Below are 66776 nucleotides of genomic sequence, written 5' to 3'. Positions count from 1 at the left end.
TCAAGTTCAGGGTCCCGTCGGTTTCTTAATCTCGAATTCCGAATTTGATTTTGTTGATGGCCTTGATTTCTTAATTCCCCAGCTATTCTCGTCTGTCCTAAACGGTGCCAATATGCTATAGTATATAGTTCGATAAGAGTGCTTGTTGGTAGCGTTACACGAAGAGGACTTTGAAGAAGTCGGTAAAGTAATTCCGCGTTCTCTTCGAAATCTCTAAATCTAAGAGTATCCACAAACCATCAGACTTGTGGTTCAAAGGTTCCACACTCTGTTGCTGCTATGACTCTCGTCAAATCAGTGTTGAAAGCAAGCGTTAATGGTTGAAAAGTTTCATGTTTGTGTATGCCTAGGAATTCAACAATTGTTTGTTGAAAGAGGTGTCCGCGATACACCCAAGTCAGGATTCTTCGAGTTGCAAAGAAATCGAAGTAAACATATTTTTCTTTCAACATTTCCTCATTTTTGCATCCTTTCTATTTGCTAGACAATTTGTAGAAGAGTCGCAGAATCGTTTCTTGAAGTTTTTGTAAGCAACTAAAGCTTTGTTTCGCTGCTTGTTCTAAACTATCGTCTCTCTTTTTAGTGTCGTTTTCTTGGGCTATTTCTTCTCGTTTTCTTCTCTCCCCCGCTGTGGCATTTTCATCCTTGATTCGGAGTCTAGCTTTTGCTTGCTTGCAAGTGTCATATCGCCATTTTGGATAGCATTGCTTGTACGGTTTTGCACAATTTCTGAAACCACACAAAAGGTAGTCCTCATATCTTGTACAGCTTGTGTCTCCAAATGGGCAGTCGTGCTTTTTCATTTTTCCTCCATCTCCAGCCGCTAGAATTTTCCCTTGGTCGTTTCCTTCTCGCAGATTCTTGGAATATTCGCTTTCTTCAACCTCTCGCCAAAAACAGTTACGCGTACGCTCCAAGTTTTCCACAACTTGGGTGGCTTCAATCTTCAAGTGTTCTTCATCTTTTGGTCTTACGCTCCATTTGTTTCTTCATTCCTTCATGCTCTTCCACCGTTTTTGTTTTACGGTCTTGTTTTTCTTGATTTTTGGGGCTTTTTCTTCCTATGCCATTTTCTTGAGCGTCTTTGGTCCGTTTTCCTTGAAGTTTTGGGGGAAATGATCGTCTTGATCTGCTCTATCCCACTGTGGTCGCCAGTGAAAACTCCTGGACTCTCTGGACTGGGAGGAAAAAGTCCACACAAGATCTTCCTAGGAGATTCAAATCTAATCTAGTCCCTAACTCTAAAACTACACTACAAAATGAATGCACTTACCTGCTTGAGCCAAGCCAAGTAGAGACTGTGAACATGTGCTTGAAGGTGCTAGTCCCACGCCTTTGATCCCTTGAAGGCGGTGGGTAAGTAAGACATTGTTGTGAATAGCCAAAGAGATAGGCAGAATGACAATGTATTGCAATGTATTTTGTATTAGGGATCAGTCTAAAAACATTCTAAGTCCTACTTTTATAGTCGCTACTGCTCACGTCAAGGTTAGGAATACAGTCCTAACCTTGAACCTCTCAAGTTTACTTTCCTAAGCTTGAATCCTCGAGCTTGTCTTTTTCTCCCTTCTCCAATGCGCTAAGTCGAAAAGCGAGCTTAAAGTTGGTGATATCTAGTGCAACAACAACCTTTTGGGACGATGTGCGGACAACATATGAGAACGATGGTCTAACACAAAAAGTGTTGCTAAGGAATCTAGAGGTACGGGAAGCTCACCAGAGAGGTGAGCTGCCAACGGAAGAGAAAACGGGCGATACAGAATGCAAGAGACTCATCTGTTATAAGCAAACGAGGGTGTATGTCCCAGAAGGGGAACTAAGGAAGGTAGCCTTAGAAGAGTGTCATGATGGACCTCTTGCGGGACACAGCGGAGTGCCCAAAACGATGGGCTTACTCAAAAGGAAGTATCACTGGCCAGATATGGCTAAGGACGTCCAAGACTATGTAAAGACATGTCCAACATGTCAGCAGGTAAAAGCCGTGACTAAGGCTAGTGGGGGTTTGTTGCAAAGCATCCCAATTCCAGATCGTCCATGGAAATGTCTTACGATGGACTTCATCACGGGACTCCCCCCAAGCGAGGGGTTCGATGCGATATTCATGGTGGTGGACCGATTTTTGAAGATGGCATATTTCATACCCACCACAACGGAAGTGGATGCGGAAGGTGTGGCAAAGCTGTTCTTTGAACAAGTGGTTCGAGTGCAAGGAAGGCCAGAAGAGATTATCTCAGATCGAGATAAGATCTTCACTAGTAGGTTCTGGAGAACTCTCCTAAAACAGTATCGCACCAAGTTGAAATTCAACACAGCTTACCACCCACAGACAGGTATGGGGTATTAAGTCAAGTTGGATGGCACTAATACTTCTTGACAAATGGACAAACGGAAAGGGTGAATAGGCAGCTGGAGGATTATTTGCGATGCTATTGTAAGCCACAAATTTTTCCTTTCCAATTTGCCAGCTTACCTCGTCTATCCGACCAACATTGCCTTGGCTTGTGCTAAGTTCCCTCGCCAAGGTTCTCGCTTATTGTACCAGCTCCTACTTGGTCCTACTTGGTTTCAGCTACTCACTGCATGAGCAACGGAGAGTTAGCCTTCAATCCACGGATTCCCAAATCTCTCCCAATCCCCCTCCCCGGGTTAGACTGGACTTAAGGTTCGGCTACACTCCCCGCAGGCACAAGCAGCCAAGCACACCAAGCCTCCAGGTTCCTAACACCCTTTGGTACAACAAGACTTGATCATGGGACCCTCTAAATCCCAAGCCTTGGGTGCAACACTTGCTTCGGGACATCGGAGCGAAACACCGTGGCCTAACGGCCCGGTATGGGTACCTCTACCCCCCCTCTTCCATCCCGAAGGGAAGGCCCAAGACCCTAGGAAGGGCGAGGACCAATGAGCCACAAGGTACTCAAGTGGGGCACCACTCCACATGAGCCGGGAGCACTGCAGTCGGTTTCCCTTTCGGGAGTGGGAGCTGCTCTTGAGCACTTCCCTGGGTGGCCCCTCCGGCACCACCCAAGCCCATGCTCACTCCCACCCAAGGCCCCTCGGCCCCAGTCTCAACCTCAAGTCAGTTTGGAAGCACTACTAGAGAGTTCATTCAAGACTAGTTCCTGGACCTCACTATCCCTACTATACTTTTGGAACCCCCTGCAGCCCCCTCCCCCTTGGGAGACACACGCTTTGGGCTTTCACCCCTTGAGCTGTATTAGTATGTGGACTTAGTCTCAGAATCGATCTCGGATTCGATCTTGGACCCGACTTCGGACTCGGTCTCGAACTCGATCTCGGACTCGATCTCGAACCCGATCTCGGACTCGACTTCGGACTTGACCTCAGACTCGGTCTCGGATCCGATTTGGATCTCGGACTCTGCCTCGAACTCGGTCTCGAACTCGGTCTCGATCTCGGTCTCCGATTCGGCCTCGTCTCAATCCCGGACTCTATCTCGAACTCGGTCTTAGAGTCGGTCTTGGACTCGATCTTCGACTCGGTCCCATCTGATGAACTCTTTGTCATTTCGGTCAAGCTTTCGGGGATCCTTTAACCTACGACATCTCAGGGAGTCGGTTCCTTACAGCTATGTCTCGGGAGACTAGACCGATTGGGTAAGTCATTTGGGACTTGCGGAAATGTGTTATAACAACTCACCACATTCGAGTATCGGGGTGAGTCCATGGGAAGTCATCAATGGGTGAGCTATTGAAGGTCCTGTGGAACTCGGTGTGGCCGAGTATCATGGAGATTACCTGCAGTGGAGGCATTCACGGTGGAAAGACTCAACATCTGGAATCTAGTGAGGGATTCCTTGGAATGAGCTCAACAAAGGCAAACCAAGTACGTGAACCAAAAGTGTCAGGATGTAGAGTTCCAAGCTGAGGAGTAGGTGTGGCTGAACACCAAGAACCTCAGGCTACCAAGTGGGATCAGCCGAAAGTTGACCCAAAGGTAAAAATGCATGTATTCCTGTAAATGAATTGATCTTGAGTTTCTTAAGCAGGTTCGCGGAGCCTTACAAGATTGAGGCACGAATCGGTAAAGTGGCTTACCGTCTCTGACTTCCTCGAGAGATGGGGAAGATGCACCCAGTGTTCCACATGAACTTACTCAAGCCGTACTTTGAGGATCCGCTTCGCAAGGACCAAGTGAGACCTTTACCTGAGGTTATCCAAGGGGAAAAGGAATACGAAGTCGAGGCCATCCTCAATGCACGCAAGAGCAAGCAACAAGGACGCGAGGTGAGAGAGTTCCATGTGAAGTGGAAAGGATTTCCACACTGTGAGGCGACATGGGAACCGGAGGAAAACCTAGCAAACGCGCGACATCTAGTGGAGGAATTTCTGCAAGGCAGAACTCTATGTACTTATGCAAAGTTCAATTAAAATATCAATTTGCAAAGTTGAGCAAGTGGCATATGTTGGGACCTGAAGGCGCGCCAAAGGTAAGCTAATTAGCATGGGTTTGCTAGATCGACCAGGCGTAAAGAACTACGCTCGACTCCCCGTGGGGGTGTCGAATCCGTAGACGTATTCTACGGAGGTTGGGTTCGAGTCCCAACCCCCTAGTAAAGCAAGGCTGGGTTTAAGTCCCAACCCCATACTAGGGCATGGTGAGGTGAGAGGTATAGGTGTAAGCGACTAAATTTTCCATTCTACTTTAGTCACTTAACCACACCTCCGACCACTTGGAGGAGTCTCATTCACAACCTCCATCAATCCAATTCAGGACTTGGGACTTGCTAGCCCCAAGAATGGCATCCATGCCACTCCACACTTGCACTTGGTCCAAGTGCTCCACGTGTCCGGTCCTGAGACTGACACCCAAAGGTACCATTGACATCTCGGCCCGTTACGCTAAGGCCATGCCCATTCACCTTTGCTGCACTAGTGGTTCAACACCACTTGCATCACCACCTCGTCTCTCCAAGACTGGGCCATGTGTCCACGAGGGGTCATCCTAGATCCACTCCTTAGCATCCTTAGGATGCCCACAAACCTGGGGAATTGCCTTCCCCAAAGTCCCTTTGTCAGTTCCTACCAAGTCCCTTTCTGCCCCTGGCCGTGTTTGCCAACACTGCCACTGGATCGAGGCCCACAGGCCCGACCACTAAGTCCCACGGTCCTCTGGGACTTCCTCACCACATGACTGTGTCCTTGGTCACTACCCCAGAGGACTGCTCCTCTTCCTTTCCACAGTCTGGGCCTTTGGGACAACATTTCGGAACACCATGGCCTTACGTGAGCCACCTGGGTACTCTCCCCACCTATCGCCTTTAGGTGCTCTAGCCATGGGCTTAGAGCGAGGTTCCATTGAGCCACGCTTGGTATCCAAGTAGGTAGTGCCACCCACACTTGGACTGGGAGCATCGGCCAGTCGATCTCCCGGGGAAACTAGAGCCGGCTCTTGAACACTTCACCAAGCTACCCCGCTTGTCGGTCCGTATTCACTCTAGTCTTGGACTTCCCAGTGGTCAGTTCATCACCCAACACTGGGTCTGGCCTTCCTGGGCCAAACTGGCCTTTCCTGGCTAAACTGGCTCCACTGCAGTCCTCCCCCCTACTATACTTTTGGAGCTCACCAAACCCCCCAGGGTCTGGGAGACGAACGCTTTGGGCTTTCACCCTCTCAGGCTCCGGACTCGGACTCGGACTCGGACTCGGACTCGGACTTGGATTCGGACTCGGACTCGGGCTCGGGCTCGGTCTTGGCCTCGGCCTCGGTCTCGGTCTCGGTCCCGATCTCGGTCTCGGTCTCGGTCTCGGTCCCAGTCTCGGTTCCGGTCTCGGTCTCGACTTCGGACTCCATCTCGGACTCCATCTCGGACTCCATCTCGGACTCCATCTCGGGTCCATCTCGGGTCCATCTCAGACTCCATCTCGGACTCTATTTCGGGTCCATCTCGGGTCCACCTCGGACTCCATCTCGGACTCCATCTCGGACTCCATCTCGGGTCCATCTCAGACTCCATCTCGGACTCCATTTCGGGTCCATCTCGGGTCCACCTCGGACTCCATCTCGGACTCCATCTCGGGTCCATCTCGGACTCCACTTTGGACTCCAACTCGGGTCCATCTCGGGTCCACCTCGGACTTCATCTCGGACTCCATCTCGGACTCCATCTCGGGTCCATCTCGGACTCCATCTCGGACTCCATCTCGAGTCCATCTCGGACACTCCCACGTGTCATGTGTTGGTCCTTTTGGGTCCCTTTTTGGAGCCTTGCCTTTTGCTCGCTTCGTGCTCGTTCCTCGAGCACTTCGTTGGGAGTTCCACTCCCGCTCTTGACTTTTCAAGTCGGAGCTTTTGGTCCAAACGTGTTACGCTCGTTTGGCTCTCGCTTCGGCCACTACCATGTGGCGCCCTTCCGGCTCCACTTTGGGGCCTAGGGATTTTGTGTCTCACAATAGGGACACCTATATTCTGTTGTCATGGGCTCTTGGCCGGGGAGGCTAACTTAGGCACACCGCTAAGTGGGGGGATGCCCCCGAAGACATGGTCAACAAGTCGTAGGATAAAAAGAGACGTTCGATGTGGGTATTGAACTTCTTCTATGGGTGGTGGAGTTGTAAGGAACCGACTCTCGGAGATGTCATAGGCTAAAGGATCCCCGAAAGCTTGACCGAAATGACAAAGAGTTCATCGGATGGGACCAAGTCGAAGATCGAGTCAAAGACCGACTCTGAGACCGAGTTCGAGATAGAGTCCGGGATCGAGCTGAGACCGAATCGGAGACCGAGATCGAGACCGAGTTCGAGACCGAGTTCGAGATGGAGTCCGAGATCCAAATCGGGTCCGAGACCGAGTTCGAGGTCGAGTCCGAAGTTGAGTCCGAGATCGGGTCCGAGATCGGGTCCGAGATCGAGTCCGAGATCGAGTCCGAGACCGAATCCGAAGTCGGGTCCGAGATCGAGTCCGAGATCGAATCTGAGACTAAGTCCAAATACTAATACGGGTCAAGGGGTGAAAGCCCAAAGCGTGCGTCTCCCAGGAGGGGGGGGGGGGGGGGCGCTGCAGGGGGTTCCAAAAGTATAGTAGGGATAGTGAGGTCCAGGAACCAATCTTGAAGGATCTTGAAGGAACTCTCCAGTGGTGCTTCCAAACTGACTTAAGGTTGAAACTGGGGCCGAGGGGCCTTGGGTGGGAGTGAGCATGGGCTTGGGTGGTGCCGGAGGGGCCACCCAGGGAAGTGCTCAAGAGCAGCTCCCGCTCCCGAAAGGGAAACCGACTACGGTGCTCCCGGCTCATGTGGAGTGGTGCCCCACCTGAGTGCCTTGTGGCTCATTGGTCCTCGCCCTTCCTAGGGGCTTGAGCCTTCCCTTCGGGATGGAAGTGGGGGGGGGGGGTAAAGGTACCCATACCGGGCCATTAGGCCACGGTGTTTCGCCCTGATGTCCCGAAGCAAGTGGTTCACCCAAGGCTTGGGATTTAGAGGGTCCCATGATCAAGCCTTGTGGTACCAAGGGGTGTTATGGCTGCTTGTGCTTGCGGGGAGTGTAGCCGAACCTTAAGTCCATTCTAACCTGGGGAGGGGGATTGGGAGAGATTTGGGAATCCACAGATGGAAGGCTAACTCTCCATTGCTCGTGCAGTGAGTAGTTGAAACCAAGTAGGACCAAGTAGGAGCTGGTACAATAGGTGAGAACCTTGGCAAGGGAACTTAGCACAAGCCAAGGCAGTGTTGGTCGGATAGACGAGGTAAGCTGGCAAATTGGAAAGCAAAAATTTGTGGCTTACAAGCCCAAAGAGCGAAGGGATAGGAGCCCCGAGTGACTTGGAACAGTCCTAGAGCAACCAGCATCCCAATGCCAGGACCAGCATGCAAAATAGAGCCAAACGGAATCTGGCGCTATTTCGGCATACTGGTGGCCTAACGCGAGGACATGGATACTTCACCAACTAGCATGGAATGGAACTTGGGCTTAGACCCAAGCCGGATGTAGAACAAGGACAGGCACGCAAGCGGGAGCTAAACTATGCCTCAGGTTGGTCAACCATGCCCGACCTACCCACTATCCCTATTATACATTTGGAACCCCCCACAGCAGCCCCACCCTTCCCCCACCCCCCCTCTAAGGAACACACGCTTTGTTGTTTCACCCCAAGCCTCCTTTAGTATCAAGAGTTAGTCTCTAGGACAAGCTCGAAACTTACTAAATATGGAATGTCCCTAGATTGTGAATTTGGACACAAGACGAACACCATTGTGTTTAGGACGATCTCTACATTCCGTAGATATGCCAAATGAGCAAATCTAAACACTTTCCATAAATAGTATTTGGGACCGAAACAAGACTAACACAAAGGGCATGATAGCGAGGGTGTTTGGCAGACACGTTAAGCTGTCATCTAGCGATATTGAGGGATTAATCTCAAGCCAAACCAGTGCAAGACAGAGCAAAAGAGAACTAAGAGCCAGGCCGAGTATGCTCAGCTAGAAACACATAGGAGTTCCTACCTTATGTCCATCTGGCTAAGTACAGGTGCTAAGCCCAGTAAACTAACACTTGAACAAGAGGGGCTAATAAAGGGAACCAGCAATACCGACCTTCTGCCATCGTGGCAGTAAGGAAAGAGTGTCCAAAAGGACTAGTCAATAGGTAACTTTCGATAGCCGAAGTCACATGCGCGACACTCTCCCCCCCCTAGGGAAGATCGACATCCTCGTCGATGCATACTCGAGTCTAGAATACCGCCAAGGAAACAACTCCAGAAAAAGTTCACGGTACTCACACTATGTGAGAAATGCACCACCTTAAATGAGTTAAGGGGCAACCTCTTTGTCTAACGTGGATGCACTACCAGCTCAGACACCTTCCAGCCGTCACCGACAAGGAAATGACAAACAAAGTTAGCCACCCTTGCTGCTCTGGGAGTCACCCAACTTACAAAAGTGTGATATGCCCGCAAGAACATAGAGAGAGGCCCCAACCCTCCTAAGCAAAAAAACCAAACCCGTCGGTAAGGTTTGAATAGACTACTGTAAACAGGCAGTTAGAGTTGTTTACACGGTCAGGCCCTTTCAACGAAAAAGGAATATCGACAGAGAGGCGGGTTATGTGACCAGTCGATAGTAGCTACCCCATGACTAAAGATTTCAGCATGCACATGAAGTGCCGAAGCCAGTCTGCCTATACTGGCCCAAACTCAAAGATCAATATATAGACCATATCAAAGTCATAGACAATGCTATCTGAGAGACTTATTTATCAGTGAATATATCTTAGATTAGAACACAAAAGTATTCCAAGTAAGTTATCATCCGATAAACCACCAAGATCACAATCATTGGAAAACATAGGATTCACTATCCAACAAAATTCAATAGCAAGTATACCATCAAGTACACTCAATGAGAAAACTTAACTACCGAAGATTGTAGACAATATGCTAAACAACTTACCAAAGATAACTCAAATAACACAAAGTATCCTTAACCGACAAACACAATGCTCGCGAATGTATCACTCGAAGGAAATAACATCCTAATCTATCAGGACTAACTCGAGCAACAATCAAGAAAACAGAATGAATGTGGTAAGACCAACAAACACTTAGTCATGCCAACCATCGCATAAGTTAATCTAAATAGATCCCGGTCAATAATACCAAGGAACTAGAGTTGCTTAAGTAAGTGTCAGCAACGTCCTATCGATATTTCAAACCCAAGAGACCAATCTGTAGCGCACCTTATCTCTCTCCCCTTAAGCCAACTGGAAAAGGGGCAATTGCTTGATGAGAGAGCCCTTAATAACTATTTTATCCCCATTTATCTCCCAAGGTTCCAAGGATCCAGAGAGTATTATGAGTTCAAGAAAATAGTCTCCAGAGACAGGCCCATGGGTGGGTCACAAGGTTAGGCTAGGAAGAGAGCCTAGAACAGTTGGGGAGACTTACTAGGGGTGAACACCCTAGTCTGGACAAAGCAGATCCTTTGCTATGGAACCAAAAGAATACCTCAAGGAGGGAGGTAATGATCCTATGTTTCTTGGTGCAACAATCCAAGGATAGGAGCAAAAGACGAGTGCCCAAGATAGGGCCGTGGAATCCATTGGAAAGAATCCAAGTGGCAAAGTTAGCCAAGGAACACTAATGTGGTTGATGCTAACGGATTGCGGAAAAAGAAGTGGACTTCCAAGGATGGATTCCCAAGTGCTCCAATTTGGCAAAGGAAAGGCTCCAAGTGAGGGAGCAACTAAGTAGCCAAAAAATAGGGCTGTGGACAGCCCTAGCACAAATAATGATAAATGGAACGTAATGCCAATGGGGGCACAAAAATAGAAAAGAGGATGAGGGTGCCCTCGAGTAGAGAACTTCCTAGGAGGGGAAGTGGAGTTGCACAAAATGTGCAAGGCAAGGTGTCGGAGACACCTAGGAAATTGACTTCAAGAAGTCAAAAGTAAACGTTCCAAAGTGCAAAGGTAGATCAATGGAATCTGTGATTACTCAAGAATGAGTAGTGGAATTGAGTTAGAGAGGGTGTCTCTAACAGGTTTAGCGAGAACTAAACCAATAAACGGAAAGAACCACCACAAGTGGTCCAATCAGTCTCTAAGTTGGAGAGACTATCCTCAGTGGATGGACAAGGCATGGTGAGCCTTCGGGGTCAAACCATAGACAAATATTGGCCAGGTCCCAAGGATGGGAATGGTAATACCTACGAGTGTTACTTTATAAAAGGGTTTATCGTTCGATGAGGACATCGAACTTCGTCTATGGGTGGTGGAGTTGTGAGACACAAAACCCCTAGGCCCCAAAGTGGAGCTAGAAAGGGTGCCACGTGGTAGTGGCTGAAGCGAAAGCCAAACGAGCGTGACCCGTTTGGACTAAAAGCTCCGACTTGGAAGGTCGAGAGCGAGAGTGGAACTCCCAACAAAGTGCTTGAGGAACAAGCACAAAGCGAGCAATAAGCGAGGCTCCAGAAAGGGACCCAAAAGGACCAACACATGACACGTGGAAGTGTCTGAGATGGGGTCCAAGATGGACCAAGATGGAATCCGAGATGGAGTCCGAGGTGGAGTCCGAGATGGAGTCCGAGATGGAGTCCAAAGTGGAGTCCGAGACGGAGTCCGAGATGGAGTCCGAGATGGACCGAGATGGAGTCCGAGATGGAGTCCGAAGTGGAGTCCGAGATGGAGTCCGAGAGGGACCGAGACCAAGACCGAGACCGAGACCGAGACCGGGACCGAGACCGAGACCAAGACCAGGACCGAGACCGAGACCGAGGCGGAGGCCGAGACCGAGCCCGAGCCCGAGTCCGAGTCCGAGTCCGAGTCCGAGTCTGAGTCCGAGTCCGAGTTCGAGTCCGAGTTCGAGTCTGAGAGGGTGAAAGCCCAAAGCGTTCGTCTCCCAGACCCTGGGGGGTTTGGTGAGCTCCAAAAGTATAGTAAGGGGGAGGACTGCAGTGGAGCCAGTTTGGCCAGGAAAGGCCAGTTTGGCCCAGGAAGGCCAGACCCAGTGTTGGGTGATGAACTGACCACTGAGAAGTCCAAAACTAGAGTGAATACGGACCGACAAGCGGGGTAGCTTGGTGAAGTGTTCAAGAGCCGGCTCTAGTTCCCCCGGGAGATCGACTGGCCGATGCTCCCAGTCCAAGTGTGGGTGGCACTACCTACTTGGATACCAGGCGTGGCTCAACGGAACCTCGCTCTAAGCCCATGGCTAGAGCACCTAAAGGCGAAAGGTGGGGAGAGTACCCATGAGGCCCGCGTAGGGCCACGGTGTTCCGAAATGTTGTCCCAAAGTCCCAGACTGTGGAAAGGAAGAGGAGTAGTCCTCTGGAGTAGAGACCAAGGATACAGTCGTGTGGCAAGGAAGTCCCAGAGGACTGTGGGAATTAGTGGTCGGACCTGTGGGCCTCAGTCCAGTGGCAGTGTTGGCAAACACGGCCATGAGCAGAAAGGGACTTGGTGGGGACCGGAAAGGGGATATTGGTGAAGGCTATTCCCCATGTCTGGGGGCATCCTAAGGATGCTAAGGAGTGGATCTGGGATGATCACTCATGAACGGATGGCCCAGTCTTGGAGAGACGGGATTGCAATGTAGGTGGTGTTAGACCACCGATGTGACCAAGGTCAATGAGCATGGCCTAGTGTAATAGGCTCATATATCCCACAGTCCTCTGGGACTTCCTTGCCACACGACTGTATCCTTGGTCTCTACTCCAGAGGACTACTCCTCTTCCTTTCCACAGTCTGGGACTTTGGGACAACATTTCGGAACACCGTGGCCCTACGCAGGCCTCATGGGTACTCTCCCCACCTTCCGCCTTTAGGTGCTCTAGCCATGGGCTTAGAGCGAGGTTCCGTTGAGCCACGCCTGGTATCCAAGTAGGTAGTGCCACCTACACTTGGACTGGGAGCATCGGCCAGTCGATCTCCCGGGGGAACTAGAGCCGGCTCTTGAACACTTCACCAAGCTACCCCGCTTGTCGGTCCGTATTCACTCTAGTTTTGGACTTCTCAGTGGTCAGTTCATCACCCAACACTGGGTCTGGCCTTCCTGGGCCAAACTGGCCTTTCCTGGCCAAACTGGCTCCACTGCAGTCCTCCCCCTTACTATACTTTTGGAGCTCACCAAACCCCCCAGGGTCTGGGAGACGAACGCTTTGGGCTTTCACCCTCTCAGACTCGAACTCGGACTCGAACTCGGACTCGAACTCGGACTCGGACTCGGACTCGGACTCGGACTCGGACTCGGGCTCGGGCTCGGGCTCGGTCTTGGCCTCCGCCTCAGTCTCGGTCTCGGTCCCGGTCTTGGTCTCAGTCCCGGTCTCGGTCTCGGTCTCGGTCTTGGTCTCGGTCCCTCTCGGACTCCATCTCGGACTCCATCTCGGACTCCATTTCGATCCATCTCGGACTCCATCTCAGACTCCGTCTCGGAATCCACCTTGGACTCCATCTCGGACTCCATCTCGGACTCCACCTCGGACTCCATCTCGGACTCCATCTTGGTCCATCTTGGACCCCATCTCAGACACTTCCACGTGTCATGTGTTGGTCCTTTTGGGTCCCTTTCTGGAGCCTCGCTTATTGCTTGCTTTGTGCTTGTTCCTCAAGCACTTTGTTGGGAGTTCCACTTATTAGGGCGTGGCCACCGAGAGAGTGAGAGAGAGGGAGGGAATATTCTGGTCCTCAGAATATTCCCCATCTTCCTTGTATAAAACCCTTGCCTCACAAGGGCAAGGGGGGGTATTTGGTGGAGAGCAGTGAAGCATTTCTCGTGTTTGAGCGAGCGTTGGGGGAAGCGCCCCTCCTTCCCCCAACAAATGGTGAACCCGGCATGACGCGCAGGACTTTCTGAAGCGTCATTTCTCTCTTTTCTTTTGGCCGCAGAGTTTGGGAAGGGATTCCTTGTTCATTTTGCGGTGGTTTTCTTTGATCTTGAGTGTGTTGGATAGGTCTGGAGCTCCTCTTTCCAGCAAGGTATGGCGCTCATCAAGCCGTGCAGTATTTGAAGAGATACAACGTTTCTTGGCTCGGTCGGATGAGCATTTTGGGGTTTTCACTTTCTCGCCTGGATCCTCGGCCGAATTTCTCAAGGTAGTGCATTTGGGCTTGTAGATCTGGCCTAGATCTATGAGTAGTGGTAGTTCTTGGCACTAAATTTGGGAGAATTGACGGCATGCAAAAGGATTTTCTTCTTCGGCTAGATTGGGTTATCTTTGTGGTAGGAATTCATGCTCCTCCAGGCTTGGTTTTGGATGCCGTTTATTTCTAGAGGTGCTCCTGGTCCTAGGCTTTCGAGAAGTACCAACGGCGCCTTAGTGTCAATCTACATCATGGACATGCACATGTTTTTCCATAATGTTGGTGTTCTGGGCTACCTCTTCGTGGATTTCAGGGAATATTGAGGCAATTTCTTACCAAATTCTTGCGATATAAGGTAGACGGGGCTGAGCTCTTTCCAACGAGCCCACCAACAATCAAAATGGAGAAGGATCAAGACTAGAGGACTCATTTTTCTCTTTTGGGTTAAACTTCGTTGGGGGTTCCTTGGGAACGAAGCAATCTTCAAGGAACAGGTAACCGTAGGAACAGGAACAGGAGGAACAAGAGTTGGCGTAGAAACAGGGACAATAGGAATAGGCACAGGGATAGGAGTTGGTGTTGGAGCAAGCGCAGGAGTAGGAGCGAGAGTAGGGGTTACCGGTTACCAGTTACAGGTCCCCGGTTATCGGCTACCGGCTACTCCCGCGGCTACTCTAGTGGCTGCTCCAGTGACTACCCCGGTTACCGGTTACCGGCTACTCCAGTGGCTACTCCAGCGGCTACTCTAGTGGCTCCTCCAGCGGCTACTCCAATGGCTACTTTGGCGGTCGGGTCAAAGGCATTTTGAGCAACTTGAGCACTCGCCTACAGTCTTCTTGCTCCTGTCACCCCAGTTGCCTTGACCGGGCATTTGCAGTGTTCAGGGTATTTGATGCCGGTACAAACTAGACGTATGACGAATTGGCACCCTTTCACCATACCTCAAGGCCCTAAGGTACAGAGTAAACTTCCCAACATCCAAAGGCAGCTTAGGTACGACACTGCACCTTCTTGGGCCGAGTCCTCTTCCTCCTCGACAGATTCCAGTGACTTAGATCTACGAGCTATGGCGCAGCCACCCTTAGCTTGACCTCAGCTCCATGTTCTGCAGAAGGGGAGTGATCTACCGGTCTTTTCAGGTGTTGGAATAGTCTCTCCAACATTGCATATTAGTCGCTTTGATTACTACTGCACCACAAACATGATCGTCGACGATGATCGTATGTGCCGCGACTTCCTGCAGTCTCTCGAAGGCAAAGCAGCAACTTGGGCAGATTCTCTCCTCCCAAAGGACCGGACAGACTTCCAGACACTACTTGCTTCTTTCAGAGAACGCTTCGTTGAAGAAAAACCCACAAATTGGCTACTTGTCGACCTTTTTTCGTTCCGACAGGGTGCTCACAAGACTGTTCCTGACTACATCACGCGCTTTCGAGCTTACTGGAAGCAGTGTTGGGATCGCAGAGTAGTCCAAGATGAGCAACAGGGGATCACAGCATTCACAGCAGGTCTACGTGGGAACTTGCAGCGGAAACTTCTTAAGAAGACTTTCAAGTCTTGCCGTGAGGCATTTTCGTTTGCCACAAAGCTGGAAAGAGAGCTTCTGGTCGACTTGGGGATTGCTAGAGTTGATTTTGACCAAGCCATCATCCCGTCAGAGTCACCTTGTGCCACTATTCACCCGTCCACATCAAAGCCTGTTGCTGTTGAGCGTACACCTCTGGCTCTTGAGAACTTTGCCAATGAGATGCGGCAGCTGAAGGAGATCATTCTTCAACAGCAATCACACCATGACAAACTGCTCCAGGAGCTGGTGGAGTCCAGGAAAGAGGCCGCTACAGCTCAGGAACACAGATTTAAGTCCCGTTGGTGCACTCACTGCGAGACGAACACACACAACACACGGCGCTGCTTCAAGCTTCACCCAGAGCTTCAGCCTCCATCTTCTCAACGTGTCCAACAACATCCCTTTGCTGATAACTCCACACAGCCTCAGGTCCAGAGACATATCAGGAGCAGTTGGAGCGACAAGCAATTGAGGCAGCCCCTTCGTCAAGCAAAGGCAAGGCACCAGTCTCATTAGTCAACACGATTTTGGTAGCCGAGGAACTTTATAGGCAACAACAGCAAACCGTAGCCACTCGAGCCCAAGCGAAGAAGAAGGTAGCCACTCAGCCTACCATAGATCCCCCAGCGCCAGTTGAGAGTGACTCTCGGTTGGCCTCAGGCCCAGTGACACAGAGGGTGGCTTGTAAACTCCCCTTCAAGTCACTCCTCTCTTCTCCTCCTGAGATCTCACTAGCAGCTACTCCTGTTCCGGAGCCGGTTCTTCAACAGCTGGTTGACACTCCTGTCACCTTTTCGCTCCGAGATATGTTGTGCCTTGTCCCGGGATTCGGCCTGCATTTGGAGAAGTTTGCACGGTCAGGAACACCAGAGAGCACTCTCAAGAGGACTCCTCAAGAGGTGCACATTGTCGATATGACAAGATATGGAGGAGATCCTGGTCCGTTCTTCGTCCCGGTGCAGATTGGTACTTCCTCTTGTAGGATGGATGCTTTGGTTGACTCCGGTTCTGGAAGCAACATTATCTCTCTCGAAGCTGCCCTTTCAGCACAGCTACAGATCACTGAGAGCTCCTCCATCGTGCTCAAAACCTTCGCCAACCACACCGTTCCTCCGGTAGGAATTTGCTATGGTGTCAAGGTCTCAGTGCAGGGTGTTATTTCTGAGGTAGATTTCCTCGTGGTTGACTACCAACGTCTTGGAACATCCTTTTTGAAGGACTCTATCATCCTTGGCTGCTCATGGCAAGTCACAGCCCATTGCACCATTGATAGTGCACAAGGCAAGTTGGAAATTAGCGATGGAACCCATAGCGCCACCTTTCTCAACAACCACGGCAGAGCTCTTTCTCAACAAGCCCAGCAAGCTTGGACTAAGATGGCCTCCACACCATACTTTCCTCCAGACCTCACAGAGGTTTTTCCTGAGTTGGCAGTGGCGTCAACCATCTATATGGCAGATGCTTCCTCATGCAATGCGATTGACACGGTTGGAGGTGAGTCAGGTAGCCCGAGACATCTCTCAACTTCACTCTCTTTATTTGAGAGTAAGGCCGAGCCTCTAGAAAGGCCCTCTTTATTTGAGGGCAGGGCTTATAGGATACGGGCTCACATATCCAGCTTTTTAAAGTGTTTCTTGATAGAAGAAGGGCTCCTTGATTCGTTTCTTGCATGGGACCAACTCTCTCTTATGGATCTTGATGACACAGTCACCCCAGACCAAGCCCATCTTTCACAGGACATAGCTGAACTCGATTCTCCTCAGCAACTCTTTGAGGTGTTACACAGCCAGCATTTTCCTACTAAAATCACGGTAGCTGACGACTTCGAGCATATTTTGTCATGCTGTTTTTTTGGAGACAGAAGATGACGTCCAGTCACACAATTGGCAGGAAGAATCAAGCAAATCGGACGTGCTACATGCGAGTTATAGCTCTTTGAGTTCTGAATTTCCTACCGTGGAGCCCCCGGTAAAGATCCAAGGGTATTACACTGAAACTTTAGCTCCAGACTTGGACTGGACTTCGGTGGAGGATCTCCCTTCGCTTGCAGAGTACCTGGCTGCAGTCCTTGCATTGGACATCGAGCGCTCAGAGCATCAGAAGCAAAGAGAACCACAAGCAAAGACTCCAGATCCAACAGCAACGTTCTTACCAGACTTACCAGAGACGGTCTTGCCGGATGTAGTGTCCCCAGCATCTTTATTTGAGGAAGAGTCCACTCCTATGATTACAGCTTATTTTGACGGTGCTTTCTGCCCCAAAAACCAGGTTGCCGGCATTGGAGTTTGGATGATTGATTCTGCGGAGAACAAAGTAGCTGACCTCTCTATCACTTTGCCAGCAACATCAGCTAATGAAGCAGAGTACTTGGCGGCCATCAGTGCCATGAAGCTGGCCACAAACCTCAAGTTTAGGCGAGTCACTTTCATTGGAGATGCGCAACTCATCATACGCCAACTTACTGGAGAATACCAAGTCCGCAAAGAAAACCTGAAAGAGCTATAGCAGCGGGCGGTCAACCTGAAGGATGAGTTCTCTGAGATGTCTTTTCAAAGTGTCCCCCGTGAAGAAAACTTTTGGGCAGACAGGTTATCACACCAAGCAATCACCGCAATGCGAGAAGCTAAAGGCACTCCCTGCTCTTCGGTTTCCAGGGTCAGGGAAGAATCAAAGATAGAGCCTCCTGAAACCAAGGTTTCTCCAGACTCCAGGGTTCATGCTGTTTTTCTAGGTGGTGACAAGGACCTGGTCTTTATCGCCACATCGCTTGCTTCAACAAACGCAGCAAAGCTCTTGGATCTCCTTCACTGTTTCAAGGACGTGTTTGCTTGGGACTACAGCCAGCTCCCAGGAGTTCCCATGGACACAATCATGCACAGTATCGTGCTTTCAGAGTCAGCCAAACCAGTCCGTCAAAAAATGTGGCGTTTCAGCCCGGCAGCTCACTCAGAGATGAAGTTGGAGATCGAGCGACTTCTGGCAGCCGGCTTTATTTACCCTTTGGAGAGCTCAGAGTGGGTGGCCAATCTCGTCCCTGCACGCAAGGCAAATGGAAAACTCCGCCTCTGCATTGATTTTCGAGACTTGAACAAGGCAACTACTAAAGATCACTTTCCAACTCCGTTTATCGATGCGATTGTGGATGAGATGGCTGGCCACCGATACTACTCTTTCATGGATGGCTTTTCAGGGTACAACCAGATCTTCATTCATCCGGATCATCGAGATCTTACGGCCTTTCGGACACCTTGGGGCGTCTTTGCTTTCAATGTCCTCCCATTTGGCTTGTGCAACGCCGGAGCTACTTTTCAGCGCTTCATGACCCATGCCTTTCACGACTTGATTGGAGGCGCCTTGAGGGTGTATATGGATGATCTGTGCATGACCTCGGACTCCTTTGAGGATCACCTTATGCACTTGGAACAGATTTTCACTCGCTGCCGACACCACAGGTTTTCATTGAACCCGGCAAAGTGTAAATTCGGGGTAACCGAAGGCCGGTTACTGGGCTTTGACGTCTCTCAGGATGGGATCAAACCCCAAGTAGCCAAGGCTCAGGAGATTCTGGATCGGAACCCACCAAACAACTTGAAGCAGCTTCGCAATTTCCTTGGGCAAACGGGTTTCTTTCGCCGTTTCATCCACAACTATGCTGCACGTTCACGGCCTCTGGTAGCTTTGCTACAACACAGTGTTCCATTTATCTGGGGTGAGTCCCAACAACAAGCCTTTGAGTCACTACAGTAGTCACTCCGCACGGCCCCGGTACTCCAACCACCAGAACGACAACTTCCTTTTGACATTTACATCACAACGGGTACAAAGGCTTTTGGAGTATGCCTTTGCCAATGTTCACAGCCTGGCAAGCCACCACATGCAACATATTATGCCTCACATTCGTTCAAGGAGACTGAAAAGAAATATGTGGATGCGGAAAAAGAAGCAGTGGCTGTTGTTTACATCTTGGAGCGATTCCGTCACTTTCTCGCTGGAGCCCATATCCATTTCCATGTCTATTTTAATGTGCTGACCTTTCTTTTACAGCGACCGGTTCATAGTCCTCGTACTTTATCTTGGATTGTGACCATCCAAGAGTTCCAACCAACTTTTCACATGCAGCGGAAGCGTGTGATGGATCCAAGCGAGTTCCTGGTTGCTGAAGCTACCTCCTTTGTGGTCCCAGCAGCATTACAGGATGTTGCGGTGTACCTGGATTCAGGTCAGTTCCTAGTAGATTCCTCACCAGTACAACAAAAGGCATTGGAGATCCGAGCACGGGGGTTTTGCCTTCTTGATGGACACCTTTACAGGAGGACTTCTCAGGAAGTTTTGTTGCGGTGTGTGGGGGAACACGAGGTCCCTGAGCTCCTTCGCGCTTTCCACTCTTGTGCGGGGCATTTCTCGGGACGGGTTACAGCACAGCTCCTCTTGCGCCATGGCTACTTTTGGCCTCGGATTCACCAGGACAGCTTGGCCTATGCAAAGTCATGTGAGCAGTGCCAACGGTTCAACCCCCGGAGCCATGTTCCACGTCTTCCTTTCCAGATCATCACTTCTCTGAGTCCCTTTTTCCAGTGGGGACTTGACTTCGTTGGCCCGATCAACCCACCGAGCTCAAAAGGACAGCGATACATCATCGTGGCGACGGACTATTTCACAAAATGGGTCGAGGCCACCCCTTTGCGACAGGCAGATCAGCAGTCTACAGCAAAGTTTGTCTACGAGTACATCATTTGCCAATTTGGAGTTCCTGCTGTTTTGGTTTCCGATCGTGGCAGCGGCTTCCTCGGACAGGTGATGTAGCATCTTCTCCAGCAACTACAGGTCAAGCACGTGAAAAGCAGCAGCTATTATCCGGAGTGCAATGGCCAGGCGGAGTCTAGCAACAAGATATTGAAGACAGTCATCTCAAAGCTTGTGGAGGATCACCCAAGGCGTTGGCACGAGCACTTGGTTACGGCGTTGTGGGCCTTTCGGACATCCTTCAAGACATCCATCTCTGCGACCCCATTTTCCCTTGTCTATGGGACAGAGGCCGTACTTCCAGTAGAGATCCAGGTGCCATCACTCTCGCTTTCACTTCGATACGCAGCAGCGATGCAGCTTAGCGATGAAGACAAGCTTCATGCACGTGACTTGGAGGTTCTTGCCTTGGAAGAACAGCGACAATCCACATCTAAACATCTTCTTCGAGGCAAGCAGAAGATTAAGTCAGTCATCGATCACCAGCGGTCTGCCGAACCATTCGAGGATGGCGATCTCGTTCTACTCAAGGAGTTCACGCCACCTTTGAAATTCTCCCCTCGCTGGACCGGCCCCTACTTTGTCCAGCGACACATTGGAGGTGGAGCATATGTGCTAGTTGATGCTGAGGGACGTGAGCTCCCACACGCTCACAACCACTCTCATCTCAAACGCTTCATCCGGTGAGGCGTTCCTTTTCTCTTCTTTTTCTTTTTCTTTTTCTTCCTTTCTTTCATTTTACTTCTGTGGCTACTTTTCTTACTTTCAGAGGGTGTTTCTCCATTGGACCGTGGCCTATGCCTTGGATTTCGTGCTCAGGCTGCATTGCCGTTTGTATGGAGGTTCCTCGCTTGGCTCGGTCTATGTTCCAGGTTCTTTGGCCCTTCCTTTATCATTACTATACCCTGCACATTTCCCACACTCATTCCATATAATCTACACTCACAGTTCCATCACCAATCACTTCCAACAGTGTTGCCCGCACTTATCTCTAGATGCCCATCTTGCATCTTTCATTCTTTCACCATCATTCCCATCTCCATTTGAGGTCACATTTACACCATACCACGGACGCACATACATGCAGCAAAAGACACCACCTCATTTGGACGTGCCATGTCCAAGATGTCCTTACGACCATTTGCCGACAACGCACTAGCTTTTCTGGAGCGACTTTCTTCCAACCAGGTGAACCTGTTCACTCAAGGCACCTAGGTGGATCTTTAGGCGAGGCCACAGAAGCCGAAGCCACTTTCTTCTGCTCCAGCACTCAGTGGACACATGCCACCTCTCTTTACCGGCAACCCAGCGACTATGCCGTCCTTTTCAGCTGCTGACTTCTTCAGTCCGACACATCAGACTAGCCACCTTCTCAGAGAGCCACCACCATCTCAACGCTCCACCATGGAGCTGGTGCAGGAGTAGGAGCGAGAGCAGGTGGTTACCAGTTACTGGTTACAGGTACCCGGCTACCGGTTATCGGTTACCAGCTACTCCGAGTGGTCAGTGTTTACTCTACGGGCCAACGGTTATCAATGGCTACCACTTCCGAGTGCCACCACCATCTCGGCGCTCTACCATATCACTCCATCTTTCATCATTTCCACACTTACCACCCTTGGGCAACGCATCCCCTCTTCTACCTCTCTTTCTTTCTCGATTTCGGCCAATCCTTGGAGCATACCGGGAGTCATCAAGAGGTTGCATTTGCATATTACACTTTCCTGAGCCGAAACCCAGGTATGGGTTAAGTTCTTTGGGTACTCACGTTCTTTTTCCTCTATTTTCCTCCTCTTTTCACACTTTTTCTACACTTTTCTTCAACTTCAGGGTCCAGTTTGACTACAGGGTTTCCCACCGGGTTTTCTCCCTGTCTCCAAACTTCTCACCTACTTTTTTCTTTCTTTTCCACTCTGTTTTCTAGAGTTTCTACTATTTCACGCAGTTACCAGCACTTGGCATCAGTAGCAAATGTACACTCTACACTCTTCGGAGGGTTCTCGCGCGTCTGGAGCCAGCGCGATCCACCGTGGTCGCATGTTAGGGCGTGGCCACCGAGAGAGTGAGAGAGAGGGAGGGAATATTCTGGTCCTCAGAATATTCCCCATCTTCCTTGTATAAAACCCTTGCCTCACAAGGGCGAGGGGGGGTATTTGGTGGAGAGCAGTGAAGCATTTCTCGTGTTTGAGCGAGCGTTGGGGGAAGCGCCCCTCCTTCCCCCAACACACTCTCGCTCTCGACCTTCCAAGTCGGAGCTTTTAGTCCAAACGGGTCACGCTCGTTTGGCTTTCGCTTCAGCCACTACCACGTGGCACCCTTTCTAGCTCCACTTTGGGGCCTAGGGATTTTGTGTCTCACAACTCCACCACCCATAGACGAAGTTCGATGTCCTCATCGAACGATAAACCCTTTTATAAAGTAACACCCGTAGGTATTACCATTCCCATCCTTGGGACCTGGCCAATATTTGTCTATGGTTTGACCCCGAAGGCTCACCATGCTTTGTCCATCCTCTAAGGAGGATAGTCTCTCCAACTTAGAGACTGATTGGACCACTTGTGGTGGTTCTTTCCGTTTATTGGTTTAGTTCTCGCTAAACCTGTTAGAGACACCCTCTCTAACTCAATTCCACTACTCATTCTTGAGTAGTCACAGATTCCATTGATCTACCTTTGCACTTTGGAACGTTTACTTTTGACTTCTTGAAGTCAATTTCCTAGGTGTCTCCAACACCTTGCCTTGCACATTTTGTGCAACTCCACTTCCCCTCCTAGGAAGTTCTCTACTCGAGGGCACCCTCATCCTCTTTTCTATTTTTGTGCCCCCATTGGCATTACGTTCCATTTATCATTATTTGTGCTAGGGCTGTCCATAGCCCTATCTTTTGGCTACTTAGTTGCTCCCTCACTTGGAGCCTTTCCTTTGCCAAATTGGAGCACTTGGGAATCCATCCTTGGAAGTCCACTTCTTTTTCCGCAATCCGTTAGCATCAACCACATTAGTGTTCCTTGGCTAACTTTGCCACTTGGATTCTTTCCAATGGATTCCACGGCCCTATCTTGGGCACTCGTCTTTTGCTCGTATCCTTGGATTGTTGCACCAAGCAACATAGGATCATTACCTCCTTCCTTGAGGTATTCTTTTGGTTCCATAGCAAAGGATCTGCTTTGTCCAGACTAGGGTGTTCACCCCTAGTAAGTCTCCCCAACTGTTCTAGGCTCTCTTCCTAGCCTAACCTTGTGACCCACCCATGGGCCTGTCTCTGGAGACTATTTTCTTGAACTCATAATACCATTGTATTGTAGTAGTTCATTTCCCTTAGGTGTCCTTCCCACTTAATTACCTTGACCAAGCCACACCTTTATCAATAGTTCAAATCAACACTTTGAACTAGGAATTATATTCCTTAACCTAAACAAAGACCTTGTCCTTGTTTAGCCATAAGATCACCTAGTGATCTCATCTTGACCCCTTGATAGGTCTACTAATAGGAATTAGGTCTTCCAGACCTTACTAAGTTGTTGACTATGACCCCAGGGGCATCCCCCACACTTGGCGGTGCGCCCAAGCTAGCCCTTCCGGCCAAGGATCCATAGCAACTGAGCCTGGGTGTCCCCATCTCATTCACCACGTCCTTGGTGCCTTTTGCACCAAAGTATTCAAGTTAGATATGCCGAGCTTTCACTCTAAGCAATCTAATCGTGCATCACGACTCCGGGGCATCCCCCGCTTGGCGGTGTGCCCAAGCCAATCTCCTCATTGAGAGTCCATGACCACCGAAATATGAGTGTCCTCATATTTCAAACCATCACCACGCCCTAGCGATTTGGGACTCGAACCCAAGCACTAGAGGGTCGGGACTCGAACCCAACCTCCGTATATGCATCTACGGATGGCATCACCTAGGATATTTTTAGGACGCTTGATGAGAGAGCCCTTAGTGACTATTTTATCCCCATTTATCTCCCAAGGTTCCAAAGATCCATTTGGGACTCGAACCCAAGCACTAGAGGGTCGGGACTCGAACCCAACCTCCGTATATGCATCTACGGATGGCATCACCTAGGATATTTTTAGGACGCTTGATGAGAGAGCCCTTAGTGACTATTTTATCCCCATTTATCTCCCAAGGTTCCAAAGATCCACGGTAACAGTATATCCAAATCTCATCCCATAATCACATGCGCTACACTCACCCCCCCTTTAGAGATGTCAATGTCCTCATTGATTATTGACTAACAACCCCTACTGAGCCAAGGGGAACCAGTCCGCACTCAATCTACCAATCCTTCCATTGTGTAGACCAGCTATTCCATGTGAGGCAACTAGTCATCCACCCGTACCGCAGTCCCACGGTGGATACCTTCGTCCATGGATACTTCACACAAGAGGAAGGACGTACGCATGGATGCCCAATACGTACGATTTCAAATTTAGGGGTAGGAATATACCTTGCTCAAGGGTATATTACGGTGGATACCTTCGTCCATGGATACTTCACACAAGAGGAAGGACGTACGCATGGATGCCCAATACGTACGATTTCAAATTTAGGGGTAGGAATATACCTTGCTCAAGGGTATATTATACTTTTAAGTAGCCACTAATTAATGGGAATCGAACCCGTGCCATTTGCTCTGATACCAACTGTAGCGCACCTTATCTCTCTCCCCTTAAGCCAACTGGAAAATGGGCAATTGCTTGATGAGAGAACCCTTAGTGGCTATTTTATCCCCATTTATCTCCCAAGGTTCCAAGGATCCACAGTGACAGTTATCCAAATCTCATCCCATAATCACATGCGCTACACCAATCCAGAGCAAACCACAAAGAACATGTGGTATTGCAAAAAGCCATAAGCCATCAAAGAGAACAACTAACCATCATGAAAGATCATCAATCATCCCATCAATAGAAAAATGCATAATCGTCATCAAAAAAAGAATCCACCATCCCGAAAAATGGCAAATCATTCTAGATCAATGATAATCAAGAAAAACCTTTGACAAGGATAATCAACTATCCTAAATGATAGTCAATCATCACTAATGATTGCTAGATGCAAAAGCCAACTTCAACATCGAAGCTAACAAGCCAAAATGCCTTCCTCAACAACTTCTAACAAATGGAACAATGAGCACAAAACTCAAGGAACCAAAGCTCGAAAAAGCCTATAGCTAAGTCTCAATAATGATCACAAGTCTCATAAAAGCTAACTTCAATGCGAAAAAAGAAATCGTGATGCAACTCACAATATCTTCCTCAACACATCCATAAGCCAAACTTCATAATGCCAAAGCTAATGAAGAGCATATCTGCATCAATCCAAAACCTAAGCATAACGAAGCTATGCTCAACAAGTGATCATCAAATGAACCTCCATGAATCCATCTATAGCAAGACATAACTCACTGCATAACAAGCCCAAAAAGAATCATTAATGATCGTTATATCCCGAACTCAAATCCAGCAAGGACTCAACATTCTAATATTGATCACTAACTCTTCCTCTCATAGAGTTAGCATAGTCCACGACTAAATCACTTTTCAAGGAAAAGCTAAAGCTCAACCCTCTACTAAATAACCTCATCTAGAACACAACTAACTCAACTTACCACTCAGTTTGTTTGAACGTCAACACAGTTGCTAACTAGCAAATGCACGAATGCCAACAACACAAAGCTATAGCCAAATCATCAACAATATATTCATCAAGACTAATGAAACTCAATATCAATCCTTGGAAGGATATCTCATTTCACTCAGATCTCAATACCAACAATGTCAATGACAAAGCATCACTTCAATGCTATCAACACCAAAACAAAACTAGAAGAAAGCACGAGTGAATTACCACTCAAAACTCTCTAACAACCAAGCTAACCAAAGTCGAAGATACGTTAGTCAGTATCCGAGACCAATCCTCCAACAAAACTCAGTTACAGATAACACTTCATCAAGGAGTAATTCACCACGTCCAAGACCCAATGAAATCCAACACTACGGACTAGATGTAACTAAATGATATCGACAGAGGTAGAGTCGACATGTCAATATGAAAAGCTCATGTAAGTCCAACGACATGATCCTCCGCAACACCATCCGGTAAAGCAAGCCCATCACTACTAAATCATCATTAAGCAAAGCAAGTATCAACAGTCCTCGACTAAGTCTACAAGTAATTACTAGTCGCAAAGTAACTAACAATCATTCCTCAACTTGCCTTCACAAGACCCAAACACCAACTCTTGTCATCAAGTTATATACTTGTCCAACATGAACGTGATACCCCAGGTACGAGATAAAAGTTCATAGACAAGCACAAACTAAATGACCACTTGAATCCAACTCAACCGCGATAAGCTCACCAAAACATTTAGCCACTAACTCTGAGCATGTTTTGAAGAGGCTAGCTATGCATGATCAACACTCAGTCGAAACGAAAGTGAAGATCATGAGATGGACTCATGTCGGTACACAACCTCCTCATAAACAAAGCTATAATACGGGTACCAACATCTTAACCTTAAACAACCAAGTTAAACATCACCATCCTTAGCCAAGGCGTAGGGCCACCAAGACCAAGTCAAGATCAGTGAGAGCTCACTACTCTCATAGAGTCTAACGAAATGCAAGGTGCAACTTGCCACCAAGCAAAACGCTATAAAAAAAACACAAGGATCACCCTTCTTAGAAAAGTGCAATAGCCACTTTTTTATACCAACTCCAGACTCTATCCAACTCAATTGCCTTAGCCCCAAAAGTTAGCATCCCTTTCAGGCCGTATAATGCAAACTATCTACTAAGGTTTAAGCCGACCGAAGTCAACTTCAACCCTTTCACTAGTTTGTAATGGCTTTCAAAAACGAACTGGTTTCCAAACAAAGTGACTGACAGATCAACCATTGGAAAAGCTTAAGAAAATTTGTGGAAAATTTTCCATCCTAGAGAAAGAATGACCCTTAGTCCAAGAATGCAAACTTTCAAGACTCAACCAACTTCCTCTTACAAACAACTTCACATAAGTTCACCTCAACACAAATTCTCATGACCTATAATATGCTTAAACATTGAACATCTTTGCCCATTTTTCTAATATCCAACACCGACATCCGCAAAAATGCAAAATGAACATCCAAGGCTTAATCACGAAGACCACATCTTCGGATATCCACCTTTGCACTAACACTCTTTTTCAACCACCTTCAAGATCCAATGTGAAGCCAAAACACTAACAAGAAAAATAATATGGAAAATTAAGCTTTAAGGAAAGTTCCTCATCACTAGAAATAACAATGCCACTTCCACCAACACTAGTGCTAGTGATGTTAATGCCTCAACTACACACCTTCTCCATCCAACAATTTACTCCAAATGTTAAGGGATCAATAATGCTATAACCCTTTTCCAACACCTTAATGGGCAAACTCAAGGAAACAAAGTACCAACTTAAGCTTGGCATAATGGACCACCAACGAGAATCCAGTCAAAACTACTACAATGCTACTTTGTGCAAGTAGACCATCAACCACTTTAGGGTTGATCATCGTTTACCCAAGCAACTTCGTAAACACATTGCTCATTATCACATAGATATGATATAAAATCACAATGGCTTGATCATCAATCAAGCAACACTACGAGCAACACCCATGTCACTACTTCAAAGGTTTATGTGAATATCAAGTGCCAACTCAATTCGATAAAATGCAACATAAGTGCCACACTCTATCGATAGAGATTTACAACACCCAACACCACTAACTTTTGTTCATAACACAGACAAGCTCATGCCACTCTCTTTCTGACCAAACTCAAAACTAATCCAACACCAAGCTACTCAAGGAGCAATAGCAAGGTTCCCCGGAAAAGAATTGAACATTGCAACCCACGTCTTCCAATAGCAAGCTTAGACAAAATGGTATAGCACTTCACCGCTATCCATCCCACAACTCACCATTGTAAGACTATCATCTCCAACATGCATCAAGATAGGGACTCTTGTTTGCATGATGTGAACATGAGCAATGAGTTAACACCTCGTTGCAAATCATCTCTCCAAGAAGAGAAATTGATTTACGTGTTTGATCCTTTGTCCCTGACAACTCTCTTTCCGGCCTAGTGAGTTACTAAAACCAAGTAAGACCAAGTAGAAGTTGGTACAATAAGTGGGAACCTTGCTGAAGGAACTTAATTAATACCAAGGCCATGGTTGTTAGATAGATGAGATAAGATAGCAAATTAGAAAAAAAAGCATTATGGTTTACACTAGTAGCACTTACAAATTCTCCAATGCCTCTTCCTGATGTTCCCTCAGATCCCAGCCCATCAACTAGAGAACTTTAACTGCCTTTCATCCTTCCAAGAGGAGGGGATGATATGAGCTCCAAATATATAATTACGATGTTGTATATTAATATTAGCATAGTGGGATTTTAATAGCCATCAGATTGGTTTTAATTTAAACACTCACTCTTGTATATAAACTATGGTTTTTGAGCACCTGATATATATATATATATATATATATTTATTTATTTATTTATTTATTTATTTATTTATTTATATTTACATTTATATTTCTATATTCCATTTCTATGTTCCATGCACTCATAATTTTAATTTTGTATAACCATGTAATGCATAAAAAAGAAATCAAGTATAAAATTTTTATGTTTTTAATAGCAATCTAGTTTTGACATTAATTTCTAGTAAAAAAGTGGTAAAATAAATTATTATAAGCAAATTTATTTAAAATAGAATGTTAATATTCTTTTATCGCTTTTTGACTTAGCGCATCTGCCACAATATTGGTCTTCCTAGGCTTGTACAGAATCTCACAATCAAACTTGGCTAAAGCATTGGCCCACCGACCCTATTTCCCTCTCAGGTTGGGCTGTGACAAGAAGTGTTTCGTTGCCACATTGTCCATGTAAACTTTGAAGAGTCTGTAAACAACTAAAGAGAACAACTTAATGTAAGCAACCAAAAGGAACGACTTGAGAAACGATCCATGGGGTTTAAATATAGAGGGAAAGGGCCCATGAATAAGAGTGCACCCCCTTTTCCAATCGGTTAAGGGTCTTGGGATACTTGGGGTTAAGCGTCCTTGGGTTTGAATAGTACTGGGCTGGGTGACCTCCCGGGAAGTCCAAACTCAAGAGCTTACACTCGAGAGACGGTCTATGGGGTTCAAATATAAAGGGAAAGGGCCCATGAATAAGAGTGCACCCCCTTTTTCAATCAGTTAAGGGTCTTGGGATACTTGGGGTTAAGCGTCCTTGGGTTTGAATAGTACTAGGCTGGATGACCTCCTGGGAAGTTCAAATTCAAGAGCTTACAGTGTCTCCCAAGGTAGTGTCACCACTCTTTGAGCACCTTGACCACTGCAATTAATTTCTTTTCGTGGGCAGGCTACTTCCGTTGAGCCTTGTCCAACTTCTTCTAGAAGAACGCTACCGGTATGTTAAAATAGTGCCAAACTCCATTTAGCTCCATTTTGCATGTTGGTCCTAGCAATGGGATGTTAGATGCTCTAGAACTATTCCATGCCTTCATATTTGGCTTGCAAACTTGGGCTCGTAGTGAGGTGGTGCGTTAGAACCCAACCAACTACAAGGAAGCGTTGGATGCGGCCATCAATGTGCATTTCAATGATAACCTGCGAAAGGGGAACACGACGGGGTCGAGGTCCACGTTTAACAAAGGGGCCAAACTAAGGGGAACATATAGCAAAGGGAGATTCAAGAAGAGTTTCTCTAAGAATGAGTCATTGGGTTCCGGAAAGGCATATCTGGTGGCCAGCAAGCAAGTACGTGGGGGAGTCAAGCAAAAAGAGACAAACCCACGGATAAAAAGGTCAAGACGGTTAGCAGCATGGGAAATAACATATGCTACAACTGCGGTGAAGCGGGACACTTTTCAAGGGAATGTCCCTACCCGAAGAAGGCCAGAGCCAATATAGCCATTAAGTCAGGTGAAATCTAAATTGAGGTATGTGATCCAATCCCTAGCTCAAAGTTACTCATTACACGAGCAACTTTGGTAGAGAGTCGTTTGCGACACCTACTAGCCCTCCGAGGGAAGCTCGGGGGTAGCTTTGTTAAGATCTTTATTGACACGGGTGCTTCGAATAATTTTGTGGCTACAAACATAATCCGCCAAGCCGAACTAACGGTGCAACGGCTGGGCGAACCAAGGACTATAGAGTTTGTTCAAGGTAGCCAAAGCACCGATGAGGTACTTCGACAAGCGAGAGTCAAAGTAGGGACATAAAAAGTAGATATGGATTTCACCGTGTTGGACATGGTAAGATTTGATGTGATCTTTGGAATGGATTGGTTCAATCGGTTTGTGGTAGCCCTGCATGGACAAAGTAGGACCCTTGTGGTATTAGCGAATGCCCAAGGAAGAAGATCTAGGGTGGAGGCCCAGTATCTAAAGGTAGGCCAATGCAAGGCCAAAGATTCTTATTTAAACTTGGTGTTCACGAGAGGACAACTCGCTAAAGGGACCAAGGCAGCATTTTTGTGCTTACTCTCGGTGAAGAGTGACAAAAAGACGGGAACAGAAGAAGTACCTTTAGTGATCCAGCGGGTGTTGGACCAATTCCAGGATACCATGCCGGAGGAGCTATCGACGGGGTTGACCCCCGCACGACCAATAGAACATAAGATTGAGTTGGCAAATTGGAAAGGAAAAATTTGTGGCTTACAATTTGGTCCTGGACTCGATCTCAGACCCGATCTTGGACTCGACTTCGGACTCGACTTCGGACTCGGTCTCAAACCCGATTCAGATCTCGGACTCTGTCTCGAACTCGATCTTGAACTCGGTCTATGATTCAGCCTCGGACTCGATCCCGGACTCTATCTTGAACTCGGTCTCAGAGTCGATCTTGGACTCGATCTCCAACTTGGTCCCATCCAACTCTTTGTCATTTCAATCATGCTTTCGGGGATCCTTTAGCCTATGACACCTCAGGGAGTTGGTTCTTTACAACTCCACCACCCATAGAAGAAGTTCGATGCCCACATCGAACGTCTCTTTTTATCCAACGACTTGTTGACCATGTCTCCGGGGGCATCCCCCCACTTAGCGGTGTGCCTGAGTTAGCCTCCCTGGCCAAGAGCCCATGACAATGGAATATAGGTGTCCTTATACCCCTCACCCCACCACGCCCTAGTATGGGGTTGGGATTTGAACCCAGCCTTGCTTTACTAGGGGGTTGGGACTCGAACCAAACCTCCGTAGAATACATCTACGAATTCGACATCCCTGTGGGGAGTCGGGCGTAGTTCTTTACGCCTGATCGACTTAGCTAACCCATGCTAATTAGCTTACCTTCGGCACGCCTTCGGGTCCCAACGTATCCCATTGCTCAACTTCACAAATTGATACTTTACTTGAACTTTGCATAAGCCATAAATTTTTCTTTTCCAATTTGCCAGCTTACCTCGTGTATCTAACCAACACTGCCTTAGCTTTTGCTAAGTTCCCTCACTAAGGTTCCCACCTATTGCACTAGCTCTTACTTGGTTCTACTTGGTTTCAACTACTCACTGCATGAGCAACAAAGCGTTAGCCATGCATCCACTTATTCCCAAATCTCTCCCAATTCCCCTCCCCGGGTTAGACTGAACTTAAGGTTCGGCTACACTCTCCGCAGGCACAAGTAGCTAAGCACACTAAACCCTAACCCTTGGTACAACAAGGCTTGATCATGGGATCTTTTAAATCTAAGGCTTTGGGGGAAAAACTTACTTGGAGACATTAGGGCAAAACACCAGGGCCTAAGGACTTAGTAGGGGAACCTTAACCCCCCCCCCCCCCCCCCCCCCCCACTTTTATCCCGAAGGAAAGGCCCAAGCCCCTAAGAAATTTATTGCATTGATGCCACCATATCGAAAATTTAATATTCTATAGTGGCTTGAAATCACTAAAATCAATTATTTCGATTACTTTGTTAATATTTTTACTTCTATTTCAACTTAATAAAAAAACCTCTTGCTGAATTTATTGTATTTAACTAATGTTTTTAAAAAATTCAAAGATAACAAGTTAAATATGTTTTACCTTATTAAATGAAATTTGTTTTCTAGATTTTTTTTGGCAATTGACAGATTACATTTTAAAATACCTTCTTATTAGTGGGTCCAAAAATTAACATACGTTTAGATCCCCACATAAATGGGCTTATCAAATTAATTATTAATTAATCAACATTTGGTTTATCAACAGAGCATATTCTTAGATGCGGTGTTTAGTGAAGAACATCCACAGCAATTAGGTAAAACCCGTTTTATACCCTTAAGAAAGCGCACCCTAGTTGTTTGTGAATCAATCCAATGGAGAGTGAAAGGAATGGAGCTGCTCCTGCCGTAGCAACTGGCGGATCCGGCGCGATTGAATGATCTGTGAGACTGAGGGTTTCCCGATCGGGGCAAAATGCCGCAGCCAGACGCGCTCGACGCGCTGGACCTAGTCGAGCAGGGTTTAGGTGCCAGGAATTCGCCGCTGGAGCAGCAGTCGGCCCATCATCACCAGCAGCATTCGTCCAAGAGCGTCAAGATCGATAGGTTTCTGTGGTTGCGCCGGATCTTCCTCCTGGCTCTCATTTTCACCGCCTCCTTGTCAATGTTGGTGGCCCTCTTGTTCTCGCTAGCCCGAGTCAACAGCACCAGCCTTGGTCGTGGCGGCGGCGGCGGCTGGGAATTCATCGAGATCTCGCGAGAGCAGCAGCAGCAGCTCTTGAATCTCAGATTCCCCAGGAACATCGACGAGCTGCGATCGCTCCGGGAGGCCTTGGGGAATTACCAGCAGCAGCACCGCCAACTTATCAAGCTCGGGATCATTTGCCTCTACTTGTTCCTCCAGGCATTCATGCTCCCCGGCTCCATCTTCCTCAACATTCTCGCTGGATCGTTTTATAGTTTCTTCGAAGCTCTGTTCCTTGTCACGGTAAAGGATCGATCAAACCGTTTTTTCTATCTTGGACCTTGACGAGTGAGATGTTTCCAGGTTTTGGCGACTCTAGGATCTTCGCTGTGCTACATGCTGTCGCGCTTTATTCTCAGGGACATTGTTTACTACTACTTCCCGGAACGTTGCGATCGCCTCGCCAAGGAGGTCCACTCTCACCGCCACAACTTACTGAATTACGTGCTTTTCCTCCGGATCACCCCGCTGCTTCCAAACTGGTTCATCAATGTCGCGTCTCCGCTGGCCGCTGTGCCTTTCAGGTGATTTGATCTGGAGAACTTTGGAGGAGCTCTCTCTGATCGTATGATCATTGTGGTGGCAGGGAGTTTTTTCTTGGGACCTTTGTCGGTGTCATCCCGGCGGGCGTGGTGGCTGTCAAGGCGGGCAGAATTTTGTCGCAGCTCAATTCCCTCAACGATCTCTACGACTCGCGCACGCTGGCTGCGCTCTTCTTTCTCGCTTTTCTCGTCATCCTCCCCGTGGTTTTCAAGCGCAGGGAGCTCCGAAACGCCGCCAAGGCAACTTAATTCTTTCTCTACACTGACACTATACATCTATCGATCGCACTGTTCTTAGTAGGAAGAACGCGACGTGGATATGAGCGAGACACTAAACTACACTTCTCAAGCGAGTAACGTTTTTCCTTTTCTCTTTTTCTCGTACTAACGCAGCTCGTTCAATCTGTGTTGGTAAGTTTGATCTTACTAACGAGATTCGTGTTTACGCGACTTGACCTTGATACAGGACCACATACTTTCGCATCCAGAATTTTCGATATGCTGTGACGAGTAGAAGCTCCACAGGACAGGCCTGTGGAACTCAGTGTTCATGGCGATTTGAAGCCATCGCGTGCCATGGTTACAAGCGAAGAGCAGAGTTGCAATCCGGGTCCTGCTGCGATCATTCCGTCCCAGGAAATAAAGTCTGTTGCCACGGAACTTCGCGCGCATAGTTTTCTTGTCACATTGTACGTGACGCGAGCTATTAGAATGTCATAGGCAGCAGTGCAGGAAACGAGGTCCTCTTTCCTATAGCACGCACGAAATTTTCGTTTTCAATGATGGTTCCAGTATTATCGTCCTTGCCTCAAACAAATCCTTTTACTTGACGGGCATATGCTGACAAGAGCACAGACCAGGAAACAAGATCCGACAAGTCGAAGCTCTCCTTCGCTACTTCTGGAGGTCCTTTCTGTCTGTAAACTGCCAAGAATGTATTCCATGAAACAAGACTGTCCTGGGCATCGAATCAAACGGCCTCAACAAGATGCCTTGTACTCGAAGAAGAATGTTCAAAGGAACGACGCTCGACTGTGGCATCGAGCGAAAAGAATTCCCGTGCCTGGTCGAGCTGATGTTCCAGGAGAAGACGTGGCGTCGCATACATCTGTGGATGAGAACATTCTGGACGAATCTTCCCGATCGACAGATGCTCGGGACCTCTGGATCGGTGGAGTTGCCGATGAATGTCACCTGCTGCCGTGATGGAGCTGCGGTAGCTTGCCCAGCGCATCTTCCACATCCTCTATCGATTGGGCATCCAACCCCAGGAGCAGGAGAAGCCATCGTTTTGAAGGCCTGCGTACATTTCAATGCAAGGAACCAGAGCTAAAAAGAATGTCTTGCAGGCTTGCCCTCTTCTCTTCTTCGTGAGTATATTGTGCTGTGACTGGCGGGAGAATAAGAGGGAGAATAAGATCGACAGGAGGCAGGCAAACCCTCGCAAAAATGGAGAAGGGAAGAGGCAAGGCCGATGGAAGTACTAGGTGCTTGTACAAGGTATTGAAGGATTCATTGCTGCTTGCGACTGCTTGTGATCGTTTGTGGGTAGATCCTCGGAGTGGAGTACGTAGCATCGACCAAGGAGATCAGAAAGGCATACATTAAGCACACACTGGAGCTGCATCCTAACAAGAATCCGGAAGACAGGGTTTAGATTCTCATCTAGCATTTCTTTTTGAAACTGAGCTCTTGTTTCCCTCGCAGGACACAATGAAGAAGTTACATGACGCTTTTGTGATCTTGGGAGATCCTCAGAAGAGAGCACTCTATGATGCAATGGGTTGTGTTGTAAGTTCTTTTTTGTTCTTTTGTTTCTTTTTCTCTCTTTGGTTATTCATCCTTGTTTTTTTTTTTTTTCTAGGAATCAGGAGATTGTCGCGCATCACCGTATGACTGTTGTAGGAGAAGAAATGAGGTAAGTGATAGCTTTATAATCTTTATACTTACAATAATTTTTTATGATAGCGTGTTACTCTCGGCGACATCGAAAGTTTTTGTGAGCACTATAGAGGTTCAGAGGCCGAGGTTAAAGATCTCAAAGGTCTTTATATGAAATATGGAGGCAATATGGACAAGTAAGTGAGCAATTTATTCCATGCATACTTCAATGTTTTGATGCAGAGTGTTTGCTAACCTTATGTGCTCGGAGCCAAGGGAGGATTCTCGTCGTTTTATGGAAGTGCTAGGCACAGCAATTTCTTCTGGTAATCATACATTTAATCCTAAAGCTTACTTCCTTGGTTTAAATTAGGCGAGCTGGTCGAAACAGAGGAATATCGGACTTGGGCAAATCAATTCCAGTAAACTTAGATTGAAGCCCTTATAGCTTGAAGACACAAGTTTATTTAAGGATGTAATACATTTTTAGGTGTGATAGTTTTTCAATGTTGATTCTTAACTTTAAAGACATCACCCTTGTATCAACGAAGTGATTGTCAAACTTGACGGTGTCTTGTCTCTGTGCGTTGCCTTTGAGAGGGCAGTGTGCTCGAGGCTGGTCGAAATTGAGGAATATTGGACTTCAATTCCAGTAAGGATGTAATACATTTTTAGGTGTGATAATTTTTCAATGTTGACGAGCTTTCGTAACTTTAAAGACATCACTCTTGTATCAACGAAGTGATTGTCAAACTTGACGGTGTCTTGTCTCTGCACGTTGCCTTTGAGAGGGCAGTGTGCTCGAGGCTGCGAAGGAGAGCCTGGTCGAAATTGAGGAATATCGGACTTGGGCAAATCAATTCCAGTAAACTTAGATTGAAGCCCTTACACAAGTTTGTTTAAGGATGTAATACATTTTTAGGTGTGATAGTTTTTCAATGTTGACGAGCTTTCGTAACTTAAAAGACATCACCCTTGCATCAACGAAGTGATTGTCAAACTTGACGGTGTCTTGTCTCTGCGCGTTGCCTTTGAGAGGGCAGTGTGCTCGAGGCTGCGAAGGAGAGCCTGGTCGATGCTGTGATCTGGTTCTCTCCGTTGGCCAGGGTTCGCAGTCACACTGTCTCGACGACCAATACGAACTTCCATCCAGTTTAATAATACGAACTTCCATCCAGTCTAATTCCTGCCACACAGGCAACCTTCTACGAGGTTGGGATTGGGGTTCAAAGTAGATGGAAGCATCACATCCCTGCAAACATTCGTCTTGTCAAAACATGGAACAGAGGAACAAGACGCTGGGAACCAGTCAAAGACGCTAGAAAAGAATGGGAAAAACTTACCAGAACGAAACAATCGTAGAGAACGTTTGAAGCTGTACAGCCTGCTGCAAAACATTTTTCACTATGGACTCGGCAGCCACGTTGTAGAAACACAATATTTCCCTCAGAAGTCGCACCAGTGCGGGATGGGAATGGCAAACCCCGTCCCCCTGGGAATGGAGACTGGATCAAAACGGCTATAAAACTTAGGCAGTTCTGGGTTGATGCTCTAGAATTCTCAGGCCCAGTGGACGAGGACCAGTCATGCACGCTCTCCATGTACTCACCAGAAACTCGAAGATCGACCTCCACAATTCTTCGTTGCTTCGCCACAGCATGCAGCTGCTGTCCCGACATATCCCGGATTAAAACGGCTATAAGACTTAGGCAGTTCTAGGTCTTGTTGTCAAGTCATGCACGCTCTCCATGTACTCACCAGAAACTCGAAGATCGACCTCCACAATTCTTCGTTGCTTCGCCACAGCATGCAGTTGCTGTCCCGACATATCCCGGATCAAAACGGCTATAAGACTTAGACAGTTCTAGGTTGCAGAGGACCAGTCTTGTTGTCAAGTCATGCACGCTCTCCATGTACTCACCAGAAACTCGAAGATCGACCTCCGCAATTCTTCGTTGCTTTGCCACAGCATGCAGTTGCTGTCCCGACATATCCCGGATCAAAACGGCTATAAAACTTAGGCAGTTCTAGGTTGATGCTCTAGAATTCTCTGGCAGGGCTTGAGAGGTGGACGAGGACCAGTCTTGTTGTCAAGTCATGTACGCTCTCCATGTACTCACCAGAAACTCGAAGATCGACCTCCACAATTCTTCGTTGCTTCCCCACAGCATGCGGTTGCTGTCCCGACATATCCCGGATCAAAGCGGCTGCTGCTTCTCCGCCAGCGGAGCTCCTCCCCGCCGGCCTGTCCACCTTCGCAGGCGTCCAGCTCGGGACTTCCATACGTCATCGCCAGCTCCTCAAACCCGGAAAAAATGGAAGCACGCGCTAAGAATATTAAAATCTTTTATGGATATTCTCATCAACTAAATAAAGGACAAATAACACGGAATGCTATAATGTCTTCTCTCCTAAACTAAATAAAGGACAAATAACACGGAATGTCTTCTCTGGTGCACAGTAAGAAATCCAATAAAGAATAATTTTTTAAGGTTTTAGTATTTTAAACTAAAATAATCATTTTAAATATTTAGATCTGTATAAACTTCAACCAGCTGGGTTGATGGGTCTTAGCTAAAATCTCCATAGGGATTAGGCCACCTTCCAATATTAGAAGTCTGTAAGGCATTCTTGCAAATCATTGATTCAACGTTTGCATTCAGCTATTTCCTACACCCCTTTTGTGCAAACTCCAACCTTACTCAAGTATCGAGCAACGAAAATGCAGCACTGCTTGGTAATGATATTAAGGTCGATGGTTTCAAATAGACCGAACTTTTATTTAGGATCAGATGCTGAATTTCAGGAGTAAAATATCATCTCAATTTAATAGCAAACGAAAAGCTTCCACTCACGAATAACAAGTGTTTCGATGAAGGCTAAACACTTGTCAACGTTCACAAATGTCTACAATGTCACATGTTCATTTCCTAGGTTGGCTCCTTCAGTGTTGGTAACAACATAAGTCTGGACTCCTTGTGGTGTAAGATGGACGGGACCATTAAAAACGCTTGACGGGTGGATGTCAAGGGATTTCTCGTCGGCGGACATAATGATGATCACCATGTCAACACTCGTTGCAGTGACAAAGCACACTCCCTTTCTCAGACGAACAATTGACACGTAGTCCAATGTTATCCGCTCGAAGCCTAAGTCCAAAACTTTCTCTACAGCGTCGGCTTCTTCCATAGTCATACGCTCGACAAAATACTTGAACACCCGCCTCATGTCTGCAATGTACGAGTCCCTTCTCCTTCTGTAAAGCGCTGGCTCAGGTGTACCTTTGGCAACAAACTTGGCCAGTTGTCGTGGTATGAGACCAGTGTAAAATAGGAGATCGTTGATGTCTAGTTCCTTGAAGTTATAGCCGGCTAGCCAGGAAGTGAACTCTTCGTTGTCAAATGGCTCATTGAATGGAGGAAAAAAAATCAATATCCGTTGCTATGAACTCACCCTTATACGTCGTGCACCAGACAGCTCTAGATCTGTTGACAATCCAGCTCAGATATTCTCTCGCAACTCGACAATCCTCTTCATTGTATACTGATTGACATCGACGTCCAGAGCATTTCCGTCTTGCAAAACTCTTCGAACTTTCCCATGGTGTCACATGCCAGCATTTCCAATTGCTTCCAAAACATACGTCAGCTTCGCCGCCGACTGAACCAGCTCTGACAAAAGAATATAAACGATCACTGCATTCTTGCTCGTAAGTGTAGAGATAGCTCGCCAGGGCTGCCAAGACATACGACTTGCCTCTACCCGGATGTCCTTGGAAGTGGATATCACTTTGAACCTTCACTTCTTTGAGTAGAGACCGGAGCTTTGGACGGCCAACGTAAGTAAAGGACAGCGGTGGAGAGAACAATGTGTCTGAGAAGCACGGAATAGTCAAGCTCGACAGATTGCAAAGCTGCATCAAGCCCTCCTCTCGGTTTAAGTTGCTGAATTGCTGCACGATTTTCTTGTGCCGCTGCCACGCCTTCGAGACAAGGGAAACTTGTTTGCCAACGTGACGACGCGAGGAACAAAGTTTGATTGGCTAAAGATTTTTAAACACAGTTTAGTACCTGTTTGGGGGATTGGAAGCATGTCTGGCAAGAGCCATCGAAAAACTTCCAGCCTGTGGAGATAGTAAGAAGGTGACACGTCTTTAAATGCTCGCAAAACTTCCCGTGCTGCCGATGATGGCAATAGCTTGTGGAAGAACTCGTTCGGATCGTTGATTTCCTCATAGAGCCAGGATAAGATTTCTGGTTCCTCCACAGTAACACCTTGCTCCCTTCCTGACGAGTCAGGTCCGTCTCTTATATCGGCTACAGCTTTCTCCACTAGATCCTTAGCGTGCTCACCAATTTTCTGTAGTGAGGATTCTTTTTCTTCCATTTCTTCTTCAGTGCCTGACAATTCTCTTTCAATCCCTGCTCCTGAAGACTTTTTCTTTCTATGCCTCGCCTCATCCATTATAAACCCCAAACCCTTTCTATCCTTGATGCCATTAAAATGTGCACATGTTTTAACTTGACTGCTTCCTCAGGTGGTGCACCCTTTGAATTCGATTTGAATTTGAATTGACAAAAGATATATACATGGCCCACGATCACTTTTGTGATCATTAAGCCGCGAGCTTAGAAAAAGACTCCAAAGAGGGAATTTAGAGCCTGGGAAGGGGAATATGTGTTGCTCGTATGCTCCTGACAACGTTGGACTCGAGGATGTCGATCATGGTAGGATCTCTAGCGCACCGCGGCACCTTGAACTGGGCGACGCTCCCCTCCCTGTTGGAAACCACGTAGTCGACAATCCGATCGAAGGTCCCGTTCTGCAGGAGCTTGATCTCCATGGCTCCCACGCTGCCTTCTCTCCGATTCCTCAGGTAAACCACAGACAAGGACGACTCGAGCATCGAGCAGCACTCCTCCAGCTTGAGCAGCTCCACGCTCGAATCCGAAACCGGCAAGGAGAGCTCCCAGTAGACGACGTAGTGGCCCGGATGTGAGCACAGTTCGACCCTGCTCGTGTAGTCCACCACAAAAACATCCTGCGGCAGCAAAGAGCAGGCGTTGACGACCGCGGTGTGGAGCTCGAGCTCGTCAGTCTTGTCCGTGTCGACGCTGAGGAGCACTCCCGCGCGGCGAACGAAGGCAAACTGCGGCGCGCTGTTGTAGAAATCCACCACTCGCAGCACGTCCCCGACCCTGTATCTGTACAGCCCCGCGCGATTCGTGATGACGAGCTCGTACTCCCTCCCGAGCTCCACGTCTGCCAGCTCCACAAGATCACCACTGGTGCTGTTCTTACAGTTCACTGGGAGGAACTCGTAGTATGCGAAGGAAGGGAAGATGGTGTAGAGGATTGGCGATGGAGGGGAGAGAGGACTCAAGTTGACCCCGAGGCTGCTGCACTCGGAGGAAGCGTAGAGCGGCGAGGCGATGGGCAATTCGCCGCTGAGGAAGTCGATGACCGGGACATACTGCTGCATGGATCCGGTGATGATGGTCTGGATGACTCGGGCGTTCGGGAAGAGGCGAGTGATGATCCCGCGCCAGTTCTTCTTGCTGCACTCGCGTTCGATCGCGTCGGCCAGCTCTGGATTTGGCGTCCGCAGCAGCGCGTTCACGGCGTGCTTTACCGAGAGGTCCGAGATGATGTTGGAGTTAGCTTTGCCGGATCGGATGTCCTGGCACAAGTCTCTCCAGCAATCGCTGAGGCGTTTCATGCTTCGGACCAGGGTCGACGCGAATGGCGCGCCGAGTACGGCGACTTGAGTGGACTGGACGAGGCCGCACAGGAGGTGCGCGTAGCTGGATTGATCGAAGTCGACGCAGAGGAGAACTTGGTCTGGGCTGGTGAAGCCCGAGCTCGGATCGATCTTCCGGTTGAGAAACGCGGGGCTGGTGAAGTATCCGCTGAGACCCGAGCAAGTTACGACTCCTCCGGGGGTCACTCCGGGTTTTCGCACGTAGATGAACTGTAGGCTCTTGCCTTGGATCGGTATTTGTCTGAAGAAAAAGAGAAACAACGATTTGAGTGAGATGATCTGTCAGCTTGACAAATGATATAACTCTCACTTGTTCAAGCAGGCACGAGAGATTCTATTCATCAACACGGACTCGATGTCGTAAGTTTCCGACTTTGGGAAGAGCTTTTGCTTGCCACCCGAGGTGCCGGAGCTGCAAGTTAAACTTGTGTAAGTTTCCACCGGGAGATTTCTTTCAAGTTACGTTACCTTGTCAGCATTTGACGGACTGGAGCATCGGTGAGAATTCTCGAGTCGTCGCCGCTGGCCATCCGCGTGATGTCGGATTCGATGTCCGTGTAGGACGAGAGCGGCATGGCTCGCTTGAAATCGTCGCGGCTTGGGACTCCACACAGGCCGTGTCGCTTGAAGTATTCTACGTTGGCATTCTTTGCGAGTATTTGCTCCAGAATGCCGGCTTGAACAGCGCCAACGTCGCGAGTTATGTCGCCAACAAAGTCGAGGATTTGATCGTCCGAGTCTCTGGTGTTCATGACGAGCTGAGCGTCATACCAGTGATCCATAGCTCGAAAGCAGATCGATTTAAACTATGCAAGCGAAGAACAAGGAATGCGGTAGGCTGGGAGAGATTTGGCAGAGACAGAGAAAGAGAGCGCTATCGATGATGGAACAAAGATTTGCCAACTGCTGGCTTTTATAGAGAAAGAAGCCATTCACGAGTCACGACCAAAAAAAGAGTCTGGGAACCTGGAAGCATCCGAATAATCTTTCTTTGAAATCGTCGACTGCATGTTTTCACCGAGGGAAAAAGAGAGAGAGAGAGAGTCATAGTTGGAGCACACTTCGATCCGTGTAAACTTCAGCCAATCAATGTTGAAGTCAGCAATATACTAGAAACCTGAAACCTCGTAGCCTCCTAAAACCTGACCGTGACGTATTCACAAGAATCAATCCCTGTGGTTATCTCCGTTGGGGTCATTGTCGTCGTCACTGTTGACGGCCATGCTCATGTTCTTCCTGCCGCTCTCGTTCCTTTGCCTATCGTCTTCCAAACGAAAATCATGAGTCTCCGAGGGAGCGTCTCTCACAAAACTTTGAAAGACTTACCGCCGCTCTCCTCGTCCGAAGTTTCTCCAACTTCTTCCAGTGCCCTTCGCAATGACTCCTCGTGCTCCTGGAACACAGAATTCATATCTTTGTTGGTACGCAACGAATCGCAGCTGTGCGACTTACTTTCGCTAGTCGTTTGGCGTGTTCGATTTTAGTAGGGTCGGCGTCGTGTTCCAGCTCTTGAACCTGGACAAGGGAGAGTTTCTGTGTGATTTCACCGACCAAAAGTATAATGCACCACGCATGTCTTACTTGCTTTATCAACGAATCTACGGATGGAAGTTTGTATTTACGCTCTCCTTTCGATTTATGCTGGAAGCTCACACTGGCCTTCTCTATTCGTTTCTTGGATCCCTGATGCTTGTCTGCAGACGAGTTTTTCTTTCCGGGTTGATGTTTGCCATTGGACTGTATATCCTCTGGGGCCATCTACGAAAGGAAGACCCGAAGGCCATCAGTCCAATCGTCCGTACAACGAAGCCTACCTTGGAGAGGTCTACCCGCTCAGAACTTTCCTTCTCGGTACCCATATCGTACACCAAAGTATGGGTCCCCTGCAAGAAGCACAAGGAAAAACGCGTTGAATATCTGACGAGGTACTGTAACGTACATCTTCCTTGTGAAAATCTCGGACGAAGGCCTCGTAGAAATTGTTATCATCTGGCCAGCGCATTTTTATAAACTGGCCCACCCATCGATCCTCTAGCGCATCCCTCTTCTTACCTTGCGAAGGACCTCTTCCTTGACTAGAGATCTTGTCCGAGCTCTGTAGAAAGGGAACCATTAGACAAGGTTTTAAAAACCGAGGAACATCAAAGGTGGTCTAGGCAGCTGAAGTAGCTAACCCCTTTGCTCTTGCCTCTTGTCGGAGCTGCTCCACCTTTCTTGGACATAGATTTAGGAACTGGAGCTGGCGCCGGAGGAGGTGGCTGCGGCGGGGGTGGAGCAGGAGGCATCGCTACCTGGTGAGAAACAGCGCCAGTCTTTTGCTTCTTCCGAGATTGCGGGACAAGTTGAGAAGAATGTAACTGTTGCGGAGCACTGGCCGTCGCATTAGCGCCCGAGGGAATGGCTTGATCGTTTCCAGACTGCTTCAAATCCCTGGAGGTGTGCCAAAACGAAGGTGAGCAAGAGCAAGCTTTGAGGACACGCAAAGATCACCTTATTTGACGTAGAGAATCATCACCAGCCACTTTAGCAAGAAGGTCGCGATGTTGCGCGTCAGTAACTCTGAGTTCCTTCCGCAAGTCGGAGATAAGACGCTCTTTGGCCTGCCAGTAGCCTGACACGAGTGAGCGACGCTTTCAACGAAGGTCTAACCAAATCTAGTTTTTCTTGTTGTTTTACCCAGCTGATGTTCTCCGACTGTGCTCCAAAGGCACGAAGAACAGCGGTGTACGCATCTTGTTCTAGTGTTCGTATCAAGTGGTCGATGCCCTTCCCTCCATTCGCTGCTCCAGCTTTGCCATTTCCAGCCAGTGCTCTAGAGTTACTTGCTCTTGGCACAGCAAGCGATGGTGGCAAATCATCATCGGTTCCTAGGAAAATAAAAACAAATGACTCCAAGTGGAAGTAAAAGAGAGAAAAAAAAAGGCTCCTAATCGATCCCTGCAAGCACGCAATTCAGCCGCATTCCATTCCACTGCTGCTGCATTACCGCTCAATCATCGAACGCAAACGCTCCAGGCCAGGGGTTTGAGGGAATCCGGAACGGCAGGAGGACTTACCGCTGCTATCGGAGCGCCGCATCTCCATCTCCCTCGAAATCCCAGCTGCCGCCTTGGCCGCCGCTCGCCAGCTAGCTCGAACTAAGCCCTTGCCGCCATCGCCGTTCCAAGCCCTTCGAGCGTCATAGCGCTCGCGAATCGCGCGCCGTTCCGTACACTATGGCCAAGATAATTCAGCCCACCTATTTCTCAATCTCCGCCGTCCATCGAGCATAAGCTCTATCCACCGTCCGTTGTGGAGGAATTAGGGTTCTTGAGTGGAAGTATGCTGAAGATCAGGCTCAAGGCGCAGGAATCGCCGCCGGCGCAACGCAAGGAGGAGAGGAGTAAGCAGGAGGATGTGCCAGTACCTGGATCCATGGTGCCGCCGCATTTGTCCGGCGAGCAGCTTCCCGAAGCCCGAGGGGCGGGAATTGCCAGCAGCGTCGCCGAGATCAAAATCCTTGGCTACGCAGTGCAGCGCAGGAATGGGGATAAGGTCCACATCTGCACGCGTTGTAATTTTCCCATCGCGATCTACGGCCGGCTGGTAAGAGCGAAGGAGTGAATTCGATTGTAATATTGTTCTTGACAGCATCCATGCGAGCACATTTTCTGCCTAACGTGTGCGAGGAAGGATTCCATCTGCTTCTTGTAAGTTCTTCCAGAATTTTTTCTTTCTCGATGATCAAGTAGAAATTTCATTGTTTCTTTCCTAGATGTGATGAGAAGGTTTCACGAGTAAGGAAGATCGAAGCACTGGATGGCGTCTTCATCTGCGGTGCCCCTCGGTGCCTCAAATCGTTCCTGGAAAAACAGGCTTTCGAGCATCACGTCAAGGACCAACACAAGGATCTAGTGCCGGGTACCAACATGAAGCACGAAGAAAAGATGATCGCCGACGAGAAGAAACCACAATCTAGCGAGAGACAATCTCGACAGCAGCAGTTTCGCAACGCTCAACACCAGAAACAAATGGATCAGCTCAAGCAAAAAGCTCCAAAGTTTAGCTATTCTCCCAGCCTCCCAGATTACAGCACAATACAACAAGACGGACAAAACTTCTACGCCCCCTATCCTCAACTAGACGACCAGTTGCAAGCCAGATGGAACCAACCTCCTGGCTTTGGTTAGATTCGGGCTCCAGGCTTCTCTCCGCTCAGATATACTGCGACGGCGTGATCACATCATCGATCTTGAGGATCATCTTCACCACCTGAGTTGCGAGGAGAATCTGTTGCTTCTTCCCAATCAACGTCTCGAAAACGTTCTGCTCCTTCATGTCGTTCGTCTTAACATCGTTGCAGTCGATTCCGAGGTGGGGATTTTTCTCCTGTCAACAAAAAACAATCTTGTTGACTATAGCTCAAATGCGAAACAACAAGAGCTACCTTGATCTGCTGGGCTTTCACGGCTGTCAATGTATCGATTGGTTGCAAGCCACTGTTCTCAGCCAGCGCCATGGGAACTCCATCAAGAGCGTCGGCGAAAGCTCGAACGGCATACTGTTTAAGAGGAAAAGAAAATCAGCTCAATCTAACTTATCAGAGGGCCAAAAGATTACCTGTTCGACGCCTGGAATCCGATCTGCAGCAGCTTCCACCGCGATGGAGCATGCAATCTCGGCAGACCCTCCTCCGTAAACGATAGAATTATCACGGATGAGGTTCCGCGCAACGCATAATGCATCATGGATACTACGTTTTGTCTCCTCGACCATCATCTTGCTAGCTGTAAACAACCAGCGTCATTCTCGTGATCCGACAAGTACGAAAACACATACCTCCCCGAATAAATATTGTCACTGCCCGAGAGTTGGCACACTGCTCAATGTAAAGCATCCTATCTTTTGTCGTTCCAAAAGACTTCTCCCGCACTATCCCAGCCTGAAATGCCTATCAGTAAGAATACGAAAACGAAGTGCCTGCGACATACCCGTCCAAGCTTCTCGGGCGTCAGCTCCTGAAATCTGGGCACAATCCTGCCACCTGCAAGTATAATATGAGAAAACACGAGTAGAAGAGAGGATGTAGTTCACCTGTGGCAATAGCAATGAGCTCCAGTTCAACACCTCCGACCCATCGAACAGCCGGCAGACCACGATGCATCAACAGATGGTTTGCTTCATCGTCAAATCCCCACTGGCAGATAACAAGCGTAGCGCCAACATCCTACAGGCAAAGAAGCGAATTGAGACAAAAAGAGAATAAGCAAGGCGAAAACGCATACCTTGCACTTCTGCACCATCTCATCAAAGTACTTCTTCTCGGCTTCTCGAAGTGCCTCGAATTTCTCGGTGGAATCAATGTCGATCTTATGCTTGGTCTTTGGCTTCGGCGGCTCGAAGGGACACGTCAAGATTGCAATCTTCGCATCTTCTATCCTCTTGGGCATTTGTGGATGGCTCATGTCTTTGTCAACAACAATGCCGTAGACAAGCTCCGTGTCCTCCAATTTACCGCCAACCTTTCCCTCGACCTTGATCAGATCCAGGTTCACATCCTTCCTCTCCAGATCTGCAACTGCGAGAACAGCTTTGACGGCAATCTCCGCGAGCAATGCCTTGCAGCGATTGACACTAGAAAGAAAAGAATAGAAATGTTGGAATGGAATGCTAGAGAAAAAGAAAAACCAGCTTACATCTTTGAAGAAAGCGTTGTCATGCAAGTCTGAACTAGCGGCTGGATGTTGGTGGAACTGAACTCAAAGCTGTGAGAGATCTTCGACAGATGGTCCACAGCAATCCTAGCAGCCTGCTCGTAGCCCTCGGCAACACGAATAGGATGAATCCCTCGTTCAAGAAGGATCTCGGCCTGTTCGAGCAGCGCCCCGGCTGTGACTACCACACCAGTGGTTCCATCGCCAATCTCATAATCCTGGCTCCTGGAGAGCTCCACCATGAGCTTTCCGATCTGATTCTCCACTTCCATCTGCTCTAAGATGGTAGCGCCATCGTTCGCTAGAAACGAAAACCATCAGACAAAGCAATGCCGCAAAGAGAAGTATACTTACAGATTGTGACATCGCCATCGCCGCTCTGGAGCATTTTGTCCATGCCTTTCGGGCCCAGAGACGTCCGGAGGATGCGAGCGACGGATTTGGCGGCCATAATATTCGCCTTCTGAGCTTCCAAACCTTTCGCTCGAGTCTTCTGCTCCTGCTCGCGGAGAATGATGAACGGCCGCCCATACTCGTCGAATGCGAGCGCCATCGCCGCGCAAGCAAAAAGCCAAGAACCCTACCCAAGAACCCTAAAAAGCAAGTCCTATAGCGACAAATCCACACCGTTGGACTTCTTCCCACCGTTGGATCGGGAAATCATAACCGCAAGGGGTATAGAACTGTTAAGTTAGGTTAAATTCAAAGAGAATGCGGTAGAGCGAAAGGAAAAACAAGAGACGACGATCGATCGCGCTGTGGCTGGAATGAGAATCAAGACGCAATCCAAGGTATGGCGTCGTCGATTCAGGATCGATATTGATGAGAATGCCGCTGCGCGATGACAGATGCAAGCTCCTCAGTCCGCTGAGGATCATAATACCGTCGATAGCGGGAGCAAAGGCGGAGGAGCTAGCTTGTCATCGCCATTGATCAAGCAAGGAGACACCGAGAGCGTCGGGGGCACAAATCACAGCTCCGCGGCGCCGACGAGGCCCAAACTTGTGAAACCGCGGCTCAGAGCTGAGGGATTGATGGTTCCTCCTGCCTCCGATGCCGCTACTCTTCGTCGCCAAGTCGCTGCTCTCCAGGCTGATGTGGAAGCACACATCGAAGCCGAGCAAAGGCTCCAAAGTTTCAACCAGCAGCTAACCGAAAGGTATGAGCGAGCATGAAGAAAAACTATCGGCCTTTCCATTTTCGATTGCTTTTCTTTTGGCAAAGCTAGGCTCGAGATTTACATGAAACAGAACCATGAGAACCTGGGGAGGGCTGCGAGTGAGATGAACACACTCCATCAAGACATGGAGCAGACCCTCGAGTTGCAGAAAAAATTGTCCAAGAGGTGACGCTGCCTGGTTGCTACAGTGCTTTTATGTTTGATGTGTTTACTGTAGAGCAAGCGTCCTGGAAGGGGAGAAAAAAGAACTTGAGCAGACATTGCAAGATTATTTGCAGATGTTTGAAACGGAGCGAATGGCTTTGCAAAAGAAAGTGACTGCGTTGAGTTCAGATGTTAGCGAACGATCTGAGGCGGATACTGAAGCAAAAGCTCTCCAGGTCTTTTCTCTTTCCTTCTTTTCTTTTTTATGTTTCCTCTAATGCTTATGGCTGGCAGATGGAGTTGGAAAAAACGCAAGAAATGAATGAAAGCCTTCGCAACATTCTCAAGAAAAACGCTTCTGACGCAATTGAGCTCAAGAAAAAAATTGAGGAAAATAGCAGCAGGCTTCAGAGCCTTCTTGCCGAGGTTGGAGCCGCTTAGTTTAAACTAAGCGAACTAAATTTCTTTGGTACGAGAAAAGTATGATATCCTAAAAGCGTGAATCCGGCGTCTTCGAATTTTTGCAGGAGAAGCGAGATGAAGAAGCTGAGAAAAGATACAGGAAGGCAATGTTGAAGCGGTTTTTTGCAAAGCTTAAGAAAGGCCTTTATGTGGAAGCCTGCAGACAGTGTGAAAGGAGGTCTGCTGACAGATTGTTCAAGCTAGCGTGCTGCAGAAAGGGATTTGAAGCATTGCGAGTCGCCACAAGAAGATCAAGAAAATTGCGGATGGCAAAAACCAGTCACACCGCGGTAAGTAAGTTTGCTTACAATTAGAAGTCTACTCACAGTACGCATTGCAGGCTTTTCTACGAGACTTCTGGAACGAATGGCGACTTGTGACACTTCGACAAAGGAAGCATGCGAAACTAGTCAGTCGACACCGACAGTCCGAACTGCTGAAGTCGTTTTATGGCTGGAAGAATCTGGTTTACGCGTACCAGAACCAGTGCGGGCAGTATGCCGATGTTGCAGCTAAGCATTGGCGCGGTGGTCTTGTCAGGCGCGCATGGGATCACTGGCTGCAGTGGCTACTCGATTACTCAAAACCAAAGAAGAACAGGCTGCAAGAGGCTCTGTGGCATCTGCGAGATTTTACGATGACGATGGCGCTGGCTGCGTGGAAAGGTGTGGTTTTGAATAAATTGAGGAAACGTGTGAGGACGCAACAGGTGCTTTCCTTGAGAAGGCAATGGTGCCTAAGAGTCGTTTTCCACAAGTAAGTGCTGTAACTTGCGATGTCAAAGTTACGTTGTTGCATTCGCAGGTGGCTGCACATTGTACAGGTGAAAAAAACTCGGAGATTTCTTCATCACAGAGCAAATAATTTCAGAAGGGGTCGCTGGTGCGATTTGGTCATGAGATGCTGGGATAAATATGTCAAAGGTAAGAGACGGATATCTGCGTCCAACGCAATTGCCCACGATTACTACAAAAAGAGTCTAAAGCGCCAGGTTCGTGTGTCTGTCTTTCTTATCTTTGTACCAAATTAATCTGCTTTGTCTTCACCCGTAGGAGCTGAAGATATGGAAACACAATATCGAGTTTTTGAAGGCCGAAGCGAAAGCTACGATGGGATTCAATCATGCTCTGATAAAGACAGCGATGGGGTTTTGGATGGATTACCACGTACTTCAATCCTTAAAGTTGTGTGATAACAGGCTAGCATGAACGATATGCTGACTGCTTATCTGACAGGAAGAAGAGGCAAAAGAAGGCCATCGTACATCGGCATAGAATTGAGTCTAAGGTGACGTTCTCGATCTCTATCTCTCTCTTTTCTCAAAGAAAAAAAATATCGTGTGCTAAGGTGCAAAGGAGGATACTACTGATCTGGTGGGAAGAAATGGTTTGGACGAGGCATGCAAGTGAGATGCAGCATTCTTTAGCTTCCTGGTGGCAAGGTGCTCGTCTGCGAGCCGCTTTTCATTCTTGGATGCGTTCGACATTTGGAAATGCATTGACAGCAAGTTTTAAGTGTCAGACTGATCTCCTTGAAGCAGTGGTACACTTTTCTTTTTTATTTTCTAGATTGCTTCATGAACTTATTGCTCTTGTTTTTTAGGAGAAGTTCGAGGCTCAAAAGCATCGGACTACCACTGTGGACATTGAGAACCTTCACTTGGTTGATCGCTTGCACATGATGTCTTCGGAGATTGCTTTTCTGATGACAAGAATTGGTGACAAGTGTAAACGACAAGACGACCTTCAACATGCGCTTGAGGACGCAGCAATCATAGAAAGCTCGATGAGGGGGGATTTAGAACAAAAAAGAATTCGCATTCTGGAGCTTGAAAAGGATGCCAATGTCCTGCAGGTACTGAATTTTATCATTTTGACAAGCTTGGAAGTTCATAGTTTTCCCAGAAAAATCTGCAAAGGAAAAATTCAGAAGACGTAGCGGGAGAGGTGTACCATGCTCTGCATGTTCAAAGCTTGGAGCAAGCATTGAGGAACGTTCAAGTTGAGCTATCACAGAAGTCTGTGCAAGTAGATTCCTACGAAAAGGTGAGCTTTTTAATGTGCACGTTGAAGCGTGTAGTTTCACCGATAGATTTATTTCAGGCTTTGAAGGAAACCGCAGATAAACTAGACGGAACATCTGATGAGTCGCACCAGAAGCTAAGCAGCGCTTTTCAGATTGCTGCTTCGTTAAGAAAGCTTCTTGAAGATCGTGAGAACCAATTTGCGGCTCTTGAAGGCAGCTCCCGGGTACGGGCTCGGTTTATTATCAAGCGTAAAACTTCCGAATTTTATTTCTGCTGCACAGAGGAGAGACCTGGAGCTTCAAGAAATCCAAAAGAAGCTTTCATTAAGTAAGACCACGTTCACGGACACTTTGGAGGCTCGTGATACACGGATCAACGAGCTAGAAAAGCTGCTACTCCAGAAACAATCGCAGGTATGTATTCAGAGAACGCGGTTTTTAGAGTTGATTCGAAATGGTGATGTCAACTAGATTGAGGAAGTCCAGCAAGATACACAAGACGTACAGCTGGCTATTAACATTCAAGACAATTGCTACAAGAAGCTCGAGTACGACATGAAGATTGGCTTCAGCCAGCAGTGGCAAGTGACGAAGACTCAGCAGACTTGCGAGAGGTGGTTTGCTTAGCGGTACTTCATTTGTTTTTAGCCGAGTCACACTTGAGATTTTATAAAGCAGTTTCCAGGGCGGCGTCTTATCGCATCGCTGGAGAAATGTTGCGTTCTCCACACATTTTTAGCAGCCGTAGCTGTGGCTGCTGGCGCTGGAAATTGCAGCAATATGGCGAGAAGACACTAAGCCGACGCAGCAAAATACATTTCCAGTGCAGCAGCATCAAGGACGAGCGAGGCATCAGGTAAGCAGCGACTTCCAAAATGCTTGTAGTTTACTCACCGTGGAAAACAATTCCAGTCGAGAAGCAAGGATCAGAGAGGAGGTCATTTCTCCATTCCGTTCACTGAGGCTGTTCTTATACCCAGCTCTGATGGCGAGTGCAACCATAGCGGCACTGACTGCTTTGCCACGGCTCATTGCTGCGCTCGCGAACTCTCCTAATGCAACAGTCGAGAACAACGCATCGCTCGGTCAAGTGCTGGAAGGTCTTGGAATAGACGTGGCCGCCATCGTGGTATTTGCGCTGCTCTACCGGTCCGACACCAAGGCTCGAGACTTGCAACTCGCCAAGCTGAGCCGGGAGGAATCACTGGCTTCGCTGAGAGTTGAGCTGGGAAACAAGCGAGTCGCGACGCTGGAACAAATGAGAGGAAGTGCTAGGTTCGTCATAATTGCCGGCCCGAAGTCCCATGTTGATCAAGCACTGGAGCTCAGTCTACCATTCCAGGAGCAGCTGCTAGAACGTGGTGTGACGCTGGTTCCGTTTGTAACACCACCGGCAGCGTCTACAGAAGAATCCCAGAGTTCTTCCTTTCAGGCCCAAAAGTCACAGGCAAAAGATGACGATTCAGCAGCGGCAGCTCGGAGATGGATCGTGCTTCCAATCTACACCTCTGAATGGACAAAGTAAGTTTCGATTCTGTTTTTTTTTTTCCTTTAGTTGATGATATACTTTGTCCACAGATGGTTGAGCGAGCAAAAGAAGATTGCGAACATTCCAGAGGACAAGCCAGTCTACTTGTCACTGAGAATGGACGGACGAGTTAGAGGCAGCGGTGTGGGATTTCCTCCGTGGAGTGCTCTCGTTGCGCAGCTCCCGCCAGTCAGTGGTATGTGGCGTGGTGCTCTAGACGGCATGGATGGCAGAGTATGAATCTACTGGAGAAAGTTTTTCTTTCCATAGTAGTACTAAGCATTTGGCTTCACAGGCCTAGCAACGACTTGTAATCTTCTCGCTGTCCATGGCCGTGGAGAAAACCCGTCGCAGCCAACAATTTAGCTTGCCACCTCGAAGCCGCGGAGCAATGAGCTCGCTAGCACCTCTCGCAGCGTCGATGAATCGCGGCGAGAAGAGCTACTTGGAGGCCAAATCTCGCAGGGCTGGCGCCGGCCCTCAGCTTGTACAAGAACGCCAGTTGCCTGTCGCTGGAGCTGCTCTCAGACGAGCATGGTGGATGCCCAGAGAATTCCTGTGTCAGCGGGTGGTAATGCGTGCATCCCACTGCTTCCACCAGATGCCGGAAAACCTGCCGCGAAGAACAAGCTCTTATAAGCTTTCACTCAGCCGAGAAGATAAAAGCTGAATTCAACTCACCGCGTAAGCTACAGCGTAACCATCAAAGTGGAGGTTCCCCGGCCAAGCTCGTCCTAACGCTTTTGATTGTATTCATCTTTCAAGACGCATGGGATCACCAGCGAGTTGCTAGTTGCATGGCCACCATATTCACTCGTATTGGAGCTCGTGATAGAGTCATGTCTGGCGAGAGTAAGCTACATATTACTTTCTTTTATTCAGGACCGATATACTTATGCCAATTAGGCACATTCATGGTCGAATGCGCAGAAGCTGGGTCCATCCTCTTCGACGAGGGATGCACCATTCACTTGGAACATAGCAGCCAAGCTGTGCAAAGGAAAAATGAAAAGAAAGAAGCTAAAGGCAAAAAAGTAAGGGAACTTCTTACTTGTGCCATGAGAGTAGCCACACACGTTGCTCTGAGCAATGTAGATTTCCCTCCCATTTTGAGGCTTACCAAGGCAAAGTGCTCAATGCATCAACACTGGCTGTCCAGTGGCGCTGATGCTTGTTAAACTCGAGTATCATCCAGCTCAAAGTCTTTCTTTGCGTTTCCTCGTCCTCGTCCTGCGGCCAAACACGACGTGAGAGAAATGCTCTGCACACATTTGGTGCTGCTCTTCGACTTTAATAGCTAACAAGCTCAACGTAGAAGACATGCCTTCGGCATGGTAAGCACGCAGAAATCCCGAAACAGCAGCACAATGTCTTCAACTACAGCTCAGTTGAACAGGGTCAGCAAAAAGAAAACAAACATATTTGAAACTTGAAATGCAAGAGGTAGTAACACTTCAGCGAAAGAACTCTCAGGAAATCCCCGTAAGCGGGCACTGAGTCGCTCTAGATCTGGCACCTTTCGGAGTAATGCTCCCAACTCAGCAGCACATTCGGGATTGCACAGAAGCTCCTCGACTGAATCTAGCCGATGATTTATAGCTTTGATGTCTTGAAGTGGAAGCAGTCGCGCAGCTGTCAAGGTATCCTATGAGGCTTCCTGCACAATCACGCATAATATTTTCGCACGCCTCTCACACCCTTAACCTACCAGCCCAAGCAACTCTAAGCTGGCTATTGTCTGACCGTCAAGCCTCATAAAGCCCCGGTATAGTTCATGCGCACAGAGAACGCCATTATATATCTCCGCGTCCCTAGCTACAGAGTGGCCGTAAGTTTTCATAAGTGTTTGGACTTCTGATAATCTGAGCCGCAGATGGTAGAGAAAGCTTGTTCAGGTAGCTCACGGACGCATGTAAATTGCAGATAGCACCTCAAGAGGTGCTTTACGAAATAGGAGGTCTCTTGCCGAGTGTTTCAACGCTATGATCGTCCTGGTCTGTAGTCTAGACTATGATGTATAATGATGTTGTGCAGCGTCTTTACTATTGGTTTCTTACACCTTTGCATCCAAGTTCTGACTTCCCTGAACCAGCCACTGTTTTAGAGCTAAAGACGCTGCTATGACCACGTTGGGAGCTCTCGTATCTCTTTTGCACAGGATCAAGGTTCTTATTGCTTGCCAGTAGTTAAAAGCAGAACACGACTTTGTAGTAGCGCTACAAGTTTCTGAACAGCGTCTTCAATTCCACTCTCACGCACTCCAACCTGTCACAAGATGAAGCCTAAAATTTGGGACGCAATACGCATTTACCTGTCTCCAACTAGTCGAGCTCTTTGTGCCCGACTTCTCATAGAACTTCCCCTGCAAGAAATCAATTAAAATTCGAGTTGACAAAAGAAACTCACGATCATATCTCACCACTTCGAAGAAGAGAACAATATCCATGTACTGGCATTTGGTTGTCCAATACTGCCTCTGGGATCACTCACTTGGCTTGAGCTTCTGCCCAAGCGCCTTTCTTCGAGCCTCCGTCGTCACCAAGAGCTTCCAGCAATTTCTTCCGTTAGCTCTCATCAAAGTTTTCTCTTGAGAATTCATCACTAGTACCGGGTACCAAAGGAACTTCCAATTTTTTTTAATCAAAAGTAGGCACTCTCCTCCTGTGAGGACAGAAAGAAAAACTATCACGCGTGATAAAACAGGCTTTCAATGAGCTTCTGCCTTTGATCCACCTACATTGATTGTCAGAATCTAGATGTGAGACCAGAAATCTAGAGACAAATTACCTGAAAAATCTCTTCATCGCCCAGTAGAATCCTCCATAAATTCATTCATTTCAAGGAGGTAACCAGGATCGAACTAGTGACCTATCGGACTGCAGCCGATTGCTCTACCGCTGAGCTATACCTCCATCACACAAACCATATCTGGTTAATAGAGATGAGATCATGTTTCCTTTTCTTACTCTGTCCTCGTTTATTTCCAATGGCACTCCGATTTGCCTTTCTTGCTTAGCTCCTCGAGGTCTCCCAGTCCTGGCATCTTTCTGCCCTGCATTTTCACTGCCAAGTTCCTCATTTGAGCACGCATTGGTATAGTTGAGATATAAGCTGGACAACCCGCAAGAATAGAGAACAGATATATGCTTATTTTAAGAAGCTCAGGTTCTTCTACAGAAACAATGACTGAGAACGAGAGAACAGCAGGCATGTCTTACCAGGGGTCATGGTGTTTATCACTGCTTCTGCTATACTCAAGCTCCTTGCAGCTTCACGGATTTGCTGTGGTCCGAGCAAGCGTCACAAAATGCCTCAATGTATCCGGCAAAGGTTAAGCGCTGATTGAGAAAAACGAAAGAAAGAAACCACTTTGCCTGTCGAATTTGCCAGAATCCTGGCTAGATATCGCATTTTCCAGTACGCGCTAGGCAGAGATAGGCAGAGCTTGCAATTGTAACAAGACTCAAACAGAAACGCTTTGGATCACTCAAGGAAACCAAATTTAAGAACAGTCTGTCGAGAAAAACACCAAGCGAAGCAAAGGAATGAAGCTGCACCCAGAACAAAATCAAAGCAGTACAACTTCGTTCTCGTGTACTCTAGAGAGTTCCACTGGCCTCTTATAACCCAGATGTCAAAATGCTAGGAAAAACTTAAGAGAGAACGAACAAGATAAAACAAAGTGTACACTTAGAAGACTCTTCCGGAGTGTGACAGTTAAATTCCCACGCTCTCCAAAAGTTCCACACCAAGCTAGAGCACAAAGATTACAAGAGACAATTGTAAGCTTACCATGCCATTTAGAAGGCATGGAAAATCACCCCTTGGGAAACCTGCATATGATTCTTCCTCCAGTCCAACAATCGTGATCTAAAACTTAAGAAAACAAAGACAAGCAAGCAAACACAATGGCCACCGTTATTGACGTGGAGAAAAAGCTTTACCATCAAAGTTTGTCCAAGAACAAGACACGACGTTGAACTAGAAAAGGAGAACCTCGTCACTCTCCAATACGCAATGTAAGATCAGCTATAGTAGAGGGAAGAATGGGACAGGTATATCCAGAACCCTTAACGTGTGTGGGGATGGAGGAGGCGCAATGCCGGTGGCGAGCCGGATCGTAAGTAGCGCGGAATTTGGAGCTGGAGCTGACGGCGATCAGCACAAGAAGCCTAAGATCGAGGGCATGCCCTGATTTCCTCGATTTTTTGCCGACGCTGCCCCGGACGACGATGACGCCATGGTGAGCACCAATCGCTGTCGCAAGTTTTGGAAAGCTATAGATTACCAGCATGGACCACGTACGCATGCATCCGACGCAAAGACTCTTATTTACGAGAATGCGGCAGCGCAACGAGGACCATGCTCGGATGCTACCACCATTGCAAGGCCTGGCATCTAGTCGCCATGAATTCGATGATCACTAGACCACAGCTCGTGACGTCCAAGCAATGAAGGAGTTCTTTGATGTGATTCCAAAGCACGATGCTATCTCCTCGACTGGGCATCCGATGAAAAGCCATTGAAGAGCACAAGCACGATGACGAACATGTGCTCGTTCTACGTCGTCTATGAACGCCGCAATCTAGCCATGAAAACTTTTGATAGCATCCCTGAAAGGTGGGATCTAGAGCGAGCGACAGTGTTGTTTGATCTCTGGGATGATGTCACAGATTAGAGAGCTGCTTGGATGCTCAAATCATTCGAGATAAACGTTCAAGGATCACTATCCTGGGCTTCGTTCCTCGCCGCTTGCAGGACCAAAGCAGCGCACAACTTGTTCCATCTCAGACTCCGCTCCATACCCTTGGCCGGCACCTACTTGCTCGAGCTGTAGAATTTCCCCTTGGAAAGTAAAGAAGCTCGAACGTCGGTTATCTGGAAAACTTACATGATGAAGACCTGCGGAAGCTGCCATCCTCATGCAGGATGGAGTGCCAAGCTTTCCAAGGTCAGCAGATCTTCGCAGCCTTTACTTTGCTTTCTTTTTCCAGGTGATGGCCAAGGGAATCGAAGAAAGCACACATCGTTGCACAAAACTAAACCTCAGATTTAGAGAAAGCCATCCCTGGTTCTCAAAGTCGAATGCGCCTGCAGGCTTCTCGATCCAGAATCTGAAGTTTTTCGAACCACCGTCCACTAAAATACCGTGACTTGGTTCGAGCCGCTGTCGAAGAACATGTGGGAATGTCCACCAGATGCTACAGGTAGGATCGATCGATTGATCTCTCAGGAGGTGCGATCACGAAGGCTCCATCACAAGTTTTTCGCAATCATTGATCCTTTCAAGTTCTTATTTATCTTTTATCACAACAACGAGCCCTAAGCTATTTTTCTTCCCTTGAAATGGCGAGCAGCAAGGCGCTGCTGTGGGTCGCGGCGCTTCTTCTCTTCTTGCTCCTGATGCTAGTCACGCCCAGGATTCCACAGGATCAAGACTACCACGACTTTGCGGATCATCGCGCAATGCTTGGTAAGCGATACAAAGCTGGGAATTTGTCTCTGATTCCCATGTTTGCGTGCGATAGGAATTCCCAACGCTTTGAATGTTGTGTCGAATTTCCCATTCCTCGTCATTGGCGCCGTGGGAATGGTGTTGACGCTGCAAGGGCGAAGCTTTCGTTTGAGGTATAGCTCTCATTTTCTTTCTTTTCTCTTTGTTCGTTGTGTTTGAGCCTCTACTATAACGTTTTGGCAGCCTTGAAGGGGAAGTCCTGGGATGGACTTGGTTCTTCCTTGGCGTTGCAGCGACCGCATTTGGATCTTCGTACTACCATCTCCATCCTGACGATTCCCGTCTAGTTTGGGATCGGCTGCCGGTGACTATAACGCTTCTTTCTCTCTTATATTTCACTTGCTCTTTTTTTTTTCTTCTGAATTGTAGATGACGATATCCTTCACTGCTATCATGGCCGTGTTCGTCATCGAGAGAGTAGACGATCGAACTGGGAAGGCGTCGGTTTTTCCACTTCTTGCCGCTGGAGCCTTGAGCGTCGCTTACTGGAGGTATGGCTTGACATGATACTGTGACTCAGTGTAAGATGGCTGCATTTTTATTTTTTATATTTTATTTTTTACTCAGGTTTGCTGACGATTTGCGGCCCTATGCCTTGGTTCAGTTCGTTCCTTGCATAGCGATTCCTGTCATGACACTTACTATGCCACCACAGTACACGCATTCCTTATACTGGTTGTGGGCTGCTGGTAAGATTAAGCTCTTCACTCTCGTAGTCTTTTTTCTCTTTTTTATTTTTTTGTAACGATTCTATCATATATATGACACTGGTTTTTGCAGGCTGCTACTTGCTAGCAAAGGTTGCAGAAGCTTCAGACAATCAGATCTACCGTTGGACAGGCCATTTGGTAAGCGGCCACACACTGAAGCATTTGTTAGCGGCTTTAGTCCCGGTTTTCATCATGATCATGCTAGCTCGTAGAGAGGAAGCTGTTGACAAGTAAGTTTTTGCCTTTTTATCATCTAAACCGCGTCTGATTGCTAGCATACAGGGTGTGCATAATGACTAAGCTGAGAAACCACTCACGGGTTAGAAGATTGTGTGGGAAGGAAGAAGGCAGTGAGCAGGATGATACTGAGGCTAATCTTCTCACTAACTCGGTGCCTTGAGTTGCTGTATAATGGGGCCAACCAGGTACGCGTTTTTTGTATGATAATCTCTTCTTACAAACAAAACAATCAACTATTACTCTTGGAGAAGAAATATTTCTTGCTTGCCAGCAAAATCACCAGAACTTCACTCAAGAGATGTATAGAAGACTACTTTCAACCGATATTAGAAAGTGAAGACGACCTTGAGGATTGTGAGGGACTGATGAAATGGAGGAGCCAAGGAGCAAAAAAACCGAAGTATAGAGTGATTCTTTATTGTTCAACCCAAAAAGTGAAGGGATAAGAGCATAGAGTGACATATGAATAGTTCTAGAGTATTTAATATTCTAATGCCAAAATTAACATATAAAACAAAACCAAATAGAATATGAAGATACACCAACTAACATGGTATGTGTAAGTGATTAAATTTTCCATTTTATTTTAATCATTTAACCATAAACCACTTGAAGGAGTCTCACTCACAACCTTTATAAGTATTATTCTCCACTTGGGGATTTATTACCCCTATAAATTGCCTCTATGCCACTCTACATTTGCATTTAGTCCAAATGCTCTATATATTTGATCCCACAACAAATACTCAAAGGTACTATTAACATATCAGCCTGTTATGCTAAAACTATATCCATTCACCTTTATCTTATTGGTAGTTTAAAACAACTTGTACTATAGTCTGGTCTCTAAAAAATTGAGCCATTCATCCACGAATAATCATCCTATGACCACACTTTAGCATCTTTAAGATGTTTGGAGACATAGGGAAACCTTCTTTAATATCCCTTCTTTGGTCTCTATTAAGTCTTATTTTATTCACGGCAATTCTTGCTAACATTGCCATTAAGTCAAGGTTTAAAAGTCGAACCACTAAGTCCCACTGATCTCTAAAACTTCCTTACTACACCATGCCTTTAGTCATTATGCAAGAGGATTGTTCTTCTTCCTTTTCACAGTCCGAGACTTTGGAATGACATTTAGATACACTATAGCTCTACGCAAGCCTCATAAATACTTTCCCTACCTTTTGCCCTTAGGTTCCCTAGCCATATGGCTAAAGTGAGGTCCTATTAATCTATGCTAGATATTCAAATAGGTAGTGCCACCCACATTTGGATTGAAAGCATTGACTATTCAATCTTCCAAGGGAACTAAAGTTGGCTCTTGAACACTTCACCAAGCTACACTGCTTGTCCATCTGTATTCACTTTAGCTTTGGACTTCTCAATAGTTATATCATCACCCACTATATGGGTATAACCTTTATAGGTCACATTAGCCTTTTTTGAACAAACTAATTCCACCCCTACACTCTCCTTATTATACTTTTGGAACCCCCACCCCCAGCCCCCCTCTCTCCGTTGGGGGATAATTGCTTTCTTAGACTCCATCTCAAATTCCATCTCGAACTTCTTAGATTCCTTCTCGGACTCCTCTCAAACTCCATCTCAGAGTATTTCTTAGACTCCATCTTAGACTCCTTCTCAAACTCTATCTTAGACTTTTTCTCAGACACCTTTTCAAACTCCATCTTGAACTCCATCTTGGACTTGGTCCTGACACTTTCACGTGTCATTACACTTGCCATGTATTAGTCCCTTATGTGTCCTTTTCTAGAGACTCATTTATTGATCATTTTGTATTTGTTTCTTGAGCACTTCTTTAGGAGTTTCACTCCCATTTTTGACTTTCTAAGTTATAGCTTTTGTACCAAATGTGTTATGCTCATTGGACTTCCACTTTGACCATTGCCATATGACATACTTTCGGCTCCACTTTAGGGCTTATGGATTTGTGTCTCACAGTATGGAATTTAGACTTGGACCAAAGCCATATACAAAACAAGGATAGACATGCAAGTGAAAATTAGACTATACTTTAGATTGGTTTTCCATGCCCAACCTACCCCACTATCCCTATTATACATATGGACTCCCCCCCAAAGAGGAATGCACTCTCTGGGTTTTCACCTTAATCCCAGATCCAGTCTCCAGGATAATTATGAAAACTTATTAAATATGAAATAGTGTTAAATTGTGAATTTGGACATGAGAATAACACTGTTGTATTCAAGACAATTGTTACATTTTGTAGAGATGTTTCAGCAGATCTAGACGCTTTCTATAAATAGTCAATAGGACCAAATGAAATTAATATATAAGGCATGATAACCTAGGTATTGAGTTTTTGTCAAACTAGTGAAAGGCAGAACTAAGAGCCAAACCTAGTATACTTAGCAAGAAACTCGTAGGAGTTTTTACCTTATGTTTATCTAGCTAAGTACATATGCTAAGCCTAATTTACTAACACTTGAAGAAGAGGGATCGATAAAGGGTGTAATAATAACAACTTTTTACCATTGTGGTAGTAAGGAAAAAATATTTGAAAGGACTAGTCAATTAGTAACTTTCGATATTTACAATCACATTCACAACAAAAAGCATGAACTTCCACCCAATGAGTCAAATAGTCAAAAATAATAATGACATACTCATTGCTAGTAGTCAATTTCAGAAAAAGCCCCATTAGATCAAATGCTACTAGCTTAAATAAATGGGAAATTACAATTACAATTATTAAAAATAATATTTGAAGTGGTTTGGATCTAAAATGGAGAATTCAGCTCATCTTATTTTTTTTATCTTGACAAAATGTCATAGGAAAACAGTATACCGAGAGCTTGTAAACATTGCACCAAAATGAAAAAACACAGTAGGAACACAAGTTAAGAATTGTGTTTTTTGAGAAATATATGTTTAATATATGTACAAGATTAGTCATAAAAATAAATTTGTTTGCTAGACATCAGTTTTTATATCCACCCCAAAAAAATGTTCAGAATGTTTTGCAAGCTCCCAAAACAAATCTATAACATACTAATTGCAACATAAACTTCCAAAATTACTTTCGGAGCCACATTTGTGCTCTTAAAGGATGTGTAGTGAATTTGTGCATTTTAAATCTAAAATTGTACTCCTGGACTAAATATTTACATAACAAAAATCACCCACTAAAAACTTTTGTTCTAAAGAAATTAAGAGAAGGAGAATTTAAAAGCACACTCTCAAAAGTCTATTCTAATGTGTGCCTCTAGCAAGAATGGGTATATACTATACATCTATAATACCCCACATTAGTAAGTTGGTGGACTGATCCTAATGACCATTTTCATAAGCATTTTAGATGTGGAAATCACACCAATAGCATACCACATTCATTTGCCATTAGTGATTTGTTGTATGTTACAATCACTAGTTATATGAGCTTAAAGAATTTGTCATGGATGAGGAAAAATATAGAAACAAAACTAGTTTGATTAGGATGCTAATGACATAATTAAAAAGTATGACAAAAATGGTGGTAAAGCTTGCAAGGCTGATAGTAAAAATGTGCTATATGACCAAATCAACCACAATTGTAATAACCATTATCAAAACTATCTTATGAGTGAGAAAAATTTATGGAAAGAAAGATCTTTTATTAATGCTATAAAAAGGTGTAAAGAAATGGCAATTCTGATTATGAACAATAATGAAATTAATTTTATGACATGCTATGTGTAAATTTTTCCCATATTTGAAAGCACAAAAATAAGTTACTAGTTATTTTCCATGTACTGTGATATCACTAATTGCTTCTTTGTATGTTAGCTCAAATTATTTAGGGAGTTTCAAAAAGTATATTCAGAAGTTAAAAATCAGACAATATATATATATTTTAGACATGAAAACCTTTTTATATTTAAATTAAAGAAAGAAACATGTGTTGTTATGAACAACACATGCAACTTAACTACTTGCATTACATGTATATGGACCCTTACTTGATGTGTTGAATTGGTGTTAGCCTTATTTCAATTGTTCAAGTGTATGTCAACCTTACGGCCTTGAAATAGTTAATAGTTACCAAGCCCATCTTTACACACATGATTTTATTAGTGTCCTTTAGCAGTTAATTATATATCTAGTGGGTAAGAACAATGAGTGGCACAAAGAGTGCCTCCTCCTAGCAACAACAATTGCTACTTGCTTATTATCTAGCTTCATCCAGAGTAATTATTAGATCTAGAATATACTTCTTGCACCACACTTTATTTAGCTTAAAATATGCCTTTAACACTTGCTCTTTTCATATCCATGTCCTATAAGAAGTTCATCATTTGCTTTCACATTCCTAAGATTGATTTTTGCCATATTAAGATAGTTTCTTAGGGTATTTTTGGTGGAGGCTTAAATGTCATTTTGTCTAGCAGTTTTCTTTTTGCTTTCTTTTTATTGAAAATCTTTTTTACTTCTTTGTCCTTGGTCATTGCTATAGTATTTTTCCATAGAAATGATAAACTAGTTATAAACTAAAATAGTTGACATTAAAAGTAATTTAAAGATAAAAGTATTCATGTTGCTCCTTGTTTAGCTTTTTTTTCTTGTCTGGCTGTTCCTCAAGGTTATTAAAATTTTTGTAAATGTCTGAATTCTTGTTCTTTGGGCTCTTGTGTTTTATTAGTGTCATGCTCTTCCTTTGTTTATTTATTATCACTTTATTTTATTTTTCTTATATTTCAATCTTTATAATTTTGGCTACTAGTGTGCTCTTCTTGGTGGGCTTGTTCTTCTCAGAGAGTATCTTCTTCTCCAACTTTGCACTTCCTTGGAAAATCAAAATATGTGAAGAAGTTAGAAGGGAAGCTCAATTGTGTTATAAAATTACTTACCTCAGTGATGCAGTAGTATGTATCATTTTTTGGACTCTAGAGTATTTATTTAGACACCATGTTATTAACTCTCTAAGAACCTATGCCTTGGCACTATCTTGTCAAAGAAGAGGTCATATAACCAAACACTATTCAAACCCAAAGATACTAACCCTAAATATCTTAACATTTTTTACATTAACTTATGCAGCATTTTTATTCATAAACCTTTTCCTTCTATATTTAAATTTCAATCAAATTATTCTATTTAGTTGTTTACATCCACCACCATATCTAATAACTACTAATGTTAACATTTCTATCAACCTTGGATTTACTTGCTCATTTCCTTTCAATACTTGACTTGAGAGATTGGATATCTTTACATAACCTTTCCAAAGACCACTTTGGAGTGAACATGCCTGAGGAAATAACTATATATTACTATATATGAATGGGTATCTATAAATAGAAATACTGCAATCATCTTTACTATCAGAGTGGTAGTGTAGCTCCATTACAAAAAAAAAAATGTTGACAATAAGCTTATAAAATCCAAAAGTGATCTTATATAGGAGATTTTCTGGGTGTTTTATATCTATCAAAATTACTGAATTCATAAGTGGTTTTAAGAAGAGTTTAAAGTGTGGTTTATTCATCAATTTATTTCATTTTTTAGGTTTATCTACTGTTTATTGATTAGTTAAATAGACAGATTTATATATGGTTTGTAATATTAATTTATTATTAAACCATAAATAAGGTAGTTTCCAAATTTACATATGAAACTTGACCTAGTTAGAGAAATTTATTATTGGGGTTAGTGTTGTTTAGCTGGTTAGTGATGGTTTACTAAACACAATTAGATTTTAATTTGTAAGTTAGTTTTTAAGATAAATCACCATAAAATGATGAACAGTATTTTCAATATATTTTATTAAAATTGAAGATATTTTGTTTATACTTGTTTTTTTCTAAGATTAAAATTTGGTTTTGGAACAAGTTTATTGACCTGATTATAGTATGGTTTCAAAAATGGTTTTCAATTGAGTTTTTAATCTGGGTTTTTATCAGTAACAATATATGTATTTTTAAGTGGCTTTAACAAGAGTTTATTCATCAGTTATTTCTTTTGTAGGTTTTTATTCAGACTCACTATATTATTTATTTAATATTTCGTATATGTTGTTATAATGGTTTGCGTTATTAGTTTACTAGAGTTGGTTTATTAAGAATAATTACAATACAATTAAGCTGAATTTTTATTAGTTATGAGATTTATGAAGTTGTTAGATTTATAGGTTCTTATATTATTAGGTAAAAGGGTTTGTAAGTGAACATACATATAGTGGGCAGTATAATGAGGAAAATAGAGTTATCCTAATCCTAATGTTTCGACCACTTGCGAAAATGTAATCGTTATTGTCAATCTTTATAGCTACATTAACTTATGCAGCTAGCCAAGCTAGAAGCCTTGTGCTTTGTCAATCTGTAGAGCTGATATATCAACAGCAGTTCTGTCAAGAGCTGAAACTTGGATGGCATGTATGCTCTCTGAGATCACGTGATCAAGCTAAATTTAGGGCTTTCCAAGACACTCTGTTTTGTAATGGAGATAGCTTGAGTGAAGATAGATTGAGTCAGAGCACCGTTTTCCATGCCAGTGACAAAGCTGGAATCAAGCAATGCGGACTCGTAACGAAAAGGTTGTTCATAACTTTGACTGGAAAGAAAGGTTGTCATTCTCGATCTTCCAGTATGGTTCAAGAAAGCATCCCACTAGTGCTGACGTTGAGACGAGGACTAACCACAGAATTGGATTGTCTTGGCAGTCAACTTGTTTTGTTCTTAGTCTTGGTGTTGGTGTTCAAAAAAAGATGTAGAAGCTGAGCATAAAGTCCTTTTGAGTTATAAGAAGAAATAAGAAAATTTTAAAAGATGAATAAGTTGTAGTTAGTGGTGAATATTTCTGCCTGTCACATGGACGACGCCCGGGAACAGCAATCCTCTCATTTTTTATCCTGATGCTTGGAGTGCCTTGATCTTAAATCCATGCTAGTGACATCCTCTCTTTGGGAAAGAACAGGAGCTGGATTTTTTTCTCAAGAACAAGCTCATTGAGATGTATGGCGGCGCTGCAGAGGCTTTTGATGGGATGAGCAATAGGGACTTGTTTTCTTTGGAGATCATTACTCTCACTCAGTTGGCGAGATATTTGGGAAATTGCCTCACAAAACTCTGGTGGTGTGGTACATCATCCTGTCGCAATTGGGTACATTCAAGAAGCTTTTGAGAGGATGCCGCGGTGGAATCTAGTCTCTTGGAACTCATGTTTACTGCATATGCCCCGTCAGGCTATCTGGAGCAAGCTCAAAAACCCTTTTCTTCAAGGGAATGCTTGTTGTGTTTATGAAGATGGCAGACGCCGAGAGAGTGCATGAGATGTTCAATTTTATGCCACTGTTCAATCTCATCACTTGGAACACTCTCCTCGCCATGCTTACCTTGGCCAAGGTGGTCTTTCTGAAAATTCCAGAACGGGACATACACAATGCTCGCTCATGGTTTGAGTGTCGAAGAGGCATTCAGCTACATGCCCGAGTGCATCTCTTCTTGTGGACAAGGACGTTCATTTTCAAAGGCGAATATGCTTAAATGCTAACTGTTGGTATTAGAAACTCGTGAAAATCAGGAGACACAAGCTATCAGTACTTCTTCCCAGTTTTCCTCACACTTTTCTTTGCAGTTCTCTTTCCTGTGAGGGCATTCTTGAGTGTCTTGATGGTCTCTGTGTTCACCTTGAAGGCCTTGCTTAAAACTTGATCGTCGATGCCTGATGCAAAGATGGTGGCAGGGATGGAAACAGTGCCAGCATTGGAGCTCCCAAACGCCGAGATGGCCTTCGTTGCATACTGTCCATCGTTGAATTGGAAGTGGACGAGACCCTTCGGAAACACGAATGCATCGCCTGTCTCGAGCTTCTGGACGAAGAGCTTGTTGGTGGTGTCCACCAGGCCAACAGTGAGAGAGCCCTCTAAAACCAAGAGGAGCTCCGAGGCCCGGGGATGGATGTGGGGGGGATTGACTGAGCTTGACTGAAAGATGAGCCTGGCCATGGAGACGCCAAGACCACCCAGAGCTACAAATTCCGCGAGCGATGCCTTCTGCACCATGAAAGCTCCTGCTGGAGGGTTGGGTTCGCTGCGAAAGCCAGTGAAAGTGAAGAAGCTCGTGTTGGTGGATGAGGAATCAGCATCGTAATCCGAGACCAGCTCCGGGTCTGCAGCAAAAACTCCGGAAGAAATGCATAATACAGCACCCCTCACTCTTACGTGGTTGCCCCTTTGCCACGCTCACTCCTCACGTGCAGCATGCCTCACTCTTACGTGGTTGCCCCTGTGCCAAGCTCACTCCTCGCGTCCTCCGTGGCGTGTTTAGTCTGCACCCTAAATGTTTAAGAGAACCCATTGCCGCGATCATTAGGTTATTAAACTATGTATTTGAAAGGGATTCTCTTAAACATCACGATTGCATCGTTAAACTCCACAATTGCACCTAGGAGGCTGTTCCACAAGCAGCAGTCCCACTCGGGCATCTCGAAGATTTATCTCTTTAATTTATAATAATGAGGTGGCATGCAAATCCAAATAAGCAAATGGGGCCCACTCTAAATAGGGGGGTGG

General features: G+C 46.4%; 9 protein-coding genes and 1 non-coding gene across 13 annotated transcripts; 6 read left to right on the top strand and 4 right to left on the bottom strand.

The window, feature by feature from the left end:
- Positions 1-32159: 32159 nt before the first annotated feature.
- LOC9663025 (transmembrane protein 41B) lies at positions 32160-33906 on the top strand. 2 transcript variants are annotated; one of them, XR_002990491.1, is made up of 4 exons: positions 32160-32805; positions 32866-33086; positions 33149-33515; positions 33571-33906. XR_002990491.1 is itself a non-coding variant. In XM_002987306.2 (3 exons), the coding sequence occupies exons 1-3, from the start codon at positions 32293-32295 to the stop codon at positions 33351-33353; spliced, it is 939 nt and encodes a 312-aa protein (XP_002987352.2). In that variant the 5' UTR covers positions 32160-32292; the 3' UTR covers positions 33354-33906. The 2 variants fall into 2 exon arrangements, 1 of the variants encoding a protein (XP_002987352.2); XM_002987306.2 differs by having other exon boundaries at positions 33149-33906.
- Positions 33907-34496: 590 nt separating this feature from the next.
- LOC9658106 (chaperone protein dnaJ 6) lies at positions 34497-35516 on the top strand. The gene is made up of 7 exons (XM_002987305.2): positions 34497-34604; positions 34657-34755; positions 34812-34895; positions 34969-35022; positions 35073-35182; positions 35229-35311; positions 35359-35516. Exons 1-7 carry the CDS (start codon positions 34554-34556, stop codon positions 35409-35411), a joined length of 534 nt encoding a protein of 177 aa, XP_002987351.2. The 5' UTR covers positions 34497-34553; the 3' UTR covers positions 35412-35516.
- A 6199-nt stretch (positions 35517-41715) lies between these two features.
- LOC9658102 (protein EMSY-LIKE 3) lies at positions 41716-44004 on the bottom strand. 2 transcript variants are annotated; one of them, XM_024661113.1, is made up of 10 exons: positions 43803-44004; positions 43423-43613; positions 43237-43346; positions 42921-43176; positions 42686-42841; positions 42561-42629; positions 42328-42504; positions 42199-42261; positions 42073-42139; positions 41716-42003 (listed from the first exon to the last, which is right to left on the bottom strand). In XM_024661113.1, exons 1-10 carry the CDS (start codon positions 43828-43830, stop codon positions 41972-41974), a joined length of 1149 nt encoding a protein of 382 aa, XP_024516881.1. In that variant the 5' UTR covers positions 43831-44004; the 3' UTR covers positions 41716-41971. The 2 variants fall into 2 exon arrangements, with proteins under 2 accessions (XP_024516881.1, XP_024516880.1); XM_024661112.1 differs by having other exon boundaries at positions 41716-42010; positions 43803-44001.
- A 46-nt stretch (positions 44005-44050) lies between these two features.
- LOC112341272 (E3 ubiquitin-protein ligase CBLL2-like) lies at positions 44051-44915 on the top strand. Its single transcript, XM_024661164.1, has 3 exons — positions 44051-44331; positions 44377-44435; positions 44501-44915. Exons 1-3 carry the CDS (start codon positions 44068-44070, stop codon positions 44913-44915), a joined length of 738 nt encoding a protein of 245 aa, XP_024516932.1. The 5' UTR covers positions 44051-44067.
- On the bottom strand, positions 44764-47104 carry LOC9663024 (T-complex protein 1 subunit epsilon). Its single transcript, XM_002987249.2, has 9 exons — positions 46794-47104; positions 46422-46740; positions 46011-46359; positions 45820-45952; positions 45717-45769; positions 45565-45667; positions 45346-45512; positions 45173-45286; positions 44764-45114 (listed from the first exon to the last, which is right to left on the bottom strand). Exons 1-9 carry the CDS (start codon positions 46990-46992, stop codon positions 44941-44943), a joined length of 1611 nt encoding a protein of 536 aa, XP_002987295.1. The 5' UTR covers positions 46993-47104; the 3' UTR covers positions 44764-44940.
- Positions 47105-47138: 34 nt separating this feature from the next.
- On the top strand, positions 47139-50964 carry LOC112341254. Its single transcript, XM_024661111.1, has 16 exons — positions 47139-47230; positions 47288-47598; positions 47668-47784; positions 47837-47999; positions 48058-48189; positions 48291-48515; positions 48566-48981; positions 49030-49216; positions 49278-49408; positions 49461-49512; positions 49573-49767; positions 49828-50079; positions 50130-50270; positions 50328-50474; positions 50533-50664; positions 50722-50964. The coding sequence occupies exons 1-16, from the start codon at positions 47207-47209 to the stop codon at positions 50875-50877; spliced, it is 2781 nt and encodes a 926-aa protein (XP_024516879.1). The 5' UTR covers positions 47139-47206; the 3' UTR covers positions 50878-50964.
- On the top strand, positions 50840-52045 carry LOC9658101 (protein LOW PSII ACCUMULATION 1, chloroplastic). The gene is made up of 4 exons (XM_002987304.2): positions 50840-50879; positions 50936-51106; positions 51163-51771; positions 51829-52045. The coding sequence occupies exons 2-4, from the start codon at positions 50964-50966 to the stop codon at positions 52016-52018; spliced, it is 942 nt and encodes a 313-aa protein (XP_002987350.2). The 5' UTR covers positions 50840-50879; positions 50936-50963; the 3' UTR covers positions 52019-52045.
- Positions 52046-54618: 2573 nt separating this feature from the next.
- TRNAC-GCA lies at positions 54619-54690 on the bottom strand. Its single transcript has one exon. It is a non-coding gene; the product is annotated as a tRNA-Cys (tRNA).
- A 2416-nt stretch (positions 54691-57106) lies between these two features.
- Positions 57107-58519, top strand: LOC9658100. 2 transcript variants are annotated; one of them, XM_002987303.2, is made up of 7 exons: positions 57107-57251; positions 57307-57406; positions 57477-57597; positions 57663-57784; positions 57861-57982; positions 58074-58233; positions 58286-58519. In XM_002987303.2, exons 1-7 carry the CDS (start codon positions 57125-57127, stop codon positions 58401-58403), a joined length of 870 nt encoding a protein of 289 aa, XP_002987349.1. In that variant the 5' UTR covers positions 57107-57124; the 3' UTR covers positions 58404-58519. The 2 variants fall into 2 exon arrangements, with proteins under 2 accessions (XP_002987349.1, XP_024516971.1); XM_024661203.1 differs by having other exon boundaries at positions 58279-58519.
- A 7279-nt stretch (positions 58520-65798) lies between these two features.
- Positions 65799-66561, bottom strand: LOC112341271 (germin-like protein 9-3). The gene is made up of 2 exons (XM_024661162.1): positions 66480-66561; positions 65799-66373 (listed from the first exon to the last, which is right to left on the bottom strand). Exons 1-2 carry the CDS (start codon positions 66559-66561, stop codon positions 65799-65801), a joined length of 657 nt encoding a protein of 218 aa, XP_024516930.1.
- Between the last annotated feature and the right edge of the window lie 215 nt (positions 66562-66776).

Source organism: Selaginella moellendorffii, unplaced genomic scaffold, assembly GCF_000143415.4.
Source record: "Selaginella moellendorffii unplaced genomic scaffold, v1.0 SELMOscaffold_80, whole genome shotgun sequence".
Lineage (NCBI taxonomy): Eukaryota > Viridiplantae > Streptophyta > Lycopodiopsida > Selaginellales > Selaginellaceae > Selaginella > Selaginella moellendorffii.
This window is presented reverse-complemented; position numbering and strand designations above follow the sequence as displayed.

Excerpts from the sequence above, each read along its gene's own strand:
- LOC9663025 (XM_002987306.2), top strand. The coding sequence starts at position 32,293 with ATGCCGCAGCCAGACGCGCTCGACGCGCTGGACCTAGTCGAGCAGGGT. Across the intron at positions 32,806-32,865 it reads AAGCTCTGTTCCTTGTCACG|GTTTTGGCGACTCTAGGATC; the intron begins GTAAAGGATCGA and ends AGATGTTTCCAG. Across the intron at positions 33,087-33,148 it reads CTGGCCGCTGTGCCTTTCAG|GGAGTTTTTTCTTGGGACCT; the intron begins GTGATTTGATCT and ends TTGTGGTGGCAG.
- LOC9658106 (XM_002987305.2), top strand. The coding sequence starts at position 34,554 with ATGGAGAAGGGAAGAGGCAAGGCCGATGGAAGTACTAGGTGCTTGTAC. Across the intron at positions 34,756-34,811 it reads ACAAGAATCCGGAAGACAGG|GACACAATGAAGAAGTTACA; the intron begins GTTTAGATTCTC and ends TTTCCCTCGCAG. Across the intron at positions 35,023-35,072 it reads GTTGTAGGAGAAGAAATGAG|CGTGTTACTCTCGGCGACAT; the intron begins GTAAGTGATAGC and ends TTTTTATGATAG.
- LOC9658102 (XM_024661112.1), bottom strand. The coding sequence starts at position 43,830 with ATGGAGATGCGGCGCTCCGATAGCAGCG. Across the intron at positions 43,614-43,802 it reads GCGGCGCTCCGATAGCAGCG|GAACCGATGATGATTTGCCA; the intron begins GTAAGTCCTCCT and ends TTATTTTCCTAG. Across the intron at positions 42,842-42,920 it reads CAAGAGGCAAGAGCAAAGGG|AGCTCGGACAAGATCTCTAG; the intron begins GTTAGCTACTTC and ends CCCTTTCTACAG.
- LOC112341272 (XM_024661164.1), top strand. The coding sequence starts at position 44,068 with ATGCTGAAGATCAGGCTCAAGGCGCAGGAATCGCCGCCGGCGCAACGC. Across the intron at positions 44,332-44,376 it reads TCGCGATCTACGGCCGGCTG|CATCCATGCGAGCACATTTT; the intron begins GTAAGAGCGAAG and ends TGTTCTTGACAG. Across the intron at positions 44,436-44,500 it reads AAGGATTCCATCTGCTTCTT|ATGTGATGAGAAGGTTTCAC; the intron begins GTAAGTTCTTCC and ends TTTCTTTCCTAG.
- LOC9663024 (XM_002987249.2), bottom strand. The coding sequence starts at position 46,992 with ATGGCGCTCGCATTCGACGAGTATGGGCGGCCGTTCATCATTCTCCGC. Across the intron at positions 46,360-46,421 it reads ACAACGCTTTCTTCAAAGAT|TGTCAATCGCTGCAAGGCAT; the intron begins GTAAGCTGGTTT and ends TTTTCTTTCTAG. Across the intron at positions 45,668-45,716 it reads CGCCCGAGAAGCTTGGACGG|GCTGGGATAGTGCGGGAGAA; the intron begins GTATGTCGCAGG and ends TAGGCATTTCAG.
- LOC112341254 (XM_024661111.1), top strand. The coding sequence starts at position 47,207 with ATGAGAATCAAGACGCAATCCAAG. Across the intron at positions 48,982-49,029 it reads CTAAGAGTCGTTTTCCACAA|GTGGCTGCACATTGTACAGG; the intron begins GTAAGTGCTGTA and ends TTGCATTCGCAG. Across the intron at positions 49,513-49,572 it reads GGCATAGAATTGAGTCTAAG|GTGCAAAGGAGGATACTACT; the intron begins GTGACGTTCTCG and ends TCGTGTGCTAAG.
- LOC9658101 (XM_002987304.2), top strand. The coding sequence starts at position 50,964 with ATGTTGCGTTCTCCACACATTTTTAGCAGCCGTAGCTGTGGCTGCTGG. Across the intron at positions 51,107-51,162 it reads AAGGACGAGCGAGGCATCAG|TCGAGAAGCAAGGATCAGAG; the intron begins GTAAGCAGCGAC and ends AAACAATTCCAG. Across the intron at positions 51,772-51,828 it reads TACACCTCTGAATGGACAAA|ATGGTTGAGCGAGCAAAAGA; the intron begins GTAAGTTTCGAT and ends CTTTGTCCACAG.
- LOC9658100 (XM_002987303.2), top strand. The coding sequence starts at position 57,125 with ATGGCGAGCAGCAAGGCGCTGCTGTGGGTCGCGGCGCTTCTTCTCTTC. Across the intron at positions 57,785-57,860 it reads TTGAGCGTCGCTTACTGGAG|GTTTGCTGACGATTTGCGGC; the intron begins GTATGGCTTGAC and ends TTTTTTACTCAG. Across the intron at positions 58,234-58,285 it reads AGAGAGGAAGCTGTTGACAA|GGTGTGCATAATGACTAAGC; the intron begins GTAAGTTTTTGC and ends GCTAGCATACAG.
- LOC112341271 (XM_024661162.1), bottom strand. The coding sequence starts at position 66,561 with ATGGGTTCTCTTAAACATTTAGGGTGCAGACTAAACACGCCACGGAGG. Across the intron at positions 66,374-66,479 it reads CTTGGCACAGGGGCAACCAC|ACCCGGAGCTGGTCTCGGAT; the intron begins GTAAGAGTGAGG and ends TTTTTGCTGCAG.